Source organism: Oryza sativa, chromosome 8, assembly GCF_034140825.1.
Source record: "Oryza sativa Japonica Group chromosome 8, ASM3414082v1".
NCBI classification, from domain to species: Eukaryota; Viridiplantae; Streptophyta; class Magnoliopsida; order Poales; family Poaceae; genus Oryza; species Oryza sativa.
This window is the reverse complement of record NC_089042.1, coordinates 12,766,173-12,837,158: the sequence shown is the minus strand read 5'-3', so window position 1 is coordinate 12,837,158 and position 70,986 is coordinate 12,766,173. Positions and strand designations below refer to the sequence as shown.

Genomic DNA, 70,986 nt, shown 5'->3' with positions numbered 1-70,986 from the left:
TTGTTGTTACCTCCTTGATAATATGGGCGTAGTTGGCTCCACCCCTGACCTCCTTGTGGACGGTACCAATTGTTGTTGCCCATGTACATCGCCTCCTCACGGGTTTCCGGGCAGTCATTCCCAGAGTGACCCGTGCTGCTGCAGACCTCACACGTAACGTGTGAGTCCAAGGCCTTGACGGTGCCTTGTGGCCTTTTCTCGTGGTTGTCCAATCGTTTCATGAGGAGGTCCAGCTTGGCAGCAAGTAATTCCGTCTCTTTGACGGTGTGCATGCCTCGCTGACAGGTCTGGAGTTGTTCCTCGCTCCAACCCATATTGGAGACCATCTTCTCTACTAAATCAACGGCTCCTTGAACCATTTTAGAGAAGAAAGCTCCTCCAGCTGCCGCGTCCAGGTGATCGCGGGACATCGGGGTGAGTCCATTATAAAAGTTCTACAGGATCAGCCAGTTGTCCATCCCATGATGAGGACAGGCGGCCACATACTCCTACATACATTCCCATGCTTCCGGAATAGACTCATTCCTTGTCTGCTGGAAACTTGAAATCCTTCCACGAAGGGCATTGGTTTTGCCCATCGGGAAGAATTTCGAGAGGAATGCCATAGAGCATTTGTCCCAGGTATTGACAGCAACACGGTTGGCATAGAACCACTGCTTCGCTCTCCCAAGAAGGGAGAACGGAAACAGCCGCAGCCTGGCGGTGTCGGGACTGACGCCCTTGATGGTGTACGTGCTACAGATCTCCAAGAATTGTAACAGATGAGCATTGGCATCCTCATTAGGCTTGCCACAGAATGGGCTAAGCCTGCGCCATCGTGATGAGGCTGGACTTCAAGTCGAAATCCACACCTACCATGTTGATCTGCAGCCCAATGGCCACATTGTCAGCAGAGGGAGCAGCGAACTCGCGGAGAGTCTTGTTAGCCATAGTCTTGAAGGTCGGTGGCGCTGGTATGGCTGGTTTCTTTGTCGGTAGAGTTTTCTGCGGACCAACGACTCGCGGCCTGACGCTCCAGAAGAAAGCTTCTGGATTTTCTTTGAAGTTTTCCGGCAAGTTGAAACCAGTCATGCACTACCCTGTTTTCACAACAAAAAGTGAAAACAACCAAGGTTAGCCTGCAAAGGAAAATGATTATACAGAGATAAATATAAAGTATTAGTTCAAGTAATCTCTATTATGAATCTTCCCTGGCAACGGCGCCAGAAATGTTTGTTGGTATTTCTTAACGACATTACTAGAAATATAATTCCCAGCAATGACGCATAAATACTTCTGGTATATTATGGTTACAGAGTTCATCCGCAAGTGCACGGATATACCATTGTAGCATTTCACCCGAGAGTATTCCAAGGGTATCGTATTTATTTTATCCCGTGGGAAGATCATGTAGAGAGAACTTGACTAATAATTTATATATTACTTGTGATAATCATATTCTAAGCAGGGGTTAAAAATAATCCAAGGGTAGAGTGACACACAAGCATTAACTACTCATTCTCATAATATATTATCTAAGCTAATTGGGAAGAACAGAGAAAGATAATCTATTCCTATACTTCTAACATACATAGTGTTTACACCCAAATTTGGCACCTAGGATTAAAATAGGAAAGATTGCCAAAATTTGGAAGTCTACCGGTTTCCTCCGAGTGGGCCGGTCTGACCGCTGTGTGTTGGGCGGTCAGACCGCCGGTTGAGGGCCGGTCAGACCGGCGGTGTGTGGCCGGTCTAACTGGCAGGACCGAGTCCGATTCTGTTTCGTCGGGTCTCGAGGTTTCCTTGCTCGGGAAGGCATGTTTCGGGTTTCCTTTGGCTTCTATCCCGAGTTGGACGTGGAGGAGGGCCTGTAGAGGGCAAGACCAACCCCTATATAAGGGACATGGCCGGTTCATTGTAAAAGACCAATCTACTATCAATCAATCGAATCGTTTTTCATATTGCTTTTAGTTTTCTCTTAGTTTGTCCATCTTTGTCGGTTTGCGCCGTAAACCGCCCGCCGCCGCTGCGAGAGTGCAACACCTCTTTGTAGGTTTGTCCTGAAAACCTTCCGTTTTGCCCACGAGACGGGTAGTTATCTAGAAATCGGCTCCGCTAGCCGGTTTAGTTATCAAAACCCATCTAAGTGGTTGGCGACTCTAGGATCACCGCAAGGCATAAGGTGCTGCGATCGTGCTTGCCAACTTGTCACAAAAAGTTGCCAACACGATTTTTGGCTACTCCGCTGGGGAGGAGATCCGTTCATCGTCAACTCAACTTCGACTTCGCCATGACGAAGCCGCCATCCAAGACGGAGGTGGAGCCATCTAATGTGATGCCGGTCACATCGGATGACTTCGAAGGAGAAGATCGTAAAGCTATGGAGGAGTACATCAACGAGCTCACACGGGAGGCGTTGATGAGAGCAACTACTAGGACTCGTCAAGGCGTGATCATCAAGCCCGGGCCACGTCCCAAGCTCGCTCCCGACGTGGTAAGTAATGACGAGGTATCACAATCTATCCAACAACAAATTGCATCTACAATAGATTCATCTATGGCTAATTTTAAAGATCGATTAGATGTAATGTTTAAGGATAAAGTTGATGGGTTTTTAAGGAGTAGGCTTGGTTCTTTTATGGATGATTACACATTAAAGCATAAAGCCTATACCACTGCTAATCAACCTCCTATAGATCAAACGGGTAGTAAAACCGACAGAACGGCGTTCACGGCCGGTCCGACCGGGCCTGGTGGCTGGTCAGACCGCGACACAGCCATCGGTCTGACCGGCCAAATGGCCGGTCGGACCAAGTATTACCCCGGCGGTCAGACCAGCTCTCAGGCCGGTCCGACCGCATATTATGATATAGGGAATAGATCCGATGACTAATGCTAGTTATTTGTATCACTTTAAAACATTTGATCCTTCTGTATCTACTGCCACAAGTAATCCCCAAGTTCCCCCACATGTTCCTAATACTTATAATAATGTTTCTAGGGGATATCCTCCCGATACTAGACAAGGCCAATATAATCATATTGCGCCACAAACACAACCTATTAGGCCACCAAACCCACCGCCAAATCAACAAGGGCCTAATAACATGGAGGATATGATTAGTGATATTATGAGGAATAGATTCTGGATTGAAACTAGGAATCGTGCTAGAACTTACAAAAAGCCATATCCTGATTATTATGATAATGTGTCGTTTCCTCGAAATTATAGAGTTCCCGAATTTGCCAAGTTTAGTGGTGAGGATGGTAAGACCACATGGGAGCATGTAGGTCAATTTATGGCGCAATGTGGTGAGGCTAATAGTGATACTTTTAAATTGCGTTTGTTTTCTCTATCTTTATCCGGTAATGCTTTCACATGGTTTACTTCTTTACTGGCAAATTCTATTCATACTTGGGCTCAATTAGAAGAACAATTTCATGATTATTTCTATACTGGAGAAACTGAGCTTAGGTTATGTGATTTAACATCGGTTAAGCAAAAGTATAATGAATCTGTCATTGATTATATTAAGAGATTTAGAGATGTTAGAAACCAATGTTATACTTTGAATATAACTGATAGATATTTGGCCGGTCTTGCTTTTAATGGTTTAGTTGTTCCTCTTAGAGAGAGACTAGAAGGCCAACAATTTATTGATGTTAGTCAACTCATGCAAAGGGCTCTGGCTCAAGAAAGCCGGGTTAAGGATAATAAAAAATTAGCTAGACCATTTGACAAAAAGCCTAATGTTAATGTAGTTGATTACCCTGAGGCTAGTGATAGTGAGGAGGAGGGTGATCATGATATTTATGTTGCCGAATGGTCATGGACTAATAAAAATAAGCCTTTTGTTTGTTCTAACTTAATGCCGACTCCTCGCAAAGATCGCCAAAGTGAGGTTAAATATAGTTTTGATGTGGCCAAGTGTGATAAGATTTTTGATTATCTTTTGCAAGAGAAACAAATTAGATTACCTAAAGGCCATGTCATACCATCTCAAGAAGAGTTGAAACGTCGAGCATATTGTAAATGGCATGATTCTCATTCTCATTCTACTAATGATTGCAATGTGTTTCGACGACAGGTTCAATCGGCCATAGATGAAGGACGATTGAAGTTCACCAATGGCTCCAAGATGAAGCTTGATGATGATCCTTTTCCGGTGAATACAATTAGTTTCAATGATAAAAAGGTGTTGATTCGGCCGAAGCAAGTCGAATCTACTAAGGAAAAGGAAGTGGTCATTGGTGAGCCGAGGCCTAAGATGATAGTGCCAAAGAAGCCGGAGGTTGGCGTTTGGAAGGAGAACAAAAGTGGAGCTTCAACTTCTAAGGCCCCTAGGAAGACCAAGGTGACTTTTGATATGCTCTTGGAGAAATATAAGAGGCAAGGTGGTGAGAAAATTCACAACAAAGGGAAAAGACCAAGATCACCTCCTAGGGAGAGATTTGGTCATTCACCAAGACGGTCACATTCACCTTCATATCATCATCCACAAAACATGTCATGGGGTCCCTATCCAATACCGCCGCCGGGCTACCCTTATCCTTACTTCATGCCATGGGGGGCAACACCGCCAATGTTCAACTATATGCCTCCAATGCAATTCAATCAAGGGTGGGGAGGACCGAGGAGGCCAATTCATGAGCGTTTGTCTTCATCCAACAATAGCCGGTTTTATGGTAAGAATCGGGCTAATGAAGAAAAGAGCGAAGGAAAGCGCGTCAAGGTGGAGGAAAGGGCTTCGGAAGTAATTACTATCAAAGTGGGGTTCCATGATGTGCCTATACCTTCTGGAGATGGAGTTGGAAAGTCCCCAAGCAAAAAATCCGAAGCCGGTACCAGCTCTTCGCAGTCGGCCGGTCTGACCAGGCCCTCTAGCCGGTCTGACCGCGGCCATGTTGCCGGTATGACCGGGCCATTAGGCCGGTCTGACCGTCGACCCGACAGTGATCCGACCGACGCCTCAGGCCGGTCTAACCGCGTGCCACACGTCGGTCTGACCGGCGCGTCTGGCCGGTCTGACCGGTGGTCTATGGCCAGTCTGACTGGGCTCCAGCGCCGGTTTGATGAGAGGATTGCAAAGGGCAATGTGAGGGCTTCATCGTCTTCAAGCAAAGTTAATAAAGGACATTATCTACCTCCTGGAACAGAGCCGAATCCTAGGTAGATGCCTAAGGATTTGACGGCTACACAAAAGAGAAGGTTGCAACGTCTTCGGGCCCAAGAGCTAAGGGAGAAAAAGGCCGAAGAACATAGGGATAAAAGGTTCAATGAGTTGCGACCACCACCGGTATGGAGGCCTAAATCCATAGAGAAGGCAAAACCGATTGATGTAGAGGAGAAGGAAGAACAATCAGTTGATAAAAGTGAATTATCTCCAAAAGAAGACATGGATATCAACATGGTATGTATGTTGCCTATGGAGTTTTGTGCTATGGATGAAGCCGAGGTTGCTCAATTCTAATTAGGTCCTAAAGATGCAGTTTTTGAGAAGCCCGATGAATCAAACTGTCACATGAAGCCTCTTTATCTCAAAGGCCATGTAGATGGGAAGCCGGAACTTGATGCCGTATTCGTTATTCAAGAAGTTGGGGCGTGAGGATGATGAGTTAAAAAAGACCAACATGATTCTCAATGGCTTCAATGGTGAACCAACGGAGGCGAGGGGTATCTTTTCGGCGGAGCTCACCGTGGGAAACAAGACGCTACCAACTGCTTTCTTCATCGTCGATGTGCAAGGTAACTACAATGTTATTTTGGGTCGTTGTTGGATCCATGCCAATTTTTGTGTGTCTTCTACCTTGCATCAATGTTTAATTCAATGGGACGGCGATGATGTTGAGATTGTTCAAGCGGATACATCGGCCGAAGTTGCAATGGCCGATGTTACTTTTGAGTGGCGTCATGGGAATATCCAATGCTTTTCGGGGAGAGATCTTTCTAGTTATGATTTTATTAGTATCTCCGATGGCAAATTTGTACCTATCTCTGTAAAGCCGGCTAGTGTAGCACGGCTAAGCCACATAAATTTGTATAATGAGTAAAGAGGCTAATTTAGAGTGGTTACAAAAGAGGGTGCAAGAATATCGGTCTACAAAGAACGATATTGGTGAAACCGTTGAGGATTTTGAAGAAGTAGAGAAGCTTGGAAAAGGGTTTACATCGGCCGATCCTTTGGAAGAAGTAGACATAGGTGATGGAACTAAACCGAGGCCGACTTTTGTAAACAAAAATATGAGAGCCGATTACAAGGTTAAAGTAATCGAGCTACTTAAAGAATATGTTGATTACTTTGCATGGGAGTACCATGAGATGCCAGGTCTTAGCCGTGAGCTTGTTGAGCATCGGCTTCCAATTAAACCGGGTTTTAGGCCTTATAAGCAACCACCTCGTCGTTTTAATCCTTTGCTATATGACCGAGTCAAAGAGGAGATTGATCGGTTATTGAAGGTAGGGTTTATTAGGCCATGTCGTTATGCGGAGTGTGTATCTAGCATAGTCCCGGTGGAGAAGAAGGGAAGTGGTAAGATTAGAGTTTGCATAGATTTTAGAGATTTAAATAAAGCCACTCCCAAAGATGAATATCCTATGCCTATAGCCGACATGATGATTAATGATGCCTCGGGTCATAAGGTGATTAGCTTTTTAGATGATAATGTCGGCTACAATCAAATCTTTATGGCGGAAGAGGATATGTACAAGACGGCTTTTAGGTGCCCGGGATTTGTTGGTTTGTTTGAGTGGGTTGTCATGACTTTTGGGTTGAAGAATGCCGGTGCAACATATCAAAGGGCAATGAATTTGATCTTTCATGATTTGTTAGGTATTATCCTAGAGATCTATATTGATGATATTGTTGTCAAATCGGATGGTATGGAAGGACACATAGCCGATTTGAGGTTAGCTTTTGAGAGGATGCGCTGGTATGGTTTGAAGATGAACCCACTTAAATGTGCTTTTGGTGTGTCGGCGGGGAAGTTCTTAGGATTCATGGTGCATGAGAGAGGAGTTGAGATTGATCCTAAGAAGATAGAGAAGATTCATGATTTCAAAGCGCCGACATGCAAGGAGGTCCAAAAGTTGCTAGGTAAAGTGAATTATTTGAGAAGATTTATTTCTAACCTAGCGGGTAAAATCGATGCTTTTGTTCATATACTTCGTTTGAAAAAAGAAGCCGATTTTACTTGGGGGGCAAAACAACAAGAGGCGTTTGAAGAGTTGAAGAGATATTTGTCTACTCCACACGTTGTGCGAGCGCCTAAAGCCGGAAAGCCTTTTCGGTTACATATTGCCTCCGAAGACAAAGTCATTGGTGCCATTTTGACACAAGAGGAAGATGACAAGGAATATATCATTACATATTTGAGCCGCCATCTTTTGGATACCAAAACGAGGTATGTTTTTATAGAGAGACTTTGTCTATGCTTATACTATGCTTGTACCAAATTGAGGCATTATTTGTTATCTAGTACATGCATAGTTACTTGTCAAGCCGATGTTATTAAACACATGTTGCAAAGGCCAATTCTAAGTGGGAGAATTGGTAAGTGGGCATATGCTTTGATAGAATATGATTTGGCTTATGAACCATTAAAATCTATGAAAGGCCAAATTGTATGTGATTTTATAGTAGACCATCATATAGATATTGCTTATGAGGGAGAGGTTTGCTTAGTTGAAGTTATACCTTGGAAGATTTATTTTGATGGTTCTTTTTGCAAAGAAGGTCAAGGCATAGGAGTAGTTTTGTTTTCACCTAATGGCATGTGTTATGAAGCATCGGTTCGCTTGGAATATTATTGTACAAATAATCAAGCTGAATACAATGCTCTATTGTTCGGCTTATGTCACGCCCAGAAATTTAACCCAAATTTCCAGACTATTTTGCGTATTAAATACCTGTCCAGGACCAGCCAGGGTACACAAAACGACAAGTAATATACAGTTCTAAACGTAAATAAAGCGTAAAATACTTACAGAAGAGGCACTTAGTCCTCAGACCAAAACAGAACGACAGCAGCGGAAAAAGGCGATCCTTGCGGGGCTTCAGCTCCACTCCACAGGCAAAACTCAACTGGGGTCTGAGCCTTGGTCCTCTAACTCCATCTTCAGCTCAGAAGCACTACACTTCTGAAAAAGGGGGAATAATAGCAAGACTGAGTACAACCACCGTACTCAGCAAGCCACACCAACGATGCAGACGTGCAAGGGGATACAAGGATGGCTTGTGGCTATTTGCATAAAGGCGGTTGTAAAACATTTTATTGAGCAAAACAGTAAAACTGTTGAGTAATTAAAGTAACATTAAATCTCCACTGATCAACGCTACACCACGTTGAACAGGCCCAACCAACCCACCTGAACTACAGTGTATTGGGTCGATTTATTAACATGGGACTAATCACGGTGAATCTGGTCGATCGCCCATAACCGCGGGCACGGCTATTCGAATAGTTTTACTCTGGCCAGAGGTGCACAACTGTACCCACAAGACACAACCCACCGACATGTCACCGCGTCATCATGTGCCCATGATGCTCACGTCACCATGTCGAGTGATTGTGACGAGACCCTTCGCATAACCCTCCCCTAACCATCCACACCACGCTAAGGTTTCACCCCCACTCCTCAAAAGGCAGTGGGCGGTCCCCTCTTGCGCCGCGGTGAATCCGGCAGCTAGACAACCGGACACCCCGGCCGACCCAACTCCATCACGCCCACCCTCGCCACCGGTGCCTAGGAAAGGGTCGAGCTATACTTCAGATCAAGCGGTTACCCACTCCCGCTTGTGGCAAGCGCTGTAAGACTTCCAGGGTTTCCCGTGAACCGGTCCTTAATTGCCATGGGTGCGACTCACAAAACCATGCACCCACAGCCCACCATTCAGTCGCATTTTAGTTGGATAATTACGACCATGAAACATGGCCAGATGTCTCGAGCACGCAGCTCAACAAGATACTAGAATGTCTAATACTGCAATTATCCCATCGACTGAGCTAGTGGTAATTAAGCATGGCTAAGCATATAGTTCTAGCTAGGTCATCAAAGTAACACAAGCTAGGCGATTTATTACCCACGGTTGACAAAGGACAGATATCAAGTAAACATGGCACAAGCGAGCAGATAGGTAAAACCCTAACCCCATGTAATTAGCAAAACATGCATGTTTATTTGCAAACAGTAAAACATTTATAAATTAGGATCAACATGCTCAAGGGGAATGTGTGACTTGCCTTGCTTCTTCACTTGGATCTTCTGAACTCTTATCCTCGCGACCGCGAACTTCCGAAACGACAGATTCTACACGCTGGCACGCAAAACGAGGAAAAACTCTAATAAAAACCAAGGAAACAGTACATAAAAACTAAACAAACATGTAGAGCTCAATTTTAGATGAATTTTGCAAGTTGAATGGCTCAATTCAGAGTTCGAATGAATTAGATATGAATTTTAGAAGTTTTGAGCCATTTAAATGAGTTTCTAGAATTATTAACGAATTATGACGCAATTATTATTTATTTTTCCAAAGGAAAAGAGGGTTGCTGACGTCATCAAAGGGGAGGGGCCGCGCCGGCAAGCGGGCCCCACCGGTCAGCGTCACAAGGGCGCCGGTCCACCGTGGACCGGGACCACCGAGGCGGTCCACCGCCGGTCCACGGGAACCGACGGCCCGGATTGGCCCAAGCCGATCGGACGGCCACGGGGCGCGCGGCTGGGGCACGGTCACGGCTCAAAGCCGGCCAGCCGAGTGATGGCGCACGGCAGCGCGGCCACCGGCGACGACGGCCGACGACGGCGCGGGGAGCGGCAGCGCATGCGGGCGGTGGCGGCGCACGCTAGGGAGCGGCGGCGCGGCGCGGTAAGGTGAGGCGGCAGCCGGCTGCCCGGCACAGCCGGCAGCGGCGCGGAGCGCGGCGGCGGCGACCCGGTCGGATGGCCACCGGCGACGGCGGCGCGTCGCGAGCAGGCACAGGAGGTGGCCGACGAAGGGGAGGAAGGGGAGAGGGAGGGGAGTGCTCACCGAGCGGCACGACGGCAAACGGGCGGCCGACGGCAAGGAACGGCGGCGGCGGGGCTCCTCGGGAAGACGGCGCGACGGAGCTCCGGCGACGGGCGTCGCTCAGGAAGGGGCGGACGGGCTCGGCCTCGGTCTGAGGAAAATCAAGGAGGGGCTAGGGAGGTGAGAACTGGTGCGAGGTAAATGGAAACGACTGCCGACCACGACAATACGAGGAGGAGCTCACCGGCGACGAGGGAGGTGGAGCTCGGGCGGATTTCCGGCAAAGAGGGCCAGTGGCCGAGGATCTCCCCGTCCCTGCGGAGCTGAGGGAGGCGACGACGCGGGTCGGCGAGGACCGAAGCGGTGTTGCGACGCGGCTGGAGGTGGCCATGGTGAGGGAGAGAGGTGGTGCGCGTGGCGGCGGCGTTCCGGAGGCAAAATGGGAAAATGGAGTAGGGACCGGGGTGGAGCTCGGCGGGGCGATGCCGGCGGTGGCGGCGGCACGGCGCGGTGGTGGCTGGAGCGGCGAGGAGCGGCGGCTGGAGCTCGTCGGTGAGTGGTGGAGAGAGGGAGCGCGGTGGGGAGGGGGTTCCGACGATGGAATGGGGAAAACGGAGCGGAGCCGAGGTGCGGCAAGGCACGGCGAAGCCGCAGGTGGCGGCGGAACAGCACGGCGACGGCTGTAGCGGTGGTGGCGAGCGGATGGAGAGTCGCCGGTGAGCGGCGGCGATGGGAGCAGCGAGGGGAGAGCAGTACAGGGCGCGAGAAGCTCGGGAAAATTGGGGGAAATGGAAAGGGGAGGCCGGGGATGCTTTTTATGGGCTTGGAGTGACGGGATCATGCTCGAGAGAGGTGGCAACCGGCCGGCGAGATGGGCGGGGCATCGTGGGGTGGTGGAGAGGTTAACCGGCGGCGATTTTCATGGGGAGAGTGGGGAAAAGGGTGGAGGACGTGGGGCGACGGGGTCCCACGACCGGCGGGCTTGCGCGCGGGGTGGATGAGGTCGGAAACGGCGGCGTCGTGGGGTGGCTCGGGCGGCCCTGGCGGTTGCAGCCGGCCAACCAGAGGTAGGAGGAGGAGCTGACAGGTGGGGCCTCGGGTCCCACCTGTCGGGGAGAGAGAGAGGGGAAAACGGGCGAGGGAGGTAAAGCAGACTTGAGGGAGAGAGAGAGCCGAGCGGGCCGAGGGAGAAGGCCGGCCCGAGAGGGAGAGAAAAAGGGCGCGTGGGCCGCGGGAGGGAAGGAAGACTTGGGCCGAAAATGGCCCAAAGAGAGGAAGGGGGAATTTTATTTGTTTTCTTTTTATTTTAATTGATGAAATGAAATTTGTGCTATTAAAACTATTTCTCGAGCTCCGAAAATTCACGGAAAATTCCGGAGAGTACATTAGGGCACAAAGAATATTACAAAATATTCCCGGCCAATGATTTTTAAAGGAAATTTTTAATTCCCTCAATAATTCACTTGATTAAGTTGATTTAACTTTTATTTAATTTCTAGAAAATGTATTATTAATTGATTTTTATTCCCGAACGAAAATCGGGGCGTTACAGCTTACAAGTTATGGAGATGGTCGGAGCTAAACATGTGGAGGCTTTTGGTGATTCGGAATTGGTGGTGCAACAAGTCGCCGGAGTCTACAAATGCTTGGACGGATCACTAAATAGGTACCTTGATTAATGTTTAGATATTATTGCCAATTTTGATAATTTTGCTATTAGACATATTGCTAGGCATGATAATTCTAGAGCAAATGACTTGGCACAACAAGCATCTGGTTATAATATGAAAAAGGGATAATTTCTGGTATTAGTAGAGCCGGTGCTTGATTTTAAATCTTTGTGCGATATTGGCAAAACTGGAGACCAGGGGCGGTCTGACCGGCGTTGCACGGCCGGTCCGACCAGTGACCAGGGGCGGTCTGACCGGCCGCATGTCGCCGGTCTGACCGGCGACCCCGTGCGGTCTGACCGGCCCTGTGTGGCCGGTCTGACCGGTTCTGGACAGAGCGCTGGGGGGCAAGTTTCAATCAATTTGGAAGCCGAATTAATTGTGAATTCGTACATTTGTGCCTAGGAAACAGAAGAAGATTGGAGAATTCCTTTGATTCAATATTTGAAGGATCCCACACTTAAGGTTAATCGGAAAATTCGGCGGCAAGCGTTCAAATACACATTGCTTGATGGAGACTTATATCGCCGAAGTATAGATGGTGTCTTGTTGAAGTGTTTAGATGGAGATCAATCTAAAGTGGCTATGGAAGAGGTACATGAAAGAATTTGTGGAACTCATCAATCGGCCCACAAGATAAATTGGTTGCTTAGGAGGGCAGGATTCTATTGGCCGAAGATGATTAATGATTGCTTCAAATATTATAGGGGATGTGAGGCTTGTCAACGGTTCGGCAATGTTCAATTGGTGCCTGCCACCGTGTTGAATCCCATAATCAAACCATGGCCGTTCCGAGGGTGGGCTTTAGATTTCGTTGGTCAAATTTATCCTTCGTCATCAAGGGGGCATAGGTTCGTGCTAGTTGCTACGGATTACTTCACCAAGTGGGCCGAAGCCGTGCCTTTGAAGAATATGACTCATACGAAGGTAATTGACTTTATTTTGAAGTATATTATTCATAGATTCGGTATTCCGCAAACATTAACTACGGACCAAGGTGCTTTTTTATGTCTAAGGAAGTGAAGAGTTTTACCGAATCTTATAGTATTAAATTGTTGAGTTCTTCTCCTTACTACGCTCAGGCTAATGGACAAACCGAGTCGAGTAATAAGACATTGTTGAAGCTAGTAAAAAAGAAGATTGAGGAACACCCAAAGAGGTGGTATGAGGTGCTTTCCGAAGCATTGTGGGCTCATAGGATATCTAAACATGGTGCCACTAAAGTCACTCCTTTTGAGTTGGTTTATGGTCAAGAAGTCGTTTTACCGGTAGAGGTAAATCTTAGTTCTCTTCGTTATATCAAGCAAGATGATTTGTCAAGTGAAGATTACAAGACGTTGATGGGAGATAATCTTGATGGAGTCATCGACGAGCGCTTGAGGGCATTGGAGGAGATAGAGAAAGAGAAGAAGAGGGTGGCCAAGGCATACAACAAAAGGGTGAAAGCAAAGTTGTTTCAAATTGGAGACTTGGTTTGGAAGACAATTTTGCCTTTGGGTACTCGATCCAAGGAGTTCGGTAAGTGGTCTCCTAGTTGGGAGGGTCCTTATCAAGTATGCGGCATTGTTCGAGGGAACGCGTATTTTTTGGAGACACTCCAAGGGGAGCGTTTTCAGCGAGCAATCAACGGGAAATACTTGAAGAAATACTTCCCGAGCGTTTGGCAAGACACTTAGGAGGTACTATGGCCGGTAATTAGATTATCGTCCTAAGACCAAAAACATATGCTATGCTTTTAGATTCACGTTGTTCATCAAAAAGGCAGGGGGGCATGTGTTTACACCCAAATTTGGCACCTAGGATTAAAATAGGAAAGATTTCCAAAAATTTGGAAGTCTACCTGTTTCCTCCGAGTGGGCCGGTCTGACCGCCTTGTGTTGGGCGGTCAGACCGCCGGTTGAGGGCCGGTCAGACCGGCGGTGTGTGGCCGGTCTGACCGGCAGGACCAAGTCCGATTCTGTTTCGTCGGGTCTCGAGGTTTCCTTGCTCGGGAAGGCATGTTTCAGGTTTCCTTTGGCTTCTATCCCGAGTTGGACGTGGAGGAGGGCCTGTAGAGGGCAAGACCAACCCCTATATAAGGGACATGGCCGGTTCATTGTAAAAGACCAATCTACTATCAATCAATCGAATCGTTTTTCATATTGCTTTTAGTTTTCTCTTAGTTTGTCCATCTTTGTCGGTTTGCGCCGTAAACCGTCCGCCGCCGCTGCGAGAGTGCAACACCTCTTTGTAAGTTTGTTCTGAAAACCTTCCGTTTTGCCCACGAGACGGGTAGTTATCTAGAAATCGGCTCCGCTAGCCGGTTTAGTTATCAAAACCCATCTAGGTTTAGCTCTTTGCTAGATCAAGGTGGTTGGCAACTCTAGGATCACCGCAAGGCATAAGGTGCTGCGATCGTACTTGCCAACTTGTCACAAAAAGTTGCCAACACGATTTTTGGCGACTCTAGGATCACCGCAAGGCATAAGGTGCTGCGATCGTGCTTGCCAACTTGTCACAAAAAGTTGCCAACACATAGTATAGATACATTCTAGTTAACTGACATATTAGCTAATACCCTCTATCCGATGCCCTCCTGGTACTTCGAGAAGCCACCCCTGACTGTCGAGTTCCTTACGACAGCCCATCATGACCATACAACCGGGGCTAAATACGGAGGAATACCCTCCCCAGGGAATTAACTTAGGATTATATACCGGCGCGGAGGAATACCCGTACTGAGCTGTCACCATCAGTGGCCCACCTCTCATCCGCAATATATAACCCCAAATAATGATATCCCGTAATCTAGACATCATGTCTAAACTACCAGATACTACTCTAATATCATCGTCATGACATAAAGTAATTGCATATGCAAACATTATACCCGCACCAAAGCATCTCCCAGATAAGCTAGCCGTATATTCAGTATAACATGAACATAATGTAAAGTAGGCATTCATATACTCGGAAAGTATTTCAATACCATAAATGTATATAGAAGAGTATTCTAATAAAGGTACAAAGCTTACAAAAGAGAAGAGAAAAGCTACTAGAGCCATACCCGAACTCTTCCGAAGGCTTCTGGACTCCTGATTTCTACTCTATTCCTATTCCACCAGCTAGATACTACTAAACTAAACTTGAGAGAAATGAGGGAGCTATTGCTTGAGGTGTGTGAGTGAAGTGAGAAGAGGAGCTCCTTTTATAGCTGAACTATGACGGTTGTGACGGTTGGAATGGTCAGTAATATCCTCCAACCGTCATTGGGGCTTCATCTCAACCGTGCAGCCAAAACCTGGATCCAACGGAGGCGAGGGAGGTTCGGCCGAACCAGGGGCCGGCCCAACTAGCCCACCTTTCGGCTGGCGGCCTCCTCTGTTGCTCCTTTATGTAGACTTGTGAATTTTGGCCCAATGTGTCGTGTTATTTCTGAGTTCTTAGCCCATCCATACATATTCTCGACACCGTCCGATTGATTTATCGTCTAAGTTGATGTCGATTCTCCTCCACTTTATTGTCATTCTCTGCAAAAGGTTAGTATACCTAATACTAGTGGAATATTATTATTCTAACAGATATATGCATTGCAAGCATCACTAGTTCTCCTCTATTTTAGTAATATTGACGGTCGAAATTGATCGATAACGACCGTCAACAATGATTTCACCGGTAGGATTGCAAGGGGGTAACTCCTCCTTTTTATATTAGTATAGATGCAGCTCGACTGTGATCAATTAAAAAATCAAACTAAATTCACAGATAATTATGATACCATAACACTGATAATTACTTCATTGCCATAGTTTCGTGCCAATATAAGCAAATGCACAAGCTTGATTTCTTTACATGCATGTAGTACAAGGTGAGTGTTAGGTCAACACAAGAAGCATACTTTATTTTACGTACATCGTACGGTATATTTTCTATTGCATAATTTGTTGAAACAATAAATACACAACAAATAATGGAATTACACGTGCAAGTTTGATGTGGATTAGCAAGTTTTCATTATTGGTCATTGTGGTTTCCTGATTTTTCTTTACACATACACCAAAATTATTTTTTGACTTAAAGTATTGCCATGGCTTTGCCTCGCAATATGATTTTCATTTAAAGCAAAATATTTACAAAACACATACACCAACATTTATTAACCATCTTGAAATTTTGATATTAAAGCATATAATTTTTTTGGTTTTCATAATTCTTCACATACATTTATTCTCACATTGCAAATCATCTTGATATTTTATTTCAGTTTGAAATCTATCATTAACAAAACATTTAGAGTAGGTTGTATATATTAAGTTTATTTTTTATGTTATCTAGGCCATTTGTGGATTCTGTACACACATTTGTACAATATTTGCCGATTTTTATTAGCATATGCTCACAGTTTTGAGTGATTGGTATTCAACTATCTTTGCTGTTCCCCATTTTACTGCATGATTGCATTAAAACACATGCCATACATTGTTAAAAAAAGATACTCCTATGTAGTTACTCCTACTTTTGAATGAATAGTACACTATTTGGTTGGTACAAAATATACTTGTGAGTGAAATACCATAACAAGAGCTATGCCCCCAATCTAATACGAGAGATAGTAACTCAAATCAAGAAGAAAACCATTGTGTAAAAATTGTGTGTAGGTACTTTTGATATGAAATGTATTTGCATGGTAAAGTAAAATTATACAACTCTATAAAAGATACTCCCACTATCATAAGAATTTTATTTACAGAGAAACACAAAATAGCCATGTAGCAAATGCGTGGGATTACGTCTAGTATCTCAAAATATTCAGTGACAAGTTTATTGCAATACTCCATATTCCATCATGTTATTTTAATATAGTTGAGGACCTACCTATACAAATTTGGAGTTTTCAATTAATTCAATGCTAAGAGCATCTCCAGTAGAGGTCCTAAACACAACCCCTATACTAATTTTGAGAGTTGAGACTAAAAAATCAGGTCCAACAAGGCCCCTACAGAGCATCTCCAGTAGAGGTCCTAAACACAGCCCCTATACTAATTTTGAGAGTTGAGACTAAAAAATCAGGTCCAACAAGGTCCCTACTAAAGCCCCTAAAGTAGGAAAGCCTCCAAATTATCCCCTTAGGCCCCCAGTCCCTGGGGCTTTCTCCGCAGCCCCCATCCGCGGCAGAGACGCACGGGCACTTCTTTTTTCGTGCGAAATATCCTGCTAGCGGCGCCTCCACGGATCTACGCCGCTCCTCCTGGCCGGCGCCCTCCTCCCCTGCCGGCGCCCTCATCCTTGGTGGCGCCCTCCTCCCTGCCCGTCACACTCCTCCCCGGTAGGCCTCCTCCTTCCCAACGTCCTCCTCCTTGCCGGCGCGGCGGCACCCTCCTCCCCTGTAGGCATCCTCCCTGGTGCCCTCCTTCCTGGCCGGCCACCTGCCCACCCAGCAATATCCTCCCTAGATCCTGACGCCCTTCTCCCTGGCGCTAGTTGAAGGTATCATGTTTTCATTTTTCCAGTGGATTTGTGGATTGAGTTATATGGTAGCACCTAGCGTGTTCGAGAGAAAAGTTGTCAGTACGAAAATGTATATTTGGAGAAGAAATGGGTAGGAACTAACCTTCCACGATGAGATGGTTTTGTTTTTTTATTATGTGATTTTGTTTTCCTCAAATTTTTGACTATTAATTAATACAATAATTAATCTCATAATCCATATGTAATACAAATCCGAGACGAACTCGAATCCAACTCTTTCCAAAGCGATTTAGCCAAAGATTCCAAAGGAGAAAAGGTAGAGGAGATCCCGGAGATTGTTTCCCCTCTATTGATTCGGCCGGAGAAGGAAAGGAACGGCCGGATTTGGAAGGGAAACGGCGGCGGCGCGAAACTAGGGTTTCGGGCGGCGGCGGCCGAAGGTAGACGACGACTGACAGGTGGGCCCCACCTGTCAGCGACAGCGAGGGCGCGCGCGGCTGCGGCGGACTGGGCCGGCTGGGCCGAGGAGAGAGAAGAGAGGTTTTGGGCCGAAGCCAAAAGAAGACTTTTTAAAACCTTTTTCAATTAAAATTATTTCTTAAATGCAATTCCATTTATTAAAAATACTTTCTTAGCTCAAATAAATCCCAGAAAAATCTAGGAATTATAGAATTAAGCAAAGTATTTAAGGAAATTTTATCTGGGCCCATTTTATATTGGAATTTATTAATTAAAAAATTAGATCTTCTTTTCAAGACTTTTTAAAATTATTTCTAAAAATTCCAATTAAACAACAATTTACATATTTTGAATTTTCAGGGTGTGACAAACCTACCCCCCTAAACAGAATCTCGTCCTCGAGATTCAGAAGAACTGGCGAACAGATGCGGATGAGCTGACTTCAATTCATCTTCTCGTTCCCAAGTTGATTCTTCTTCCGAGTGATTACTCCACTGGACTTTGCAAAAACGGATAACTCGATTTCTGGTTCTTCTCTCACTTGTTGCCAAGATACGGATTGGTTTCTCAACATAGGTCAAATCCTCTTGGACTTCTATCTGTTCAAGATTAGCTTCTTCGGTAGGTACCCTTAAACACTTTTTCAATTGCGACACATGGAACACATTATGGACTCCTGCCAAAGATTGAGGTAACTCCAACTGATAAGCAACCTCTCCTCTTCTACTGACAATCTTATAGGGTCCCACAAAACGCGGTGCCAATTTTCCTTTGGTATGAAAACGATGAACTCCTCGAAAAGGCGTGACACGAAGATACACATAATCTCCTTCTTCAAAACTCAAATCTCTACGGCGATTGTCGGCATAACTCTTATGACGAGATTGAGCCACTCGCAATCTTTCCTGAATTATTTTCACCTTTTCTTCTGCTTCCCTTAGGATATCTGTCCCGAAAACCTGACGTTCTCCCGTTTGATCCCACAAAAGCGGAGTGCGGCACTTCCGACCATACAGTGCTTCGTAAGGAGCCATCTGAAGACTAGCTTGATAACTGTTGTTGTACGAAAATTCTGCATAGGGTAGATTCTTATCCCAACTTCCACCGAAATCTAGAGCACAAGCTCTCAACATGTCTTCCAAAATCTGATTTACCCTTTCGGTTTGTCCGTCTGTCTGCGGATGATAAGCAGTACTAAAATTCAGCTTAGAAACCATCTCTTCCTGAAGCTTCTTCCAAAAGTTTGAAGTAAACTGACTGCCTCGATCAGACACTATCTTCTTAGGGACGCCATGCAAACACACAATCCTTGCCATATACAATTCCGCCAATCGACTTCCAGAATAAGTTGTCTTTACCGGAATGAAATGAGCCACTTTGGTAAGTCTGTCGACTATTACCCAAATAGAGTCATGGCCTGATGACGTTCTGGGTAAACCAGTGATAAAATCCATACCGATTTCTTCCCACTTCCATTCAGGAATCTTCAAAGGCTGCAGCAAACCGGCAGGTTTCTGATGTTCTGCCTTGACTCGCTGACAAACATCACATACTGCTACGTATTCTGCGATTTCACGCTTCATACTTGCCCACCAAAATCTTTCCTTGAGATCCTGGTACACCTTAGTACTACCAGGGTGAATGGAGTATAAAGTATCATGAGCTTCTTTCAGAATTGCATCTTTTAAATCTTTGTTGTCGGGGACGCAGATTCTTTCACCCAACCATACAGTTCCTTGCTCATCCTCCAAGAAACCGATAGCTTTTCCTCTTCTCATATTCTTCTTGATTTCTTGAATATCAGGATCATTAATTTGGGCTTCTCTAACTTGATCAATTAGAGTGGGCTTCGCTTCTAAGGCTGCAACGAAACCTCTACTGACAATTCCCAAATTTAATCTTTCAAATTCCTTGCATAACTCCAATGGCAACTGTCGTCCTTCGGTAGCATTGCAATAGCCTTTCCTGCTAAGAGCGTCTGCTACAACATTAGCCTTTCCCGGGTGATAATGAATTCCCATGTCATAATCCTTAATTAATTCCAACCATCTCCTTTGTCTCATGTTCAGATCCGGCTGAGTAAAGATATACTTTAAACTCTTGTGATCGGTATATACCTCTGTACGAGTACCGAAAAGATAATGACACCAAATCTTCAACGCATGAACTACTGCGGCTAACTCAAGATCATGAGTAGGGTAGTTCTTCTCATGCGGACGTAACTGACGAGATGCATAGGCAACCACCTTCCCATCTTGCATCAAAACACAACCTAACCCAAGTTTGGATGCATCGCAATACACTTGGAAACCCTTCTTTGGATCAGGTAAAATCAAAATAGGAGCTGATATTAAGCGACTTTTCAACTCTTGAAAACTCTGCTCACATTCTTCCGACCACTTGTACTTCACATCTTTCTGAAGCAGTCGTGTCATGGGCTTAGCAATCTTGGAAAAATTCTCTATAAACCTCCGGTAATATCCTGCGAGGCCTAGGAAACTGCGAATCTCTGAAACTGTCTTCGGTTGTTTCCAGTTGGTTACGGATTCCACATTACTAGGATCAACGGCAACTCCTCCTGCTGAGATGACGTGACCAAGGAACTTCACTTCAGACAACCAAAATTCACACTTGCTGAACTTAGCATACAGTTGATGCTCTCGTAGCTTCTCCAATGCAAGGCGAAGATGTTCTTCATGTTCTTCTTTGGTTCGAGAGTAGATAAGAATGTCATCAATAAAGACCACCACGAACTTGTCTAGGTATTCCATAAACACCTTATTCATCAAGTTCATGAAGAAAGCGGGGGCATTGGTAAGTCCAAAAGACATAACCGTACATTCGAACAATCCATACCTAGTGGTAAAAGCTGTCTTAGGTATATCTTCCTCTTTGATTCTCAACTGGTGATACCCTGATCGAAGATCTATCTTGGAGAAAACGGTAGCACCTTTAAGCTGATCAAACAAATCATCAATTCTGGGTAACGGGTACTTATTCTTGATAGTCACATCATTTAATGCACGATAGTCCACACACATCCTCTGGGTATGATCTTTCTTTTCCACAAAAATAACCGGAGCTCCCCATGGTGATGAACTCGGTCTGATGTATCCTTTCTGAAGCAAATCGTCCACTTGCCTCTTGACTTCTGCCAACTCATTGGCTGCCATTCGATAAGGTCTCTTATGGATTGGAGTTGTTCCTGGTACCAGATCTATTCTGAACTCTATATCCCTTTTGGGCGGCATTCCAGGTAAATCATCTGGGAACACATCGGGATACTCCCGGACTATAGGAATCTCTTCCAAAGTTATTTGATTCAGTCTTGACCTTAAAGACTCAGAAGACAATGCATGAACAGTTACCACTCGACCATCATTACTGGTGAGAGTTACTTTTCTGTTGGCACAGTCTATCACACCTCTATGTCTGGCTAACCAGTCCATCCCTAGGATGACATCAAGGTCTTTGGATTCTAACAAGATAAGATTGGCCACAAATGGTACTCCTTTAATTTCTATTCTGACCGAGGGGCTACGCTGCAAAGAGAGTGCTTGATTACTTGGGGTACTAACCATCAAAGGATGTCTAAGATCTTCTACTTCCATCCCATGATTTCCCGCAAAACTCATAGATAAGAATGAATGTGTAGCACCTGAATCGAAAAGTACTGTTGCAGGAACTGAGTTAACAGGGAACGTACCCAAAATCACATCTGGAGCATCTTGAGCTTCTGCAGCAGCGACATGATTGACACGGGCCTTTGATGCTGGTACAGCAGAGTTACTCTGGGCAGGGACAACCTTCACGCGACGGGGCTTCGGACACTTGTCAGCATAATGTCCTGGGTCTCCACAGTTGAAACACACCACGGGCTTGCTGCCTTGCTCCCTCTTGGCAGGCTGTTGCTGTGTTGGAGCTGCAACAGGACGTGGAGCTTGATTGCGGATGTTGTTGCCAGCATTGTTGTTGAAGAACTGACGCTGCGGACGAACAACAGACGAAGAACCTCCCTGTGGCATAGACTGGGGTCCTAAAGTAAAGCGCGGCTTCTGATTACTCCCCTGTTGTGCCTTGAAGTGAGCAATCCGACGTTTCCTCTGCTCCATGCAATTGTACTTGTCCTCCTGACGTATAGCCTTATCCACTAATTTCTGGAAATCAGGATAATCTCCAACCATGAGTGGGTAAGAAAGCTCGTCATTAAGTCCTCCCAAAAACTTCTCCTGGCGCTCTTCATCATTGCGCACATCTTCCGGAGCATAACGAGCAAGACGATTGAACTCGTGCAGATACTCCGTAACAGAGCGAGATCCCTGAGTAAGCGACCTGAACTCCTTCTTCTTGAGAGACACTACTCTTGATGGTATATGCGTCTTCCGGAAAGCAGCAGTGAATTCAAGCCAAGTGATAGGTTCAGCAGTAGTCCTATTCAGGCGGAAGTGATCCCACCATTCAGAGGCAGAGCCATGCAACTGATGTGATGCAAAAGATACCTTCTCCTGATCAGTGCACTGAAGTAAATCCAACTTCTTCTCTATGGCATGCAGCCAATCACCAGCTTCAACAGGATTAGTGGTACTAGAGAAAATAGGCGGCCTCACACGAAGAAATTCTGCTAACTTGTTCTGGGGAGGTGCATGGTTATTTCCTTGGTTCTGCTGATTCTGAAGTTGCTGCATCATCATGTTCATAAGCTGTGTCTGTTGAGCAAGAACTTGGGCCAGAGTTGGGTTCTCTCCATTGTTATTGTTATTGGGGTTGTTGGGACCATTCCCGTTGCTGCGAGTATTCACCATCTGGCAGGAACAGGGCACAAGAAGAGAAACCGGGGGAAAACTACTTAGGATAGAGAATTACTTTAACTTTTATTGATCTTAACTGAGTTTCATTATTACAAACTGAAGACTCTCACACCACTAAACTCACCAACTTCCTAACACTCAAAAGCAAACAAACGCATGCAATTACATCCCACCACTGATGTAAATCACATGCGAGCCACACACAAGCAAACCTAAAGCAAACAAACTAACACAACGATCTAAGACAACGACTTAACAAGTCACTCTAGTTCTTCCAAGCATCGGAGGTCGATTGAAGGCTCGTTCGGCTCGTCTTCATCATCTTGGGTTGCTACCCACTCAATCTTGGAATTGGTGCGCTTGGATTCTTCTTCTTCATCACTTATGATGATGACCGGAGGATCCGCTTGGGATGGGCAACTTCTTTCTCCACCACACGAACCTTTGGCGCCAATTGATAGCGAGGGACGAATAGAGCTCTCTTCCTTGCGGTAAGACGAATCCTGGCCTTCTGCGGTGGTGCTTCTCCCTTCAATGCGGCTAGCTCCTTCTCCAAACGATCCACCTTGTCTTCTAGCTTGCAAATCTTACCACGATTCCGGTCTTCACGATCTTGAGCTGCTAACACAGTCTCCGCACGACTTTCATCCATAGCCCACAGCATCTCAACCAAATGCCTTGTGGTAGCATCATTCTCAATTCCTTCAGTCTCAAGGTAGCTGCCACGGTCACTTCCCTGGGGTTGACGAGGATGGTAGCGATACTCAGTGTCGGCCAACTGATCACTGTAGCTATCACGGAGTTCTCCTATGGCGATCCTTGCCACTTCCTGACATGCATGGACGTAGTTTCTTCCTCCAGCTTCGAACATCACTGAGGGGACCTCTTCACTATTGCTGTTTAAGGTGACTTTGACTCGGCACTTCTCTTCATGACGATCATGAGGAATCTGGGCATAAAAAGGGGCAGTCCCAAATCCAATGGCAAAGGACATCGTACGCAACTCCTGGACAAAACCCTCAACACCAAACAGGTACTCAGGCTTGTAGCGCGGCATCTAAAGACAAGTGAAAGGAGAGAGTTAAGACATCTATCCAATTAACAGCACAAGTTTTTGGATTAACTTGAATAAAATTTGAAAATCAAAGTAAAAGGTAAGTAAATAAAGTAAACCAAACTTGCAAGATAATTTGAAATAGTTGAAAACAAGGTTACAAATTTTGTACTTTTTAACAACAAGTTTCAAAAGAAATAAAAGAAAGTTATAAAATCATCATGCTAAATTTATTTTATTGCAGCAAGATTAAATAAAACAATATTGTAAAACTTTTGCTGATAAATGAGCCATTAGTACAGTAATGGATGTACAGTACTAATAACACTGGAATAAATTTTGAATGAGAACTATTAAAAGAGATTATGAAATGCATGTGCCATTAGTTTGGTTTAATTAAAAGAGAAAGGGAGGAGAACAGTTCTACTTTTCCAATATTTTTAGAGGGCTTCTATGGGTAACCATTTGGCATAACCTAGGGTCAAGGGGCTCTGATACCAACTTGTCACGCCCGGAATTTCTATCCAAAATTCCAAACGCTTACATGTGTGTGAACCCTCGTCCAGGAATCAGCCGAGGCACACAATAACAAATTGATAATAGAGTACAATTATTACTCTAATTAATAAGCGAATAAAATGTCATTACAGAGGTAGATAGTTCCTCTCAAACAATAAAGATCTAAGCAGCGGAAAATAAAATAAACGGCGCAGACGGCTCCACTCCACAGGCAGCTTGACCAAGGCTACTCCTAAACCTCCACTCCATCAGCCTCATTGTAGAACTCTTCCTCTGATGAATGATTGCAAGGTGAGTATATGACATACTCAGCAAGCCACGCAGCAAATATGCAAGTGCACAGGATAACAAAGGATGGCATAATAGGGTTTCATTTGCAAAAGCAGCATTTAGCAAACATTTCAGAATTTAACAAAACAGTTAAGTAATTTAACAATATTAATCCAACGCTATACAACATACCCTGTTGTATAGGCCCAACCATTCTGAACAACCATCCCGGCTGCACAGTTCTATCTCCAAACCAGGAATGTACCATTCCAAACCAGGAGCTAATCAAATTATTACCAATTATAGCATCATTTACTATGGTGAGAAGTGTGAAACTAATCACGAAAGACATTGTTCGACCCGCCCATAACCGCGGGCACGGCTATTCGAATAGTTTTACTCTGATCAGAGGTGTACCACTGTACCCACAAGACACAACCCCACATCATGTCACCATGTGCCTCAATACCACCACGGTACCTCGGAAAGGAGTTGTGACAATACCCCTCACATAACACAATCCACTGCAGCGCACCTTCCTGGATCATAATCACCCCCTTATAAACAAGGCATGGACTCCCCAGCGACCCCCGTGGGCTTATCTCCGCCACTTCTCAGTCTGGTGCCCCGCAATGAACCATGCTATACAAAAGATAAAGCCGTTGCCCATGCTGGCTTGTGGTTGGCACGATAAATGTTTCACAACCGAAACTCGTGAACCGGTCCTTAATTGTCATGAGCACGACCATCAAAACCATGTGCTCACAACCCACCATTATCAGGTTTTAGTTGGCACATTAATTAATTAACCAATCACGATTGTCCATCGTGAACTATCAATAAGCCATCATGAAATAATAGTGAATCATTAGTTATCCCATAAGTGTGCTAAGGTTTCTAAGCAGGGCTAAGCAATTATATCTAATATCTAGTTGAACCAATATAAATAAAGCTCAACTAGTCAAATTATTATAACCCAAGGTATCAAGGAATAAAGTAATCAAGAACAAAAGGGCTATAACAAACAATAGGTTAATTCCACCCAATGACATTCGAAAATAAATGCAATAGTTGAAAAGAAACAATAGCTTTAAATAGGATCAACATGCTCAAAGGGTTGTTTGGGATCTGTGTGACTTGCCTTGCTGGCCTTGGAACTCTTCAAACTCTTCTCCGGCGAAAACGGACTCTCCGGAAACGACGGAATCTAAGCAGAAAAGAGCAAAATCACCAAAACAGTACATAAACAAGCATGAACAGTACATGTGGATATTTTTAATGTGTAGATCTCAATTTTAGAAAAATTTAGAGACTTGAACCAACTAAATCGGATCTAAGATGAATTAGTTATGAATTTTTTAAAGATTTAATCGGATTAAAACACTTAAATCGGTTAAAATTGAATTATGACGCAATAATGAATTATTTTTGAAAAGGAAAAGAGGGTTTATTGCGTCAGCGGCTAGGGTTTTGGTGGACCGAGCGTACGGGCGGCGGTTCACGCGAACGGACGGCCGAGATCGATCCAATCCAAAACGGACGGCCGAGATCGAACGGTCCACGACCGGCTCACGGCGGACGACCCCGATGACGTCGGCAATGACGTCACCGACAGCGGCGGCGGCTCGGCGGAGCGGACGGCTCGGGCGGCGCATGCTCGCCGGCGAACGGCGGCGCGAGGACGCAAACGGAGGGCACCAGCACGTAGAGGACGACGCGACGAACACACCGGTGACCAAAACGGCGGCGGAAAAACAACGAACGACGACGGCGACGAGGAGGAAACGGCGGAAACCTTCGGGTTGTCGACGGCGACGAAGCTCCAACGATCTCCGGCGACGGCGAAGGGGCGGACGAGGACGGCGACGACTTGGCGACCACGACGACGGTCTTCCCGAGCGACGGCGACGTCTGGAACAGCGGCGGAGCACGGCTGGAGCGGCGGCGGCGACGGCGAAGCTAGGGCACACGGCGCTAGAGCGATTCCGACGACGAGAGGCGAAGGCGAAGGTGGCGACGGGTAGAGGAGACACCGGGGGTCCTTTTAAAGGGGCTCGGAGGCGGCGGCGAAGGCCCACGGCGACGGCAACGGCGAAGGAAAGCTCGGGAAGAACAAATCCGAGATGAACTCGAATCCAACTCTTTCCAAAGTGATTTAGCCAAAGATTCCAAAGGAGAAAAGGTAGAGGAGATCCCGGAGATTGTTTCCCCTCTATTGATTCGGCCGGAGAAGGAAAGGAACGGCCGGATTTGGAAGGGAAACGGCGGCGGCGCGAAACTAGGGTTTCGGGCGGCGGCGGCCGAAGGTAGACGACGACTGACAGGTGGGCCCCACCTGTCAGCGACAGCGAGGGCGCGCGCAGCTGCGGCGGACTGGGCCGGCTGGGCCAAGGAGAGAGAAGAGAGGTTTTGGGCCGACTTTCGGCCCAAAGCCAAAAGAAGACTTTTTAAAACCTTTTTCAATTAAAATTATTTCTTAAATGCAATTCCATTTATTAAAAATACTTTCTTAGCTCAAATAAATCCCAGAAAAATCTAGGAATTATAGAATTAAGCAAAGTATTTAAGGAAATTTTATCTGGGCCCATTTTATATTGGAATTTATTAATTAAAAAATTAGATCTTCTTTTCAAGACTTTTTAAAATTATTTCTAAAAATTCCAATTAAACAACAATTTACATATTTTGAATTTTCAGGGTGTGACAGCTAATATGGTTTTGGGAATTGTAAGTTTTGGATAGTGCTATATGGTTTTCAGTGTGGTTTTTAATATGCATGACTTTGAGACACTATGCCAGCTGAAATCTTGTGATCGTATTCTAGAGGGTATGGGTGTAGTGCTGCTTAATTTCCTGAGCTACACAATTTTATTTGTACCGACGTTAGTTATATGCAGGTTCTTCGAGTAGACTGTTAAAAAAGAGAAAAAAAATAAGCTGCTTTGGGGTGCTATATGGTTTTCTTTTTAATTCAATTTTGTAGAGCTCTAGCATAACCTGTTCTAAATTCTAATGATTAGAAAAATTTGCTACCATTATGCATTCTACCAACATATATTAGCTAGTATCTGCCATTTTTCCTGAGATTGATTGGAGAAGTTGTCAATTTATCTACTTATTGCAGTGACTAGATTGTGATGGCAAATGAATGTGATTCCTTTGTGTGCATGATGTCCGAAGAGACCCATGTTGAGGCATATTCCTTGCCAATGCAAAATGAAGACCTTCATACTTCAACAAATGGTGCAAAAAGGAAGAGCCAAAAGATCAAGCAACTTTAATCGTAAGGAGGACATTCAACTGTGCATTTCATGGCAAAGCATTAGCTCGGATCCTATTATTGGCAATGAGCAACCAGGGAAGGCATATTGGCAAAGGATTGCAGAGCACTACCATGCTAACCGTGATTTTGAGTCTGATAGGAATGCAAACTCTCTTGAGCATCATTGGGGTAACATTCAAAAGGAAGTAAGCAAGTTTCAGGGCTGCTACGAGCAAATTGAGCGTCGACATCCAAGTGGCATACCACATCAAGAGCTTGTAAGTTAAATTGTTATTCATTATTATTAATAACAATCTTGTATGTATGTGAACTAACACTTGAATTTTGCTTCAAGTTCTTGAAGCCGAGGCATTGTATTCATCCAATGCACCGAAGAATAGGGCATTTCAGTTTAATCATTGTTGGCTCAAGTTGAGGAATTCTCCAAAGTTTCAAACTCTAGAATCCCACAAGAGGCCAAGGTCTAGGAAGTCTTCGACCCTAATTGAGAGTGCTGGTGAAGAAGATGAAGAAGGAGATGATGCTAGGAAGAGTACAACTCCTGATTTATTACAGCCAAGTGCTAAAAAAAGACCAATGGGTAGGAAGCAAGCAAAGGAGAAGATGAAGAATGGAGAAGATGGACCATACAAGGAGGCGATGAAAGATTTGCTTGACGCCAAAGAGAAAGAAGCTAAAGTGAAAGAAGAGAGATGGAAGGAAACTAAGGAGATTCAAGAGCGCAAGCTCTTATTTGCTGAGCGTAAGTTAGTGTGGGATCAAGAATAGAAGATCATGTTTTGTGATGTTTCCATCTTGGAACTAGATGTGAGAACATATGTGTTGGCTATGAGGACACAAATTGCAGCTTCAAAGGTGGCTGCCCTCAATGGTGGATTTGATGGTAGTAGTGGCTTTGGAGGTGAGTTTGGTGGCAGTAATGGAGAAGTTTGAGCACTTCAATGGAATAAGTTGGATCGTTTTGGATGATCCATGTGTCCTTTGCTAGTAGGATATGTCATTTCCACGATTGGTTCTTGGAGTCCTTTTGTGTTAATTTCTGCAATTATCTAAGTGTCATTTGCTAGTAGGATATATACTACTTTTAGATTTGCTATTTTTATGAACGAACCATTCATTCTTGTAGGGTGTGTTATTTTTAAATTATATAATGCATCTCCGCAAAAAAAATAATGCATCACTGGGTTCACATAGCCTATTGTGGTGATATGGAGACAGCCAATGACATGTTGGTGAGAAATTTTTGTTTTCATTGGTGAACTATAAATTTTGGTTGCATGTTGTTGTATATGGCATTCTGCCCACACCATATTTACATGTTTGAAAATTTTGATTTTGGTTCTGAATTGTGGCGTTTGAAATTGTAAATTTAACTATGTTTCAATTATACGCGTTAGAAATATTTATGTTTAATTATTGTGGTGTTAAACATAGTGTAAACAAGGATTGCATGTTAAAATAAAAGAGAAACATGAGTAGGGGCTAAAAAATATGGGCTATTGCTAGAGTTGGAGGTATTTTTTTTGATCATTGGAAGATGGGAGCAGCCCTCATTTAACTTTTAGGGGCTTTAAAGGGAGCGTATCCTATGCACACAGGCCCTCGCGTGTACACACCGTGTACACCAACTAAAAATTATCACAAAAAATTCTAGAAAAATTCTATGACATCTACGTGCAAAGTCGCATATTCAAATTCATTCTACATAGAGAATAACAAAAAAGATAAAATTCTGACAAAATTGCAACCTTAAAACTGTCAGATTTTTTGTTTTTTTTGTTACGGCTAAAATATAATGAATTTGACGTTAAGATTTTAACCCTAGGTGTAATACAATTGAAAGTATGTGTATGATTTTTTCTAGATTTTTTGGTGACATTTTTTAGTTGGTGTGCACGTGTGTACACGTGAGGGCATGTGTGCATAGGATACGCTCCCGGCTTTAAAATAAGGTTTATTGCTGGAGATGCTCTAAAACCTCTTGTTTTGTGGTTCTAAATTTTGAATTTTTAGTTTTATAACAAACTTGAGCTATGGCTAGTTTATTATGAATTTTGTAGTCTTGTAAATCTTCGTACATAAGGAAGAAGAAAAAAAAGTTGAAAATAGATAGCCTAAATAAAAAGAAAAGAAGAGAAATGACGTCGGAAAAAAGAACACAATAACCGACGGTGGTCCCCGCTGGCAGCCTCTCACACCGCCTCCTGTCTCGCCTCCCCACCTTGGGTTTGACCTGGACTGGACGTGCCAAAGCCAATTCCAACACCGCCACGACGCGACTCACGCCTATAACGATAGCCCCCCTCTCTTCCCTCCCCTCTCCTCTCCTCTCCGCTTCCTAATTCCCCTCTGCATCCTCCTGCTCGACGAGGTACGGACACCCCCCGCTCTTCCTCCCTCCCTCCCTCCCCCGCGCCTCGCCTCATCGAATCCCCTGTGTCCCGCGGGGATTCGGCGCCGGCGTCCGCCCAATTGGTCGGCCTCGGCTCGGGAGACCACCGATTCAGCGCCTCGACTTGGTCGGGCTCCCCGCGGGATCTTTGGTGGTTCCTTTTTTCGGGGGATTGTTCTTTCATGCTGGCTGCTCGATTCGCCTCTTGGGGGTTTCGATCCGCTAGCGTTAGTTGTTCCTAGGGTTTCTTGGGCGATCGTCTGGGTCGGTAGGTGGATTCTTCACCTAGGGTTTCTAGTGAAATTGCGTTTAGGTTTTGGGATGATGTTGTGCGCCGGCGATGGGTCGAGCAGCTTTTTGGGTTGTTACGGTCGCGGAAGCTTCATCCCGTCGTGGATGCAGCGTAGTTCCTCGGTTCTGTTTAGGCTATTTCCCCCCTTTAGCGCGGTAGTTGAGTGTGGTGTCTGGTAGGCTTTACTTTGTACTACTAAGCTGCATGTTTTTACCTCTTGAGATTTGGTGTTGACTTCTTGTTAATTCCCCTCCGCAGCGTAGTTGACCCCATATGTGATTGATGGATGATGACCGTTCCGATGGATAAAGCTACTGCTTCCCCATCATCAAGGGAGCTTGCACAGCGGCTCTTAAAGAAGGTTTGCTCTTTTCAATGTTTCTGCAATCTGCATTGCCTGTGAGTTTCTGTAGTAGCATGCAAGGAAAAGATTAATGGTATATGTGTGAAGTTGTCATGAACCCTCTTCAAACAGCTAACATGCAACTGTTTTTGGCATACTGTGGTCCTGTGAGCTGAGTTGCGCAGATGATCTCCTGTCACCATCCATCTCATTCCATGTTTACAGTCATCTCTATGTGACTGTTCCTTCTGTCCTTCGTCCCAGACATTGCTTACTGAGCGTTGACTTTCCCTATCTGTGTGTGCTATCGCTGTATACATCGCATTGCTTTGTCTTCCTCGCACCAGATCATACGATCCTATCTAATGCTCACTATTTCATCTATCTGTAACTGCAATTGTCTAATTGTGTTTGTCGGTTTGTCCAGGGCTGTTATATTTTCTTGTAAACAATGCAATAGTTACATCTTTGGTTATTTTCTTTCTCCTAAAAACATCTTTTGTTACCTGCCTTTGTCACCTGTTCATGCATGTGTGTAGGACATTTTTCTGTATGTACTTTTACCATTAGGGAAAATGCAGCAGAACTGTGCACATTATGTCTTGTCCCCTTTGTGATATGCCCTTGGTTCTGGCTTCTTCCCATTTATACCGCATTCGTCCCACGGTGCTAGTTAGCTTGCACATTAATCGATAGTTGCACACACGTGCTTGAGTTGTAACTGAACTTTTGTGCCCACAAATTTCCATCCCCTTTAAACAGTTTCACTTGACCAAATGAACCACATTAGCATGGTCAGCATTACAATTTGCTTGATTGAAAAATGGAAATGTTCCAGGTGATGAATTTAAAACATTCACTTGTATTAAAGCTAACAGTTTTATGTTCCTGTGCTTTGTGATGTGGCATTTGCTAGCTACAGCTAGCTGTGAAGTGGATTAATTATGGGGCAATTATTTAGTCATATTGGTAAATAGATATAGAGCAAATGGGGTGGTAGCTATATATTTTATATTTCATGTTTGTAACATATGTATTTTGTGGTATATATATGGGTTCCTGTGTTGATGGGGTAAACTGTGTTTCAAACAATGCTGTATTTTTAATTCATATTTGTTGAAGCCTTGTGGAAAAAGCGCCAAGAAGTGAAAAACCTCTGTATAATCTACTACTAGTTGGCATACTGGAATGTGTATTCGTTTTCCTCTCTGTGGGTTAATGCTATCTGACGATGTCCGAGAGAAGTTTATGACCATAATCACGTTGTTCATGGAACTGAGTTAACTTTAAACTAGATGCAGATTTGAAATGTATGTGATCTCCACCAAATGAAAAAGCTGTCCATGGTTTTGTGGAACAGTTGACTGCTCATTGTTCATAATATGTATATAGATAGGTCACCTTTTTTGGCTTCTGAGTTGAGATGTTAAAGCTTTTAGAATTTTGATGTCCTTGATCTAGCTTTGGAGTGCCTATTTCCTTTTACTATTTATTGGATGCATATGGCCTATTTCCTTTTACTATTTATTGAATGCTTATGTCTGTTCCTTTTAATTCCTTCACTAAAATTCTCTCCTGGTGCTTTCACATGGTGTTTCTTCCACTTCTATAGTTTATTTCAAGACATGAAACCTTATGTTGAAATAGATAGTGTATACGAGTGAGTAATGATAATGATGTTACTTCTGCAGAACGCTGAACATGAAAGTCGTCTGCGAAGGTCAGCACAGTCCAAAGTGCCATCAGATCCTAACATATGGTTTCAGATGCGTGAGAACTATGAAAAGATAATCCTTGCTGATCATGACTTCTCTGAAAAACGTGAGATAGAATATCTTCTGTGGCAGTTGCACTACAAAAGAATTGAGGAATTCCGAGCTCATATTGTCTCTGCTGGGAAGAACAATGCCAATCCTGATCGGATCAAGAGGATCAGATCTTCTGTTAGAAGTTTCCTCTCAGAAGCAACTGGTTTCTATCATGACTTGATGCTGAAAATTCGGTCTACTTATGGGCTTCCGTTGGGCTACTTCTCTGAGGGTCCTGATAGTTCTGTTGTTCCTGATAAAGATGGGAAGAAAGTGGTTGGGGTGAAAAAAGGCTTGTTGTCATGCTATCGCTGTTTGATATATTTAGGAGATCTTACCCGATACAAAGGTCTGTATGGGGATGTGGATTATGCAAGTCGTGAATATGCTGCAGCCTCTATCTACTACAAGGAAGCAGCTTCGCTGTGCCCTTCGAATGGCAACCCACATCATCAGGTATGCAGCATGTCGCTGTAGTAATTTTCTGCACCATTAGTACAAAACTTGTTTTGTGTGCTTGAATGGCGATGGTACTGATGAAAAGGTTTTTGTGTTCTTGCTCAGCTTGCAATACTGGCATCATATGCTGGAGATGAGGTAACAGCTATCTATAGGTACTTCCGTAGCTTAGCTGTGGATAATCCTTTTTCTGCAGCGAGGGAAAACTTGATTCTCGCATTTGACAAGGTATTATGCTACCTTCATGATACTACTTTAGTATGATCCTTGTTTTCCAGTATTGTGATTGGGTGTTGAAGCTATTTTTCCTTGGTGAACCTTGAAATGATACTGCATGATTTTATCTAGCTAGGAGATAGTCGATCTTGTTGGATTCCGTTGTTCAACAGTTTGTACACAGAAAATTCGTATCTTTACTGGTGTTTAGCCTATTATTATCCACTTGTGGAATTCTTATTTAGACTAGAAAAAATGCCCGTGTGTTGCAACGGGTGAAGGCTATTTTAGTCTTATTTTTATTGTTATACGGTTTATCTTGGGTGAAAATCATTGTGGGAATTCGCTTGTATATATATATTTTTAGAAAATCATGAGTTGTAATTAGGAGTCTGACTCTCGTCTCAAGTTAGCATGCGAGTTTTTTTAAAATGATTTCTTATACGACTCCTTTTGTATTTCCAAAAGCGTCCCAAGTTAGCATGCGAGATTTTTTAAAGAGATTTCTTATAAGATGTCTTTTGTATCCAAAAGCGAACGAACTTAAAAACCGACTCAAACACAGATCTGTATTTCTAAAAGTGAACGAACTTAAAAACCGACTCAAATACGAATGACCTACCAAAATACTGATAAAAACATCTTCAATTTTTATAATCTTATTTAGATTCCATAAGATAAGAAATGTTCTGCAGTTTACCAACTGGGTCAATAAAAACGTTCTTACTTATATTATTATTGTACAGCTGTTCTTTCATTGATTGCAGCGTGTCTTTCATACTTCCTCCCTAGAAAACTATAGAGTGTACTCCCTCCGTGGGGTGGAGGAAGTATAATATTTTGAAAAGGTCACTTTTTTTTTTATTTTGACCAACGGTTGTCAAATTATAAGTATATTTAGTGCATAGAAGTTATACCAATAGATTCATCCTTCTAAGAGCTTTTATAAAACATTATTAGTTTTATAAGTATTGTAAATATATTTTATAATAAAACACATCATATAATTTTCTCAAAAGACTTCTTCAAATAATATACACCCTATAATTTTTTGAGGGAGTTCTTTATAGTATCTGATGCACATAACACAAGAATGGAGAAATGCACCGTTTAGCCTTGCAGTAGATTTGGACCAGTGTGTACAAGTGCCTAGGGGGTTTCTCCTGTCAGCTTCTTATTATATTTGATGAGCAAATTCAGAATCCGAATTTTGCTGTGCGGTGGATCTCAAACGCTTATAGTTTCATATGCAGAATCATGATATCTATGCTCAGCTATCAGGTAATAGCAAGGTTCCCAACGCTAAGAGCTTGCCATCCAGATCAGTTGGTAGGGCCAGAGGAAGGGGTGAGACAAGATTTCAGCCCAAAGGTTCTAGTACAGAAGAAAATTCAAAGGAGCGAGAGCACAGTATTCAAGAAATACTGAAGGCTTTCTATATTCGATTTGTTCGCCTCAATGGAATTCTTTTCACAAGGACAAGGTACTTCGTAAAACACTTCTGTGACTCATCTTATTCTCTCTTTCTTTGTCTCCTAAAATGTCTTGCTTTTTTCCTCTAATAGCTTGGAAACATTTGGGGAGTTGTCTGCTACAGTTATCAGCGATTTGCAAATTCTTCTTTCATCTGGTCCTTACGAGGAGCTTAATTTTGGTGTTGAGGCTGCTGAAAACGCGCTTTCTGTTGTTAAGCTTATTGCTATCCTTATATTCACAGTGCACAATGCAAACAAAGACGCAGATAATCAATCATATGCTGAAATTGTGCAACGCAGAGTTCTTCTTCAAAATGCATTTGCTGCAGCCTTTGAATTTGTTGGATACCTTCTCAAAAGATGCGCAGAGCTTCATGATGTTGCATCAAGTATCTACTTGCCAGCTATTTTGGTCTTCATTGAATGGCTGGCGTGCCATCCAGATTTTGTGGCTAGTTCTGAGATGGATGAAAAGCAAGCCGATGCAAGATCTTTCTTCTGGAGTCAATGCGTGCCATTTATGAATAAGCTCATTTTGACTGGTCTCGCACATGTCGATGGTGATAATGATGAAACTTGCTTTTTTGACATGGGCACATATGAGGAGGGTGAAACTGGGAACAGGCTTGCGTTGTGGGAGGATGTTGAGTTAAGAGGGTTTTCGCCTTTGGTACCTGCTCAAGGTATCTTGGACTTCTCCACCAAGCAAGGTTTTGGAAGTGATGGAGGTACCAAGGAGAAAAAAGCACGTGTAGAAAGGATTCTTGCTGCAGGGAAGGCGCTGTTAAATTTCGTTCAAATTGATCAGCTGCGAATATATTTTGATGCATCCTCAAAAAAGTTCCTTATGGCTTCAGAACCTCCTCCTCCTGCTTCTTCTGTTCCTCTTGTTGTATCTTCCAATGCGCAGACAACAAATCACATACAACAGGAACCTGAAGTCTCCAGTAAAATTGGTTCTGTCGCAGAAGATCTAGGTGTGCTTCAGTCAAAGGCACAACTCTTTCTTGATGGAGATGATGATGAAGAAATAGTTTTCAAGCCTCCAGTTTCTGAAAAGCTTCCGAGAGTTACTTCAGAACAGACTAGTAATGAGTTATTACAGCCAGTGGTGGTGTCTGATGTCAATTGGTCAAATGATGGTGCACCACCACCAATGACATTTCAGAGCAATGGACCGGTTCTGACTCCCAATGTTTATGTTCAATCTCTCCCAATCTCTTCTCTTGGTTGGGCAGCCAATGCTGGGCAACATGTGATTCTTGATGTTGGTGCAAGGTCAACATCTGATATTTTTGAGTCTCTGAAAGCACCTGATCATAACTGGGTAAGCACTGGTGCACCACTTGTTGGCTCACTGGATACAGTCCCTATGGCGAGCTTTTCCAATATAATTTCGGATCAGCGTACACCTCCATCGTCACTCGGTTGTTTCAGTAACCCAGATAATACAGCCATACTCCCTGGGCAAGATTCATTCTTATTGAGTGCATTAAACAATGTTAACATAGGTGCAAGTGGATTTCTGGATCAAAGAGTGAATGGTGGACTCAGTGGATTACAGTCTGTGGGAAATGTGCCTCAGGTATCTGCTCAAGCTACTATGAATAGTACAAATCCAATGATTGGTCAGTATAAACATACTGAAGTTACCATCCCTTCTGCCTTCTATTCAGTTCTGCCGTCAGTAGTATCTTCTGATGGTGTATCAAAGAAAAATCCTGTCAGCCGTCCTGGAAGACATGTTGGCCCTCCTCCAGGATTTAACAATGCCCCTCCAAAGCGACAGGATGATTCCATTTTAGCTGGCAATGGCCAGCATGTTCAGACCAATGACGGCATCTGGTTGGATGGCTACAGGTCATCACTGGATTATGTCAATAATCAGCGTTTTGCACATTCAAATGTTACCACTGCCAGCAGTACTTTCACCACTCCCTTTCCTTTTCCTGGAAAACAAGCTTTCAGCATGCATCCTAGAGGTAGCGATGAAAAACAGTGGCAGGATTTCCACCTTTTTGGGCCCACAAAGCAACTTCCAGAACTTAATTTTCAGCAAGGGAACCAGCAAAATGGTCCACTGGCGGAACAATTACCAGCACAATCTGCATGGTCTGGCAATTACCTTGTGTGACTAGCTTGTACCATGAAGGTTAATTTTTTTTCTTGGGTGCCTCAATTTTGATAGAGTTTTTGGATGCAGAACTCACCTCCTTTTGTTGTACAAATACACTGAAATTCTCTGGTTCAAATGTATTATATTCTCTTTTGGTTTCAGGATTTGCTGAGAATCTGTTGGGAGTAAGTGGCGAAGATTGACACTTGAATTCGGCCTTGATAAGTACAGCCCTGTCATGTAATGTTTCTTTTGGAAGATGCTTGTCTTGGAAGCATAACAAGTGCTACCCTTGGAACTGGTAAGTTTTGAATGCACTTAATTGTGGTACTCCATTTCATTTTGTAATGCTTCTATTCCTTGTTTTGTCCTCATTTATCAGTCTCTCTCTTACACTAATATCTCACCTAATACACCTCACTAACACCATCATCTCTCCTATTACCAAGAAATTTAAGTATAGTATGGGTAGCATGGTCATTTTACTCCTTTTTCGCTTTGTTTCATACTCTTATGAATGAGAAGACGCATAAACTTTATCTAGCCCTACCTTTGCCCCATTAGACTGTTTATCTAAGATTATGTGTTTCTTGATAAATGAATAATTGAATTACATCTCCTTGATTCAATCATTTATTTCCTTGCTAATATTAGGAGTTCATTTGTAATCCCCTGGAGACGATTGTCTCTGTCACAATTCTTTAATTGATTTATACCAGCTAAATTAATAGTGCAGTTTAATTACTTTTTAGTTTTGATATTTTGTTTTTTCCTATTAATTTCTGCCTCATGATACGCTAGAATCTGAAGTTATTATCAAATTTTAACTTGAAAATTTGTCTAATCTTTTAATTGAACGTCAGTCCCCAAATAATTCAACTACCAACCACGTGCTCAGATGATGTAATTATCCAGAGAAGATTCTTCAACTAATAACCAAACGTATCATCTAAACAACTAATGTATGCTAAACAATCAGATTATGTCAATTACAGATGTTTACCTGTTGACTTACTGATTTACAGGGTATGGCAGGTCTTCCAGGCTATGAAGGGGATTTTAGATGATCCCTTCCATTGTCTGATGAGAATATGTACGGAGAGTTCTTTAACTTCTCAGACCCAGGGTTTTGACCTAATGAGTAATCTGCAATTCTGCATACGGGCAGTTACTGAGATGCGTCAGGTAAGTCCGTGGATTGGTTGCTGCCGTGGAAACTGAAGCCTTCACGAACGAATGGATGAAATTCTGTTTTTGGTGGTACTCTTGTCGATCAGAGCTATGAATAAAGTTGGTGATGACTGCTTCATGCTTGTGGATGTTCTTTCCAGCTATATTGTTCATGTGGTACATTGTTACTGCAAAGTCATTAAATACACTTAAGGATAAATCATTATGCAGTTGCTATCATATGATGTGCTATGGTAGCAACGTTTCGTGTTGGTATTTGTGTGTGAACCAAATGTATTATCAGCTTGATGAGCTGATCTTTTAAAACGTATTGACTTGTAATATGTTGTACAGAACGTCTTGCTTGTTTTAATACCGAATGTCGTGCTTGTTTTAATCTCTTTGGTTAGTTGCTTAAACAAATAATTGAAAGGGTCATTTAGGTTTAGAAGGGGGTTGTTGTGAATAGGCTAATTTAAAAACTCAATTAGGTGCGGAAGCTGAAATTTTCGAATATATCTGAAGGAGGTTCGGATATTTCTGAAAATGGCAGAACAGCGACAAACGCAATAGAAAATTGGATCTAGCTAGTCACAATAAAAAATATCAAGCACAAACAATAGCAAAGCTAGGGAAAAGGATATCACTGAAATTTGTTCCTTGGAAGTTTGAATCCATGAGGGGGTTATAATTTTCTTTGAGGAGCTCACAAAAACCTGGTCTTCACTGACCTTTTCCTCGAGAGCTTATACAAAGCATTATTTCTTCCATTAGTGGTATCTCTTCTCTTTCGGAGGTGAGATTCGACCTTCATAAACTTCACTATTTTTTTCCCTAGTGATATCTCTTTCTTTTCGGAGGTAAGATTCGGCCTTGACAAACTTATGCTAGCTAACCATACGTAGATTGATAGCTCAAAAGTAACAACTAGTCTTCTAGCACTTCTTAACCTCCAAAAGTAAAGGATGGAGCAAGAATCTCAATGGGATAAAATACGTCCTCAATAAATCTTCACGAAGTCAACACGAAACACTCACACGAACTTAAATCCACAACTTTCACACAAACGCACACAAAGTCCGAGTTTGAAGATCGATGCAGAGGAGAAATAAGAGAGCAAGGCTCAAAAGTGGATCTCAATGTAAATCAAGCCAAAGACAATAATGTTCAATAGCACCAGCAACCTTGGCTTGGAAGGGGAATGGGGGTATTTATAGTCGCATTCTCAGATCTGCTTGTTGGTGGGTAAATATTCTCTTTTTGTCATGGTGGCCAGATGATGGGTGTCCTACAAATCGACGCCGGCATGCTGCCGAGCTCGCCTCCATGGATGCTAGCCTCCTGTGCTCCTGGCGACGACGCTTGGTCCCGGAGAGCCACCGTCATCGTGCCTGTCCCTGCCTCCTGTCGCTCCAGCTCCTGCCGAACCCTATCCCCTGTTGCTTTTGCTGTATTGTTGACGGTGACGCAAGGATCGTCGACGGCTCCTACATGGCGAGACACGGCCCCGCCGCCAGCGGCATCCCCCGCGTCAAGCTCGGCGGCACGTGGTGGAGAAAGCCGCCGCTGACGACTCCGCTCAGCGGAAAGAGGCGAAGAAGGCCACCATGGCGGTGACAACGAGGATGTGGACGGCGGCATTGCCTCCGTCGACGCGTCGCCGAACCTCCTTCGCCCTCCGGCCTCCTCCCCACCCGTCGGCCGCCCTGCCGCTTGCCCAGTGAGAACATTGAGAGAAAGAGGATGAAGGGAGAGGAAGGGAAATAAAAGAGGTGATGAAGTGACATCCTGACATGTGGGGCCCACGTGGGTCGCTGATAGCCACCACGTCAGACAAAACCGGGGTCAAAACCACCGAAGGACCTAAAGTGAACGATTCTAAGTGGATGGATGTCCTATATCTGGTTTTTGCGGTTGGGGGATGATTTTGTAACTCGATGATAAGTTGAGGGACTTTCGGTGTACTTTTTCCTTAATTGAACCCCATTACATTTGTTTGTTTGTTTTGGGTGGCCTGCAATCGAATACACTGCAATCAGATCCGGGCCTAGTACAAATCCGTTACCGCTCCAAAACGAGTGGTAAAGCTTAACGATACGGAGCGGAAGCAACGCTTGTGTTGTCGCGAGTCTCGTGACCTAGCCTAAGCGCCGCCGCCGCTTCGCCTTCCCCACGCGGGTCGCCGGCGCCCCCAGCCTCACCGGTGTTGCTCCCCCTCCACGCGCTCGCCACCACCGCCGCTCCCCGAGTCCCGTGCGCGCCGCTGTCGACACCGGAGCTTGGCCACCTCGGCAAGGCCGGTGACCTCCACCACCTCCAGAGTTTCGTCTCTAGTCCATTCATGGATTCGACCCTAACAAGCGGCTTGACTTCGCCATCTTCAAGGAGACTGACCTCATCGTTCATCGACATCTCTTCAAGGAGGCCCCGCTCCCCTAGCCCCTAGCCGAAGATCCTGAGGTACACAGAGAAGGTGCCCAGGAGGTTCTCTTACCATCAATCACTATGTTTTCGTCGTTTTCACGGTCAATCACTACTCCTTGTTGGTGAGAACCCCTGCTGAAACCATCTTTTTTTGTCCAACTCTGCAACCTCTGAAATTTTCTAATAACATCTTGGGCCAATCCATTCTTTTAATCAGTAGTGCTCAAGATTTATGATGATATGCTTTAATTTGATGCAATTTTCTTGTGATTGATCTTGAAGTAAGAATTAAGGGATGGTTTATTTTTAGCAAAAGTTAATATGTACTCTTGTTCATTTGAGTGGCAGCTTGATGTATTATGTGTGCTACCGGGATATATTCTGGATATAGGTTTAATAATTGTTTTGATTTGTATTTTTTTATAAATTACTATGGCTCATCATCCCTTCCCTTAAGTACTAAAATCTGGAGAAGAAATGTAGGACTTAGAAATATGATGATTGATATTAAATTTAGAGTAAAATACAGCAGCGGTCCTTAAACTTGTCGTGAGGTTTCACTTAGGTCCACGAACTTGTAAAACGTACGTCGAGATCCCTAAACTTGGTTTATTGTATCATCCCGGTCCAAAGTCTCGTTTGACCGTGGTCTTACCAACGTGGCACGCCACGTGGACGATGACATGGAATTTTTTTTCTCCCTTCTTCTTTTTCTCTCCCTTCTTCTCCTTTTTTTTCTCCCTTCTTCATTTTCTTTTCTCTCCGGCGGCCGCTGCACCACGAGCTCCACAGCCGGGCCTCCATCTCCTTTTCCATCAGCCTCTACTCCACTCGCCGAGCCACCGTGCCGGAGGCAAGCACGCGACAGGAGGGAGGACAGTGGCGCTGACGGGAGGGAGGGGACGGCGGCGACTCGGGGAGGAGGATGGCGGCGCTGACGGGAGGGAGGGGGACGGCGGCGCATAGATGTCCTCCTCGATCTCCTCCGGGGTGAGTGCCACCAAGAACGGCGCGCTTTCTAGCGTCGGGACGAGGACGGCACGGGCACCGCCGCCGCCCACAACATGGAGGCGGCTGGGCGCCGCCGTGTCCACTGTAGCAGGTTCCACGGCCTCGCTGCACCGTCCGCTTGCGGCTGTGGCAGGGCGAGAAGTGGAGGCGGAGGCAGGGCCTTGAACTCGGGCTCGGAGTCCATCTCTGCAGGTAGGCTCTCGGGCTTTGTCGTCGTCAGCGGCAGCGGGGGGTGGGGGGCTAGGCTGGGGCACGCGGAGACGGTTGGCGGCGTCTCGTAGGTGACCCATGAGCTTCACCCAAAGCTCCTCGATCCCACCATCGAAGGGAGTTGGCGGCGGCGGCTGCCCCCACGGCTCGAGGTGGTGCGTCGACGTCGCGGCGGGCGGCTTCGCCCGCGGATCCGCCGTCGCCGCTATGGCCAGCTTATCGTCAGCAGCTACGGTGGCACGGCGCGGCGCGGAGAGGCGGCGGTGGCGGCGGCCGAGTCAGCGAGGAGGAGACGAGCGGCAGAGGAGAGGAGGTTTTGAGGCCACAGCGGGTCCAAAAAAAAAGGGAGAAGAGAAAAATTCCATGTCATCGTCCACGTGGCGTGCCACGTAGGCAAGACCACGGTCAAACGCGGCTTTGGACCGGGATGATACAATAAACTAAGTTTAGAGACCTCGATGTGCACTTTGCAAGTTCGTGGACCTAAGTGAAACCTCCTGACAAGTTTAAGGACCGCTGGTGCATTTTACTCTTAAATTTATGTTTTTTCCTGAAGTGGCGAGGCTGTAAGTAGACACTTCAATTTATTTCTCAAATGTAACAAACATTTTTTATATTTGTCTGAATTAATTGTATGGAATTTCTAATTATTTGCAAATAAGAACTAAAAAAAGAAGTTTGTTTATTAATGTTAGTTTTCTGTTGAATTTCTGTTAGTTTTCTGTTGAATTTCTAATATTGCAGTGTTACGGAGCTTCCTTAAAGTCTAGGCATTATGCGTGGAAGAGGCAAGAACAAAAGGATTTGAAGGTATTGTTTGAGCTTTCTTTGGATCCAAGGTCGAAATCAAAAGGGGGTTTCAAAAATGGATACCGTCAAGTTCTAGAGAGCGTACTTGGTAAGAGGTTGCCAAATTCTTGCCTTACTGCTGTTCTGCACATTGAGTCATGAGTGATGCACTTTAGGACCAAGTTTGGTGCAATTGAGTCAAGATGGTGCAGTGCGAGAAACAACAATATGATGATCATGGCAGAGTAAGTCATTGAACTAATTATTGATGATTATGGTTGCATCATTATTCTGGCTATTTTTATTTCATGAATTGATCCCAGTGACATTAGATTTCATGCCATTCTATTAAGTATTTAACAATTAACTCACTTTATTTTCTTATGTTAAGATTTTTTTAGTATCGCACGAAATCTCACTTTCTTTTACTCACTTTATTGTACTGCACATCTACATTGTCAGTAGATGACTAAATGCATGAGTATTATGTAACCTCGCAATATCTTGCTTTTACTAACTTCTGAAATTTTTTATTACCAGATGAAGCAATGAAGAAAAATTCATGTGATGGCTATATGTCATTTAATCTATCAGATGCTCATTACGAGATTTTGAATTCGTAGGTCATTTGACTTCGGGATTAGAGGCCTGCCTTTATTTTTCATGAGCATGTTCATTTTCAGTACTTTGAAATTTTATAAGCTTGCACTATGACAGTTTGTAATATTGTGCAGTTGGTTAAAAGACGATAAGACTGCTAGCTACTATCATAAACATGAATGTCACAAAATCTGGTACTGTTGTATAAATTGCGTTCAACAGCTTGGTTGTCACAAAATGACTTCTAAAACAGAGAAATAGAGGATTTAATTTGTGTTAGGTGCTTTCAAGCATGTGCAAATTTTAAAGTTGAGAACTTTTCATATACCTTTGATGAGTTGGAGACATTTTACTTGTTTTTATGCCTATATTCTTGTGCAATTAGCTATGTAAATCGCGTGGTTTACTCACGTTTGTTTTTTTCTTTATTACATGAAGATGAGATGTTAATATAATGATGCGTCCAATTCTCTGCTTTGTGATGCATGGTGTCCAATATTTACTCGAGTCTGAAGTAGATCTACAAGATCTTGTTCAGAGATCTTCCAGGATATGATGCTAGGCTGATATTAGATACAATTTCATGACTTCTAACTAGCTGCTTTCAAATATTTGCATGCCGAAATTTGTTGAGCTTCTTTATGTAGCTTTTGATGTCAGCTGCTATTGATATAGTACTGGAGTGTATCTTCCGCGAATGTTTCATAGCATATGCCATGCGCTTAATTGCATACTTGTATACCAGCTTCATTTAATCAGTTATTTGATCAATAGTTGTCTGGAAGCAAGCAGTTCTCCAAGCAAATGATCTTCCCAAAAGTTTCTGTTCCAAATTTCGAATCGTGTCCTGTGGATCGGCCTCCCGTTCCTTGGCTGCAACCCTCAACCAAACGCCGTAATGTAAACAAATGATGTTACCGTCTGCAACCAAACTAACCGTGTAATCGGATACAATGGTAGCTGTTACGGCCGGTGGCAATACCATGAGAGTTTACGTTACCACTTCCGAACCAAACACCACCCTAAGGTACTTCAGACAGTTCACCACCCGCCGTAAGGGTCTATAATTGCCGCTTCTTCCTCTGTGGCCTCTTTGCTGGGGCAGCACTTCCTCCTTTGTCTGACGAGCTTTTCGCCTCTGCTGGTTGCTTTGGATCCCTCCTCTTCCCTTGTTCCGCGACCACCTTATCAACTGCTTCATCATCACTGTCGTCGTCACCACTACCCTCAGAAGAATGATGAGCTTTCTTCCACGAGCCCTTCGATGTCTTTGCTGGTTGCTTCCTTCCTCTCTTTGATTCTTTTGTATCTTCCTCATCCTCTTGGATCTCATGGGTTGCCTTCACTAATTGCTTCCTTCCCCTCTTGGCAGGTTTAGCCTCTTCCTCATCATCGTCCACTTCACGAGCAGCTTTATTTGATTTGCTCTGTTCTTTGCTTATTTTCGCTCTGCTTGCTGTTGCATCAATCCCGTCCAGCTTCTGCAACTCTGGCACATATGCTGAAGTCTGAACAAACAAGTGAGAATGGGATCAGCGATCAGCGCAACGCATGAAAGATATATTGAGCTTGATCCAAATGGGTAAAGGACTTACCCTGCCACCAACTGTAATGAAGTCAATTTTCTTCCCTGCAAGCAACAAAACTCAATCTTCAATAATGCTAAGCATCACGAACACATGTTTTACCAAAGAAAAGATGATCAGACCCTCCACAAAGGCCTTGCCGGGTTTCTTCTCCCTGGAGTGAAATATCCAGTTTTCTGGATACTGACTGCTGTTGCAACCAACTTCTAAGGACTTTTCAATCACCTAGAGTCATAGACACAAAAATAAGATTATCATACACAGAAATGGACTCCTTATGCCAATAATGACATTGCGATATTATTGGGCCAGTAAAGACATTGCGATGAAAATACTCAACAGGTAAACCAGATTCCTATTGGGCTTAATATGCCAATATGTTGAAACATTTCTAATATTCAGTTATATTTTCAATGTATATGCTAACATGATACATTATATAAGAGGTGTTTTTCTTGAGTTCAGGCAAGACACAAAAAACAACTGTGCATATCTAGTATTCAGATATCAGTATATGCTAACATGATACATTACTCAGATATCAGTATCTAATTCGTATATAAAATGCAATCATTTTTTTATATATGGTTGAATTGATAAATAAATAGAAAATGCACCCAAGTTCACAAATCAACTAGATGGGTACCCTTCGTGTTGCCGTGGGAGAATTGTGATAAAATAGTCGATATGAGTTATAAAATTTTCTTTTTTACTTATTATACCATTTTCTTTCATTTGCTTATATATTTTGTACATTAATCAATTATCCAAAGGTTATAAATGATTGAGTTGTATGGTGTGGCTTTTGGGGAGGAGATGCAATTTGCACCCTTGATGAAATCATCTAAAGGCCAAAAACAATTAAGGTGATGTAGCTTCATGAGAGAAGAGAGAATTAGCATTAACTAAACTTAGTGGGGATGAACTTTATAAATATATAGGATGCCACATGCTATCCATTCCTAAAGAACAACCATGTGACACACATCACACTAACCTCTATAATGCACTGATGGAGTGCCTTGCATTTCTCCTTAGAAATCATCGATGCTGTTTGCATTGGATGAATCCTTGCCTACGCATCAAGCAAGCAAAGGATGAAACATGCCTATGTTTTTTTATGAAAAGAATAACACAAAAAATAACCTAGTATTATACAATTTAGATGCCCAAAGAAGGTTATGTCTAAAACAAGGCCACATCTTTGTTGGTTAAATGGAAGACAAATTTTACTACAGGATGCTCAAAATTTGTGTAATTTGCTGGCAGACATCGTAAAAACATGTCATGGCTGAAAGACACTAAAAAAACTAGGAATTTGCCGGAGGACACTTTCAAAAAGGTGAGAATGCCCCTAGGCCAAAAAACTTCTGACCTGAGGATGTCGTGAAGATGGAATATGATGTATGCTAGCAATGTAGTTGGGGTAACGACAGATTTACAGTTGCATAGTTTTCAAATATTCACTCCAACACCATGTTTGAAGCCTATGGCTCCAGGGGTATTATCCCCTATTTGAAGAATTTCTCACTCCAATTGAGTTGAGAATGTCCTCCGGCAAGCTACCGATTTTCTAGGGTGTCTTTCAGCCGTGACATGTTTTTGCGATGTCTACCAGCAAATTACACAATTTTTTGGGTGTTCTGTAGAAAAAAATGCCTAAATGGGGATACATGATATTCCCATAGAAGTAGCACTTTATTTGACACAATCACTTAAACCAAAGCTAAATCCCACATGTTAGGTTCAACATCATATCTCATCTATGGCCTATATCATGAGGATTGGGTACATGGAAGAAACAAATGGCTCAGGATTGATGGCCCGGAGAAGAGAATGTGTTACGGGCTTAGGTCATGGGATGGAGAAGAGAGAACGATATATGGGTAAATATATTATTCTATGGTCAAACACTTAAACTCAAATAAAGCTGCCCATTTTATATGACGAGACAAGCCCAAATAAGAATATCTAGCCAACCAGATAACTAAGCAAATAACTAATCTTTAGTTAACAAATTGGAGTACTACTACTAAACATGTAATTCATGCACAGGTACTGCACCATTTCCAGCACAGCCGAGCTGCTTGTGACATGTGCCAATTGGGCCTGCTGCCGTGGCCTCCAAACAACCTATGAAGCTAAGGCCCTGTTTGGATCATTTAGTCTCTGGACTAAAATTACTAAATTAGTCCGTAGACTAAAAACTTTAGGCCCCTACTGTTTGGATTCAGGGACTAAAAGGGACTAAAGGCACGTGGACCGAGGGAGAGAGAAGAGAGGCTGCCACTTTAGTCCCTATAAGTTCCTCCAAGAGGGACTAATGGAATTTTAGTCCCATATGCACTTTTTAGTCCCTTTTAGTCACCCCTGTTTGGATTCTTAGGGACTAAAATGGAGGGACTAATGGATTAGTCCCATGAACCAAACAGGGCCTAAATTATTTTTTACAACACTGGATACAATATTCAAAATTTTGTGTGTTTGGGCAGCGAAAAGTTTTTGGTCAGCAAATAAACATGTAATGTGTTTGTACAGTGACAGTTTTCTGTAGTTTCAAGCCAACTCTAGGGAAACTGACCTGATAAAGCACTTCATCTGCAATCCAATTGCCAATTCCTGATATAAAGCTCTGAAAAACATGATTCAGAAAAACAGTCTTAGAAGCTAGCAGAATCAAAAGTGTAGTATTTACTGTGGTATTTAGACTACATTTGGGTATAAAATTGTAATATCTTAATTTACTAGTCAAACACACAAATTACTGACTTTCAGGTTCACTAACCAAATCTGGGCAACAATTGACAAAGACAACTTTTTAGTTATTTCTGATTCCCACATATATAAGGGAAAATTTCGCCTTCTGTTACTAAGCATGCATAATTTCAGATATCCAATTGTTACACTGCAGATCTTTGATCAGAGAACGGAGCATTAAAGATTGATACCTGATCAAGCAAAAGGGCTTTTATTGGAGCTTTTTTCCTACTTAGTGACTCTACAAAATCATCAAGATGAAGAGGTTCAAATAAGGCATCTGGTCCAAGCTCAGAAATTGGTGGGACAGCTTCTGGCTATTATAACATGCAGACAAAATTCCAAAGTGAATTACTGCAGCATACTGAAGCTATAAACTTTGAAGTCAAATAATCACTAGAGAGTTACATTGTCAAGAAAGCGAATTTTTGCAAAACGCCTCTTATCAGTGAAGGAAAACTCCAAACCATCATCCATCTGTGATGTTGACAGAAATAAAAATGAACCTGATGTAAGTTAAAGTGTTAAACGGATCATTAGTTGACGTCTGCCTCAGGACTGAACTGCATGGAGTATCATGAGGGATTAGAGCATTTCCAAACAGAAAGTAATATTCTTTTCACAATATGGAGAGAAGGAAAAACAATTAAACATGCAAGCAAAGTCACCACCAAAAGTATGAATTCCAATATAATATATTTACTAGAATCCTTCAATAAACTTAAGTGCAATGCATAACATACATATTTCAATCATTAATAAAATTAAAAAGACTGAACAAGATAAATATGTCCAAGAAGCAGAACCCAGAGACAGGTCACAAATCACATAATCCTACATGAACAACCCCTATAACACTCTCGGTGTTAACTTAGGTGCTAGGCACTAGATGGGTGGCTTGCTAGCACCTAATGCATTTCTGCACTTCTATTAATGGAATAAATTCAGTTTGACAGCACACTTCCCACGGTGACCTTATCTAGAAGTAGATAATATATGCAAAAAGTACATAAACCTCACACAAACAATATTGTTATACTTGCCTTTGAAAGTATTTTCAAAACATGTGGATTTAGCTCCTACAATTTACTAGTACATTACTATAAAATCAATGCAGTCAAAGTCTTGGATTGAAGACCACAAAAACACAAAATAATCTTTATTTGGATATGGAAGGAGTATTTCAAATTCATCAGTGAACTGGCGGATGCATTAAAAAAATAGGTGTGGAATAGAAGATTAGAATCCATACTACAACAAGCAGCTTGGAATACTTCAAAGGCCATTCCTCAGTCGGGCTCACTGCAGACCTATATCAAATGCCACACGAAAAATATGCTAAATATTTTAGTTGAACTAGCCAAAGTGTCCGTGCATTGCAATGGGAAGAAAATGGAACAAATTGTGTACATGGAGAGAGAGCATGATCGGCAAACAACCAAGTAAGATGGCAATGTGGAAGGAGAGATAGAGCGGTTGTTCTACGGTAATGAAGGCGACATATGCTAGAGCAAGAGGGGATGGGATTTTGTTTAGATAAAAGAACTGAATTTCTAGCATAATAAGCCGATTATGAACTAATAAACAAAACTTTCAATCTTTTTATGTTCTTTTATACGGTACATACATCAATTAGTCTGCCCCATGAGTAGTACACTATTCAAATCATGCCCACCTTCCTAACAAAAAATTATACAAGGAATTTTCATTATAAATACTGACTAGCCAAAAAATTGATAACCGGCACAGGCACCAACCCTAAAAATATGTATGTCAACCCCTATATTTATGTGAAACAATAAGAACTTAATTTTATTTTAATATACGGTTTGAGTCCTTTTTTTGTCATTCGGATAATTTAATTCGTTTCTAAAAAAAGATAATTCAACTCGTATTTTTTTCATTTACCAATTGACCATGCGATGGGTCCTCCAGGGAAAAAAGGAAATTGTTTCTTGCACACTGCGGGCCTACCTTGGAGAGGCAGCCCACAGCATGGCTTGCAAGCAGCAGCACCTCACCGAGTCCTATACGGACGGCAACAAAAATACTTCAAATGGAAGCCAGCTAGCTATGGGCCTAGCCCAGGCAACAACACGGGCCATACGCACCGACGGCAGAGGACAAGAGTGCACAACGCATGCACCAAATGGGAACACATATACAACACGGACGACGTACCAAACGTTTGGCAAAAACATTTACAGTTCTTATAATAGTAGAGATAAACTACAACTATTCCAACCAATTTAATAGACCTAACGGACACTTATTAACACTTAGCAGACACAAAATTCTAGTGGATATATATTATATAGACATGATCACATATTGAAATTCTACAAGACTGTTGAAGTATTGTCACAGAGGCTGGTCCACTGGACATAACTAGATTGCCGCTCAAATGATTTTTTTTTTTGGTTTATGCAAGCATATTGCTTTAATAATATCCCAAATAACTCTTATCACGAAATAACATCCACCCATACAACCCAAGGAAGGCATATTCACATTATGTTTTCTCTAGTATCAATGAAAAATAGAAAAAAGTATATGAAAACGTTGACCATCTATCTACTTAAACTATTTGTCGTCATAGCTTTTCACAGATTTTTCTGACATTTCTAAAAAAATTACGACAAAAACCATAACAGAATAGAATCAGCACAGGGTGTAATTAACAGTGTAACCAAACTATGTATTTGATTGTGTCTCTCCAGTTATGTCAATTGGAATCATAACACTTTCCTGAAAGTGGAGTAAAATCATCTATTCGCCAAATATAGGGCTTCCTAAGGTTCCACGATTTCATGGAATACACCAATAGATGAAAATTTTCTTTTGCAGAATCACCAACAGGCATCAAGAACATTAGGCGGCTGCAAATGTTTCAGTACAAATTGATTGTATCTGCTAATGAAGAAAAGCATGCAGAATAGTCCTAAATAGTTAAATATAAAGCTAATACTTAATATTGTATGATTGATAAGCCATTTCATTGTCTTGTTTAATAAATTATGTGCCACTGACCTTTTGTATTTGCTCAGTTCCACACCCTTGATGTAAATAGCTCCAGCCATTCCTGTAACAGAAACTAACAATTAGGTACTGTTTGTAACTTTGTATACTTAGAACTTAAAAGGGTTAATGCACTAAATGACCCCTGAAATTGACAGTGGCCTCAAATTGGTCCTTCAACTATTAAAATGTCCAAAAGCAGCCCTCTAAACATCAAATTTGGCCCATTTTAATGTCAATGCTGGCACACTGAGTTAGTGCCATTGCACTTTTGCTGAGTCAGAATCACACATGGCGGAAAGACTGAATTGTAACTCGGCAAAAACTGTAAAATCAAGATTTTTTTTTCTCTCGAAAACGCAGTTGAGCTGCGTTTCATTTCATTAATAAGGAAGAAAACGTATTTACAAAGAAAAGGGGCAAAGAGAAACTGTAATCAAGATTTTGGTGGAATTTTCACTAGTCAAAAACTGCACTGAAGGTTCCAGTACAAATTTTACTCACCGGAGTTCCTTAACCTGAACTTTAGCTAGTCACACCTCTCCTTCAGTATTTGTTCACCTTCATTTCTTTTTTATTGTTTTTTAGCTATTGCGTACTTAATTTTGTGTTTCCGTTTCTTTAGGTAAGACACGAATACTAAGATCCAGATAGCTGTAGCACGTGGAGAAAGACTAGAAGTGTAGTTGTTGATTGACAAATATGTTGTGATCAAATGCTCCAAGAAAGTTGACATAACACAAAAAAAATGAGGTGCCTATGATAATGCCGGATTACCAAAACAACCATTGTGCTTAGGCACTCCATTTAGCACTCCAAGAGTTGCGCATTTAGTTTAATAGTAATTAATTACCTTATAGGCATTCTGTACAAAAGAAAACCTACAGATATATATTTACACTACTACCAGAACTAAAATAAGGGACTCGCTAAGAGCAGCGTCAACGAAACATGAAAAATCCACAAGAACAGCATGACACAAGATTCCAAAATGTCACAAATAAAAAACAACTCAAGAAAAACCCTAAACCTCCTGAAGAACGGTTCTATCTTAAAAAATAATAGTAATAAAAAGAAAAGCAATAAATGGTCCATTGCGGAAAGGAAGGGAAATGTGACTATAGAGAGGGTGTGGAGATCCACGGACCGAACTGGAAGGAAGGGAAGGGCGGAGAATCAAGCGCAAGCCACAGATTCTTGCCCTTGCGGCGAGCAGCGGAGATGGTCCTCCCGACAAGCGCTGCCTCCAGCCGCGGCGGGGCGACGCCGTCGATGACCTTGGTGTCATCTGCAGCCGAGCACCGCACGATCCTCTTCCCGACGCAGTGCTCCTCCAGCGCCCGTCGCGCCACCTCCACCTCCGGCAGCTCCGGCATCTCTCCTCAACCTCTCCCTCGTTGGGTATATCCTCCTCTTCTCTTATTTTTGCACCGGTTGGATCCCAGAATCCCCAGATTCCCCACTTTAGAGCCTGTTTGGGAGAGTTTGTCCCCGCTGCAGCTTTTTCCAAAAGCCGCTTCTGCTAGAAGCTGCCTCAAGCAGTCCATAGCTTCTGAGAATATGTAGTTACAGATTCTAAAAAATGAACTAAGAAGCCAGAAGCTAGAGAAGCTGGGTTTTAGAGCTTTTCCAGATTCTCGGAAGCTGGCTACCAAACAGCTGTTTCTCAGAATCTAAACCTCCCCCAAACACCTCCCCCAAACAGACCCTTACCCCAGTCTGAAAAGGTTAATTTGAAAAGGTAGGAGACCCCTCCTCTTACCGCTTCTTTGACAAGAGGATTGTAAGGGCAAAAGCAATGTGTCATCCATTTATTCAGCCCCGGAGGACCAAATAGATTTAAGTCCTTTAAAAGTCTCAGGATCCACAATGCAATATGGCCTCAAACAAGATCCAAACCTATCTATAGCCACACATGGGGATACACAGCCCACAGTGGACGTGACCAAGCCCACATAGCCAAAGCGATACGAGCTAAGGCGAAATGACCTGGGTACCCTCAAAACCGTGCCCTTTGACTCGGTCTCGTGAGTGGGGACGAACGCATCGCCTCTTCTCCTCCGTCGATGCATCGCCTCCTCTCCTCCTCACGCACCTCCCATGAGCCGTCTGACGTCGCCGACATGAAGCTCCGGAGTGGCTTCGTGCACGACCGGACATGGCCATGGGCTATTGTCCCAGTGGTGCGGGTCAATTTGTTGCTGTTTGAAGGTGGAGAGCCGGCGGAGAGCTCGGACTTGTCGGTGGAGATGTGGACCGAAGATGGCGACGACGTCCAGGTTTATCCAGATGGTGCCACTTCCCGACGTATGGCGCCGCCACTTTCCCCAAGGAAGCCCCACCAGGACGTGGTCTAGGTTCCATCCCTCTCTAGGTCGTCGCGGCTTTCCCCAATGACACTTGCCCCACAGCGCGCGTGTCACGCCCTGAAGTTTTCCTTCCTAGCAAAAATTCAATTGATAAATTGTTTTAAGAAATTATTTGTTTAAAGGCAAGAGAGAAACCCTAAATTAATAAATACAGTTAATAATCGGAATCGGCGTGTGGAATTTTTCTTGGATTCTACGTGTCAAAATATGCTAATAGGATTTTTAATGGAATTTTCAGAGCCTTGGAAATAATTTTAACTAATTAAAAATGAGCATGTGTAATATTTAAATCCTAGGAAAAATCTTTTTTCCTTTTTCTTCTTTTCTTTTTCCCTTTTTCCTTTGTTGGGCCGTCGGCCCACTCCTCCCGCACGCCCGCCCTCCTCTCAGCTGGGCCGGCCCAAGCCGCCTCCCTCCTCTCCCCGGGTCACCGACAGGTGGGGCCCACCTGTCGCCCCCGTCTTCAACCTCTGACAACCGCAGCCGCCGCCGAAACCGCCCACGCCGCCGCCGTTTCCCGCCCTTCCCGCGCCCACTCCTCCCCACTCCGTGCCGCGCCCACGTCGTCACCCCCTCTCCGCTCCTCCCGCCCTCGCGCGCCCGAGAATGGGCGGGATTCGTTTCGAATCCCCCAAACTCTCTCTCCCCACTCCCCCACGTCGCCGGCCAAATCGGGGGGTTTCCCTGCCGTGTCCGCCCCTCTCGAGCCCCTATAAGGCTTCCCCGCACTCCCCTCCACCTTTTTCCTCTTTCCACCGCTCCCTCCCGTGCCCTCTATCGCTCTGGCGCCGCTACACCCGCCGCCGTCGCCTTTTCCACTCCTCCGGCAGCCGCTCGCCGCCGCTAGCGCCGCCGCCGAGCTGCGCCGTCGTCGTCTTCAGGTTCACATGGCCGAGGGCTACCTCGTCCACCCCTCCTCCATCGAATTCCGCCATCGGAGGCCGCTGTTCGCCGCGCGCCGGTGAGCCCTTCCATAGCCGCCACCGTCGGCCATGGCTCTCGCTCGCCGTGGACTCCCTCTCTCCCTCTAAGCTCTCTCATTTCCTCTCTTAGGGTGTCCTGGAGCTCGGCCACTGTTCGCCGTCGCCCTCCGGTCGCTCACCGTCGCCGTTCGTCGTCGTCTCCTCCCGCGCCGGCTGAACCCCGGTGAGAACTCCCTCCTCTTCTCTTCCTCTCGCGCGCGCCGCCGTTCCCATATGCGCGTCACCGCGATGCGCCGTCGCCCGCGTCGCCGGCCACCGCCGTCTTCTCGCCGGCCGCCGCCGTCTTCTCGCCTGTCGCCGCCATCGGTGGACGCTTGCCGCCGCCGCCGTCGGTGGTCGCTTGCCGCCGCCGCCCTCGCCATAACCGGCCGGCCGGCTTGAAGCTGAGCCGACCAAGGCCGTCTTCCTCCTCCCCTTTAAGCCACCACCTGGTGGGGCCCACCCGCCAGGTCACCACCCTCTCTCTTGTGCCGCTGACCCGTGGGCCCCGCCTGTCGGCGCCGCCCCACCCCTTGGATGACGTCAGCCCTGGGACATATTGCGCAATAAATACATTAAGGCTTTTCTTTATTAGTAAAAATACAGATAATCTTCTAAAATTCATATCTAATTCATCCGAGCTCCGTTTTAGTCCATTCAAGTCTCAGTAAATTCGTAAAAATGTATAGAATCCATTAAAAATGGTTTTGTCTCCTGTTTCAGTAGACTTATAGCATGTTTTGCTTGTGTGCTTTGTTTTTCGCGTAGATTTCGGTCGTTTCGTCGATCCGTGGCTCCTCGAAGACGTTGCTATGGTCTCATCAGTGGAAGAGCAAGGCAAGTCATGTATTACAATTGATCAGATTGTACCCAATTTACAAATGTCCCGCATTTCTATTAAATGTTGCATTGTTTTACAATATCATGTGGGATGGGTCCTACTACTCAGCCATATATTGTTTACCTTATGCCATCGATAACTTGGGTATCAAAATGATTAGATGTTGGTTTAGGGAACGCTTAGCCATGCTTAGTTCAACTAGTACACAAAGGGGAATCACATTAATGCATAGACTTTGATTATTGGCATAGCTTTGGATTAGTGCCACCGCAATGGTGTTAGTTAATTAAAATACACTACATGGTGGGCTGTGGGTGCATGGTTTTGCTAGTTGTGCCCATGGCGATTAAGGACCGGTTCGCGGGAAACCCTGGAAGAATTTATCGTGCTTACCACAAGCCAGCGTGGGCAACGACTGGGCTTGTAGTATAGCTTCCCTCTAGCCGACGTACCCAGGCGAGGGTGGGTGTGATGGTGTTGGGTCGGCCGGGGTGTCCGGTTGATCGGCTTCCGGATTCACCGCGGCACGAAAGGGGGGCTGCCCGTTGCCCGCTGGGGACGGGGGCGAACCCTAAGGTGTGGTGCGATCGGTTAGAGGGGGTTATGCGAAGGGTCCTGTCACGGCCTCTTTTCAGTATGTCGTGGTGGCATGTCGGCGCACGGAAACGTGTCGTGGGGCTGTGTCTTGTGGGTACAGTTGTACACCTCTGATCAGAGTAAAACTATTCGAATAGTCGTGCCCGCGGTTATGGGCGGTCGACCAGATTTACCGTAATTAGTCTCACCCCTAGTTAGCTAATGGAACTGGTTAGTTCAGGTGGTGGTTTGGGCCTGTCTTAACGTGGTGTAGCGTTGAGCAGTGATTGGTTAATATTGATTAATTACTGCAACTGTTTTACTGCTTTCAACTACTGCTTTTAAATGCTAGCTTTATGCAAAAGAACCTTTAGCCTCCCTTGGATATATCCTGCATCATACCTCCTCTTCTGGTATGACTTGCTGAGTACAGTGGGTAGTACTCAGTCTTGCTCTCTTTTTCCCCCACACCAGAGTTGAAGTTCTTCTCAGTTGGTGATGTCTCGAAGAGGTTGGTTTCGTCGCTACCGTCAAGGATTGCCTGTGGAATGGAGTCGCCCGCTGCAGGAGTCAAGTCTTCAGGCTTATCTCGTTTTTTTCTTTTCCACTGCATTTGTAATCTTTTATATTTTTGTAAGACGTAGATTTGTATGTCAACAATTGTCGTTTGTGTACCCTGGCTGGTCCTGGACAGGGGTTTAATGCACATTCAGCTTAGAAATTCTGGTTCGTGAATTTTTGGGCGTGACAAGTTGTTATCAGAGCCGACCTTGACCGTAGGACAAGCCAACTGGAAACCCTAAGAGCCCTCTGAAACCTTTTCATCTGCACATGCCTTTTGCACTTGGATTTGTTTTGGGAAAATTTTGGGGTTTGCTCTTTTGATTCGTGGGAAAAATCTTGATCGCTATTTCAATTGGATTTATCGACTAGGAATAGTATGGTGTTTTAGAAAAACATTATTTGGAATTTATTTGGCAGTCAGTCGGGAATTTGTTAGGTGATATGCACTAAGTCGTGTCTAGGTTCGATGGGCAATTTTATGTGTGTATTATAGCTATGCATCTATTTTGTGCATTAATTTATCGTTTAGTCAGTTGCATTAGTATCTTTGTCTGGGTTCATGAAAAATGTTCCACGCATAAAAATCATCATGCTCGGCGAGTTACTTGAGTCATTTGTTGCTTTATTTAATTTGGTTTTGAGCATGTGTTGGTTCCTATCCTTCTGTCCTCTTTAGATGTTAGACCTGTTCCTCGTTCGCAAGCGACGCTCCAAGCTTCAGAGTCGTCGCCTTTAGCCTTATCATCTTCTTAGTTTTGATTGCTTGCTAGTTTCTGTGTTTAGGTTTGTTGCTTGTGGGTTAGTCGGCGGTCGATATCAAGTGCCAGTGGTATGGCTGCCTTAATTAGGAGTTGTTTGCTTCCTTTTCAGTTTTTTAATCAAGATTAAGATAATTGCACTTAAATTTACAAGAAAGATTAGTTGCCGAGCCATCTGTTTTATTCCTTTCTCTTATTTCTACCTATCCTCGTCCAGATGGTGAAGACAAGGAACGATCCCCGTGACTCCAACGATGCCAGTGGCAGCGAAGAGCAGACCGATGGAGCTCATACCAGTGGTGCATCTAGCAGCAGTCCATCTCCACCGCCCGAGAACCCAATGGTCACTCAGATGATGACAATGATGATGCAACAGATGCAACAACATTACCATCAGATGTTGCAGCAGGCGCAACAGAACCAACAGTTTGGTCCCCCACCATCCCACTTGTCCAAACTGTTAGACTTTCTCCGCATCAAGCCACCCACTTTCTCAAGCACCACCAACCCAATGGAGGCCAACGACCGGCTCCGTGCTATTGAGAAGAAGCTGAACCTTTTGCAATGCAACGACCAGGAGAAGGTTGCTTTTTCTACACATCAGTTGCAAGGGCCTGCTTCTGCCTGGTGGGACAACTATGTGGTAACCCGTCCAGATGCAACGGAAGTTACTTGGGCAGAGTTTTGTCAAAGCTTCAGGAAGGCACAGATCCCCGAGGGGATTATGGCACAAAGGAAGAGAGAGTTCTGTCACGACCGGAATTAACCCAACGGGCGTTCCTTACGTGCGTGTATTATTCCTTGTCCCAGGAGGCAAGGTACAACAAAAGTTGATACATTTCAGAGTTTATCAAGCGGAAGCGTAAATAGTTAATTTATTACATGGGCGGCGAAGGCCCAGCACACACAAAGACAAACGAGAAACAGCGGAAGACTAGGGCGATGACCATAGGCGCTTGACGGCAGGCACGAGCTAGACACCAAAGCCTTCATCTTCCAGGGGCTCCTCTTCTGGGTTTGGGAAAAATTGAGCAAGACTGAGTACAACCACCGTACTCAACAAGACACACCCACAAGTGCAGGATAAATGCAAGGGAGTACAAGGGGGTTATAATATAAAGGGTTAGGGTTTGCAGTAAACAGCATTAAAAGACACTTAGTTGCTCAAAGCTATTTTGTAAACACGATTCCAGAGCTATACAGTATTATTAATCAAGGCCGTGAATCCACACGAACCTGCCTTAACCCAAGGCCTACGATGATTCAGACCGAACTGGCAACCCGACCCTGGGTCCCAGCTCGTCCCAAGCCAACCCAGGCCAACCATTCCACATTTTAGTTGTTAAGCAGGTTTTAAGAATTAAAACACTAACTTGGGTACATTGCTAGGCTTGCCCATAACCGAGGGCGCGGCTATTCGAATAGATTATACTCTGATTAGAGGTGTACATCTTTACCCACAAGACACATCTTCCTCACGTGTAACCACGTGCCACATACCACTACGGTATACGGACGGAAGACGTGACATAGTTTCCAACCCATCCTAGCCATAGACAAGAGTACCGACCCAACCCCACCTACGGCCGGAACCTCCGGGACAGGTAGGCAGGACTGAGCCCCTAGCAGCAGGACACCGGCCCTGTGCCATGACATCTCGACTACCGGGCCGCAGCTCGTGTAGCCTTCATTTGTCCTAGAGATGTCCATCGACCCCCGACTTCGTCCATCTCCATCCATGTACTTTTTTTTATAACCAGATTGAGCCACAAACTAAGCCTTACCCACTAGACATGTGGAAGTACGGTAGTGCTTTGCAACAGAGGCCCCGAAGACCGGTCCTTATATGGCCGAGGTGCTACTATCAAAACCATGCACCCCGAGCCCAGCCTAAAACCATTTTGAGGATTTTGAATAGAGGTGGAGGTGTGAATCCAATTCCACAATAATCCGACAATTCCATAGTGTCCAGGTGATATGAATATCCCAAAGTCTAGAGTTGTAAAACCACCTAATGTTGCCTAATTAAGCAGCGAAGCATCTACCTAAAATCATACTAGTGGTACCATGAGTAGAGTGTCCACTAGTTGGGGTTTTGTTTATTCTAGGGTGAACAAGGAAATAATAACAATAACAATAATAAGGTCATAACAAAGGTAAATAGGCATGGCTAGATAAAGCAGTGATAACGCGGGAATTTAAATAAAGCGATAATGCAATAATTTAAATCAAAATAATTTTATAAACTGGGATTCAATATGTTCAAGGATGATGTGACTTGCCTTGCTCGCTTTCCCAACCGTCGGCTTCAACTTCCACGAAGAGCGGATCTTCCGAAGCTGCAGCGTCTACAAGACCAACGGAAAAGAAAAGGCTTTTACTCTAATAAACTCCATATAACAAGCAGGAACAAAGCACAAAAATGGGTTCTTGACTTCTTAAGGAAAAATTAGAGGCTTGAACGGTCCAATTCCGAGTTCAAATGGCCAAGTTATGGCTATTTGAAGTTTATATGCTCTTTAAGTGAATATTTGCGAATTTCTTCATTTAAATTTTAATTTAAAAAAAAGTTTATTGCGTCAGCCGAGGGGAGGGGGCGCGCGGACCGGGTCCACGGGAGTGGGGCCCACGCGGCAGCCTCACGGTCCACGGTGGACCAGGTGCACCCGGGCTCACACCGGCCGACGCCGTGGGCCCCACGCGTCAGCCGCACCAGAGGGCGCGGGCGGCTGACGGCCGGGCCCCACGCGGCAGCCGCTCGGTGCGCCCGAAGGCGGCCACGGCGGCGCGGCCGGCGGGAGGCGGCGCGCCCGCGCCCCTATGGTCGCCGGCGGCGGCCATAGGCACGGTGGAGCGGCCGCCGAGAGAAGGGAGGGAAAGGGGGAAACGAGGCGGCGGTCCACGGCTCACCCTAGGTCGACGGCGACGACGAAAAGGCGGCCGGAGCGGAGGAAGGCGGCGGCGCGGCTCGGGTCGACGGGGACGGCGGCGCTCCAGCGGTCGACGAGCGAAACGGAGAGGTGGACGAGGTCGGCGAGGATGCGGCGAAGCCGAAGGAGGCGGCGCCGAGGTGGGAGGTGGTCCGGGGCGACGACGGCGGCGGACCGGAGCTCGGCGGCGACGGCGGAGAGAGAGAGCGACGGCGCGAGCTCGATTCTGGCGAGGAGAAAGGGCGGCGAGAGGCGGAAACGAATGGAGGAGGTGCGGGGAGGGTTTATATAGGGTTGGAAGGGGGAGAGGGCGGCCGGAGGGGAAGGAAACCGGCGCGGCGCTCTCGGGCTCCATCAATGGCGCCGGCGGGATTAGGGGAGGGTTTCCAAATGAATCCAAGGGAGAGAGGGAGGGAAAATTGGGGGGAAAGGGAGAGGGAATCACGGGGAATAATTCCCCCCTATTGATTGCACGCGGGGAGGACGGGGGCGGCGGGATTCGCGGCGGCGGCGGCGCTAGGGCGCGGGCGAGGCGGCGGGAGCGGCGGGAGGAAGGGGATGACGGGTGGGCCCCACCCGTCAGCGAGGTTGGCGGGCGGGCCCGCCCGTCAGCGGCGCGTGCGCGGGGAGAGGCCGGATGGGCCGCGTGGAGAGGAGAGGGAGGGGGAGGGAGATGGGCCGAGCCGGCCCAAGAGGGGGAGGGAGGGAAAGGGGACTTTTAGGGTTTTTCTTTTTATAAAACCTTTTCAACTTTGTTTATTTCTTAATAATTATTATTTGTGCTCTGAAAATTCCACTAAAATTTATTTACGCATTTTAGGCTTTTTAGGAAATATACAAAAATCCTCTAAGCCTTGTTTGACTTTTAACTTTGCACATTTTAATTGTTGGAGGCTTTCACACAGATTTTAATTATTCTAGGCATCATTTAGAGGATATATTTTAGGGTCGTTTTGGGACGTGACAAGTTCCGTGCACTCCAGCAAGGAACCATGTCAGTTACAGAGTACATGCACGAGTTCAACCGCCTTGCGCGCTACGCTCCCGAGGACGTGCGCACCGATGCTGAGAAGCAAGAGAGGTTTTTGTTTGGTCTTGATGATGAATTGACCAACCAGCTGATCTCCGGAGTCTATGATGATTTTGAGAAGCTTGTGGACAAGGCTATCCGTCAGGAAGAACAACGTAACAAAATGGACCGAAAAAGAAAGGCAGCTCAGATCAGCTTTCCTCAGGGGAACAATCAGAAGCCTCGCTTCATGACGGGACAGTTAGGTGAGCCTTCCACCCTGATCGTCCGTCAGCACCGTCCTTACCACTCGAGTAACTTCAACAACGACTACAATAGTGGCTGTCACGGCAGCAGTAAGCAGCACAACCACAACTCGACTCCACCCCCATTAATGGCACCAACTCAGTCAGATCCGCCAGCTATGTCAGCTCAGTCAGAACAACTCAAGAAGGAGTCTGCAGGAAAGCCAAGACCCTGCTTCAACTGTGGCAAGCACGGCCACTTTGCTGGCAAGTATCCGAAGCCGAAGCGCGCTGGACCTAGGTTCGTCCAGGCCTGCGTCAATCATGCGTCTGCAGAGGAGGCACAGGCAGCACCAGAGGTCGTGCTGGGCACGTTTCCAGTGAATTCATTTCCGGCAACAGTACTTTTTGATTCGGGTGCCTCGCATTCTTTCATTTCCAAGAGAATTGCTGGGACACATGGATTATCGGTAGTGGAACTTAAAATACTGATGCGGGTTCATACCCCTGGAAATGACATGAACACCACACACTACTGCCCCTCAGTGACCATAGAGATCAAAAGGTCACCGTTCCTATCCAACCTCATCCTTCTCGAATCCAAAGACCTAGATGTCATTCTCGGAATGGATTGGTTGACCAGACACAAGGGGGTGATTGACTGCGCAAGCCGCACCATCACCCTAACCAACGACAAAGGGGAGAAGATCACCTTCCGTTCTCCAGTGCCACAGAAGTCCGTAGCAAGTCTGAATCAGGCTACTATCGAGGATCAGACAGAAATAGCGGAGAAAAATCCCAAGAAATTGGAGGATATACCTATAGTACAAGAGTATCCTGAGGTGTTCCTAGAAGACCTCACTACAATGCCACCGAAGAGAGAAATCGAGTTCCGGATTGATCTGGCACCCGGAACTGCTGCAATCTACAAAAGGTCGTACAGAATGGCAGCTAATGAGCTAGCAGAGGTCAAGAAGCAGGTTGATGAACAGCTGCAGAAAGGGTACATCCAACCGAGTATTTCACCTTGGGGTGCTCCGGTTATCTTTGTGGAGAAGAAAGACAAGACCAAGAGGATGTGCGTTGATTATCACGCCCTTAATGAGGTCACAATCAAGAACAAATATCCCTTGCCCAGAATTGATGACCTGTTTGATCAGTTAAAAGGGGCTAAGGTGTTTTCCAAGATAGACCTGCGATCAGGCTATCACCAGTTGAGAATTCGGGAAGAGGATATTCCCAAGACAGCCTTCACTACTCGGTATGGGTTGTTTGAGTGCACGGTTATGTCATTTGGACTCACCAATGCACCGGCTTTCTTCATGAACTTGATGAACAAAGTGTTTATGGAGTTTCTTGACAAGTTTGTCGTGGTGTTCATTGACGACATACTTATTTATTCAAAATCAGAAGAGGAACATGAGCAACATCTCCGTCTGGTACTCGAGAAATTGAAGGAGCACCAGTTATATGCCAAGTTCAGTAAGTGTGACTTCTGGTTGTCGGAAGTCAAATTTCTGGGTCACGTCATTACTGCTCAAGGTGTGGCAGTGGATCCATCAAATGTGGAGTCAGTTACAAAGTGGACCCCACCAAAGACAGTTTCTCAGATTCGGAGTTTTCTTGGACTTGCGGGCTATTACCGTCGGTTCATCGAAAATTTCTCTAAGATTGCCAGACCCATGACACAATTGCTAAAGAAAGATGAAAAATTCAAGTGGTCAGTTGAGTGCAATCAAAGTTTTGAAGAACTCAAGAAGAAGTTAGTATCTGCACCAGTTCTGATTCTGCCGGATCAGACGAAAGACTTTCAGGTCTACTGTGATGCATCTCGTCAAGGGCTGGGATGTGTGCTGATGCAGGAAGGCAGAGTGGTCGCATATGCTTCGCGACAGTTGCGTCCACATGAGAGCAATTATCCTACTCATGATCTTGAGTTGGCAGCAGTGGTTCATGCTCTGAAAATCTGGCGGCACTATCTTATTGGCAACCGCTGTGAAGTCTACACTGATCACAAGAGTCTGAAGTACATCTTCACGCAGCCTGACTTGAATATCCGACAGTGAAGATGGCTGGAGTTAATTAAAGATTATGACATAGGGATACACTATCATGCAGGCAAAGCAAATGTGGTAGCAGATGCTTTTAGCAGAAAGAGCCATTGCAATACAGTATATACCGAAGGCATGTGTGACAAATTGCAACAAGATCTAGAGCACCTAAATTTGGGCATCGTGGAACACGGGTACGTAGCTGCTCTAGAGGCACGCCCTACGCTCGTGGATCAAGTCAGAGATGCTCAGGTAAATGATCCTGAAATAGCTGAGCTGAAAAAGAATATGAGGATTGGAAAAGCCCGAGATTTTCATGAGGATGGGCATGGCACAATCTGGTTGGGAGAAAGATTGTGTGTACCTGACGACAAAGAACTGAAGGATCTGATACTCACTGAAGCTCATCAAACTCAGTATTCAATTCATCCCGGTAGTACTAAAATGTACCAGGACCTCAAAGAAAAATTCTGGTGGGCTAGCATGAGAAGAGAAATAGCTGAATTCGTCGCACTCTGCGATGTTTGCCAGAGGGTAAAGGCAGAACATCAAAGGCCCGCAGGATTGTTACAACCTCTTCAGATCCCGGAATGGAAATGGGAAGAGATTGGAATGGATTTCATAACAGGTTTGCCCAGGACATCATCGAGGCACGATTCAATCTGGGTAGTCGTGGATCGACTCACCAAAGTTGCTCATTTCATTCCAGTGCACACTACCTATACGGGGAAAAGGTTGGCAGAGTTGTACTTAGCAAGGATCATGTGTTTGCATGGGGTACCTAAGAAGATAGTATCTGATCGAGGGAGTCAGTTCACTTCAAAATTTTGGCAGAAGTTGCAAGAAGAATTGGGGACTCATTTGAATTTCAGCATAGCTTATCATCCACAAACTAATGGTCAGACCGAGCGAGTCAATCAAATATTGGAAGATATGTTGAGAGCTTGTGCACTTGACTTTGGCGGAGCTTGGGATAAAAGTCTGCCTTATGCGGAATTCTCTTACAACAACAGTTATCAGGCCAGTCTGCAAATGGCACCGTTTGAAGCATTGTCCGGATGGAAGTGCCGCACTTCGCTCTTCTGGGATCAAACAGGTGAGCGCCAACTGTTTGGGACAGAGGTGCTAACCGAGGCAGAGGAAAAAGTCAGGACCATCAGGGAAAGATTGAGAATCGCCCAGTCTCGGCAGAAGAGTTATGCTGACAACCGCCGAAGGGAGCTTATTTTTGAAGCAGGGGATTATGTGTACCTTCGTATCACTCCGCTTCGGGGAGTCCACCGCTTCCAGACTAAAGGAAAGTTGGCACCACGCTTTGTGGGACCATACAGGATCCTGGAACGCAGAGGTGAAGTTGCTTACCACCTTGAGCTTCCATCTAATATGGCTGGTATCCACGATGTGTTTCATGTATCTCAACTGAAGAAGTGTTTGAGAGTACCTGAGGAACAAGCTAGCTCAGAGCACATAGACATTTAGGAAGATCTGACATATGTGGAGAAACCGATTCGTATCCTCGAAACCAGTGAGAGAAGGACCAGAAACAAGGTGATCAAGTTTTGCAAAGTTCAGTGGAGCCACCACTCAGAAGAAGAGGCCACCTGGGAAAGAGAAGATGAGTTGAAGGCCGCCCATCCGCACCTCTTCGCCAGCTCTTCCGAATCTCAGGGTCGAGATTCTGTTTAAGGGGGGTAGGTTTGTCACGCCCTGAAGTTCTTCTCCCTAGCAAAAATTCAATTGATAAATTGTTTTAAGAAATTATTTGTTTAAAGGCAAGAGAGAAACCCTAAATTAATAAATACAGTTAATAATCAGAATCGGCGTGTGGAATTTTTCTTGGATTCTACGTGTCAAAATATGCTAACAGGATTTTTAGTGGAATTTTCAGAGCCTTGGAAATAATTTTAACCAATTAAAAATGAGCATGTGCAATATTTAAATCCCAGGAAAAATCTTTTTTCCTTTTTCTTCTTTTCTTTTTCCCATTTTCCTTTGTTGGGCTGTCGGCCCACTCCTCCCGCGCGCCCGCCCTCCTCTCCGCTGGGCCGGCCTAAGCCGCCTCCCTCCTCTCCCCGGGTCACCGATAGGTGGGGCCCACCTGTCGGCCCCGTCTTCAACCTCCGACAACGGCAGCCGCCGCCGAAACCGCCCATGCCGGTGCCGTTTCCCGCCCTTCCCGCGCCCACTCCTCCCCACTCCGTGCCGTGCCCACGTCGTCGCCCCCTATCCGCTCCTCCCACCCTCGAGCGCGCCCGAGAATGGGCGGGATTCATTTCGAATCCCCCCCCCCAACTCTCTCTCCCCATTCCCCCACGTCGCCGGCCAAATCGGGGGGTTTCCCGGCCGTGTCCGCCCCTCTCGAGCCCCTATAAGGCTCACCGCCGCCGCCTTCTCCACGCCTCCGGCCGCCACTAGCGCCGCCGCCGAGCCGCGCCGTCGTCGTCTTCGGGTTCGCACGGCCGAGGGCTACCTCGTCCACCCCTCCGTCGAATTCCGCCATCGGAGGCCACCGTTCGCCGCGCACCGGTGAGCCCTTCCATAGCCGTCGCCGTCGGCCATGGTTCTCGCTCGCCGTGGACTCCCTCTCTCCCTCTAACATCTCTCATTTCCTCTCTTAGGGTGTCCTGGAGCTCGGTCGCCGTTCGCCGTCGCCCTCCGGTCGCTCACCGTCGCCGTTCGTCGTCGTCTCCTCCCATGCCGGCCGAACCACGGTGAGAACTCCCTCCCCTTCTCTTCCTCTCGCGCGCGCCGCCGCTCCCGGCATGCGTGTCGCCGCGATGCGCCGTCGTCCGCGTCGCCGGCCGCCGCCGTCTTCTCGCCGGTCGCCGCCGTCTATGGCCGCTTGCCGCCGCCGCCCTCGCCATAACCGGCTGGCCGGCTTGAAGCCGAGCCGAGCCAGGCCGCCTTCCTCCTCCTCTTTGAGCCACCGCCTAGTGGGGCCCACCCGCCAGGTCACCTCCCTCTCTCTTGTGCCGCTGACCCGTGGGCCCCGCCTGTCGGCGCAGCCCTACCCCTTGGATGATGTCAGCCCTGGGACATATTGCGCAATAAATACATTAAGGCTTTTCTTTATTAGTAAAAACACAGATAATCTTCTAAAATTCATATCTAATTCATCCGAGCTCCGTTTTAGTCCATTCAAGTCTCAGTAAATTCGTAAAAATGTATAGAATCCAATTAAAATGGTTTTGTTTCCTGTTTCAGTAGACTTATAGCATGTTTTGCTTGTGTGCTTTGTTTGTCGCGTAGATTTCGGTCGTTTCGTCGATCCGTGGCTCCTCGAAGACATTGTCGTGGTCTCATCAGTGCGAGAGCAAGGCAAGTCATGCATTACAATTGATCATATTGTACCCAATTTACAAATGTCCCGTATTTCTATTAAATGTTGCATTGTTTTACAATATCATGTGGGATGGGTCCTACTACTCAGCCATATATTGTTTACCTTATGCCATCGATAACTTGGGTATCAAAATGATTAGATGTTGGTTTAGGGAACGCTTAGCCATGCTTAGTTCAACTAGTACACAAAGGGGAATCACATTAATGCATGGACTTTGATTATTGGCATAGCTTTGGATTAGTGCCACCGCAATGGTGTTAGTTAATTAAAGTACACTACATGGTGGGCTGTGGGTGCATGGTTTTGCTAGTTGTGCCCATGGTGATTAAGGACCGGTTCGCTGGAAACCCTGGAAGAATTTATCGTGCTTACCACAAGCCAGCGTGGGCAACGATTGGGCTTGTAGTGTAGCTTCCCTCTAGCCGACGTACCCAGGCGAGGGTGGGCGTGATGGAGTTGGGTCGGCCGGGGTGTCCGGTTGATCGGCTTCCGGATTCACCGCGGCACGAAAGGGGGGCTGCCCGTTGCCCGCTGGGGACGGGGGCGAACCCTAAGGTGTGGTGCGATCGGTTAGAGGGGGTTATGCGAAGGGTCCTGTCACGGCCTCTTTTCGGTATGTCGTGGTGGCATGTCAGTGCACGGAAACGTGTCGTGGGGCTGTGTCTTGTGGATACAGTTGTACACCTCTGATCAGAGTAAAACTATTCGAATAGTCATGCCCGCGGTTATGGGCGGTCGACCAGATTCACCGTAATTAGTCTCACCCCTAGTTAACTAATGGAACTAGTTAGTTCAGGTGGTGGTTTGGGCCTGTCTCAACGTGGTGTAGCATTGAGCAATGATTGGTTAATATTGATTAATTACTGCAACTGTTTTACTGCTTTCAACTACTGCTTTTAAATGCTAGCTTTATGCAAAAGAACCTTTAGCCTCCCTTGGATATATCCTGCATCATACCTCCTCTTCCGATATGACTTACTGAGTACAGTGGGTAGTACTCAGTCTTGCTCTCTTTTTCCCCCACACCAGAGTTGAAGTTCTTCTCTGTTGGTGATGTCTTGAAGAGGTTGGTTTCGTCACTGCCGTCAAGGATTGCCTGTGGAATGGAGTTGCCCGCTGCAGGAGTCAATTCTTCAGGCTTATCTCGTTTTTTTCTTTTCCGCTGCATTTGTAATCTTTTATATTTTTGTAAGACGTGGATCTGTATGTCAACAATTGTCGTTTGTGTGCCCTGGCTGGACGAACGCATCGCCTCTTCTCCTCCTCCGTCGATGCATCGCCTCCTCTCCTCCTCACGCACCTCCCATGAGCTGTCTGACGTCGCCGACATGAAGCTCCGGAGTGGCTTCGTGTACGACCGGACATGGCCATGGGCTATTGTCCTAGTGGTGCGGGTCAATTTGTTGCTGTTTGGAGGCAGAGAGCCGGCGGAGAGCTCGGACTCGTTGGTGGAGATGTGGACCGAAGATGGCGACGGCGTCCAGGTTTATCCAGATGGTGCCACTTCCCGACGTATAGCGCCGCCACTTTCCCCAAGGAAGCCGCACCAGGACGTGGTCTAGGTTCCATCCCCCTCTAGGTCGTCACGGCTTTCCCCAATGACACTTGCCCCACAGCGCGCCCGCGACCACGTCTCCTAGCCGCGCGCGGCTTCGCCTCCGCCCAAGAACACGTTGCTTGAGTTGGACGCACGGTCTTCCTTTTGGTGGGCCCAGTTGCAATGGTGGCACCTAATTCTCTCGAATTGACGACATGTCCGCCCAGGCAGAATGCCACGGTGGAGCATTGTAAAGGCTGTAAAAGGGTGAGTTTGAGGAGAAGGGGATAGAGAATATTGGAAAGATACGCAAAACGAGGTGAGCTATTAGTACATGATTAATTGAGTATTAATTTTTTTAAATTTCAAAAATGGATTAATATGATTTTTTAAAGCAACTTCCCTATAGAATGTTTTTGCAAAAAATATAATGTTTAGTAGTTCGGGAAGCATGTGCGTGAAAAACGAAACAATCTCACTATTTGCTGCTGCCGAACGCAGTGTAGGCTGTGTTCGGGAGAAGGGGTTGGGAACCCCTCCTCCCCGGCACGCGAAACGAACCTTGTATTATTGCATGATTAATTAAATATTAACTATTTTTTTAAAAAATGGATTAATATAATTTTTTAAACAACTTTCATATATAATTTTTTTTTATAAATAACACCATTTAGCAGTTTGAAAAGCGTGCGCGCGGAAAACGAGAGAGGTGGGTTGGGAAAATGGGGGAAGAACACAGGCTTAGAGAAGAGAACAAGATGATTGGAAGTTTAGATAAGACAATTGTAATGACGAGATTATTATGAGGATTTGATTTTTTTAGTCTTATTTTTTTTTTGGTATAGATGTGAAAATTGACAGGAAGTTCAGATATATGAAAAATAATAACTAAGATTTGTTTAGGTAAAGTAAAGTAGAAATTCTCTCTCAATTACCACTTCCTACCAGGTATTGAAAAGGCAATTACCTCTTCCTACCAGATATTGAAAAGGAGGGAGTTCCTCTCTCATTTCCCATTCCATCACATCCCATCAAAACTCATTTGCCTTCTACCTGTATATATCCAATGGTAAATTGTATCTTATTGTTCACATCCAACGGCTAATATTATTTAAATGACGTGGCACATTCACGTCACATCATGTGATTCACTTTTCCATAGTTAAGATGTAGGTAAGGATGTTATTGCACAGAGATGCAACTGGGGTTGGAGTAGAACTAGCTCCCTTTTAACCATCTTTCGTGCTCGTCGATGATGTGTGCCCCCAACTCTTGGGCATAAACTACACGAAGTAGGAAGCTCAGGACCACATGTCACGCCCGGAACTTCTATCCAAAATTCCAAACGCTTACATGTGTGTGAACCCTCGTCCAGGAATCAGCCGATGCACACAATAACAAATTGATAATAGAGTACAAATATTACTCTAATTAATAAGCGAATAAAATGTCATTACAGAGGTAGATAGTTCCTCTCAATCAATAAAGTTCTAAGCAGCGGAAAAAAAATAAACGGCGCAGGCGGCTCCACTCCACAGGCAGCTTGACCAAGGCTACACCTAATCCTCCACACCATCAGCCTCATTGTAGAACTCTTCCTCTGATGAATGATTGCAAGGTGAGTATATGACATACTCAGCAAGCCACGCAGCAAATATGCAAGTGCACAGGATAACAAAGGATGGCATAATAGGGTTCCATTTGCAAAAGCAGCATTTAGCAAACATTTGAGAATTTGATAAAACAGTTAAGTAATAATTAAGCAATATTAATCCAACGCTATACAACATACCCTGTTGTATAGGCCCAACCATTCTGAACAACCACCCCGGCTGCACAGTTCTATCTCCAAACCAGGAATGTACCATTCCAAACCAGGAGCTAATCAAATTATTACCAGTTATAGCATCTGTTACTATGATGAGAGGTGTGAGACTAATCACGAAAGACATTGTTAGACCCGCCCATAACCGCGGGCACGGCTATTCGAATAGTTTTACTCTGGCCAGAGGTGTACCACTGTACCCACAAGACACAACCCCACATCATGTCACCATGTGCCTCAATACCACCACGGTATCTCGGAAAGGAGTTGTGACAATACCCCTCGCATAACACAATTCACTGCAGCGCACCTTCCTGGATCATAATCACCCCCTTATAAACAAGGCATGGACTCCCCAGCGACCCCCGTGGGCTTATCTCCGCCACTTCTCAGTCTGGTGCCCCGCAATGAACCATGCTATACAAAAGATAAAGCCGTTGCCCATGCTGGCTTGTGGTTGGCACGATAAATGTTTCACAACCGAAACTCGTGAACCGGTCCTTAATTGTCATGAGCACGACCATCAAAACCATGTGCCCACAACCCACCATTATCAGGTTTTAGTTGGCACATTAATTAATTAACTAATCACGATTGACCATCGTGAACTATCAATAAGCCATCATGAAATAATAGTGAGTCATTAGTTATCCCATAAGTGTAATAATGTTTCTAAGCAGGGCTAAGCAATTATATCTAATATCTAGTTGAACCAATATAAATAAAGCTCAACTAGTCAAATTATAATAACCCAAGGTATCAAGGAATAAGGTAATCAAGAACAAAAGGGCCATAACAATCAATAGGTTAATTCCACCCAATGACATTCGAAAATAGATGCAATAGTTGAATAGAAACAATAGCTTTAAATAGGATCAACATGCTCAAAGGGTTGTTTGGGATCTGTGTGACTTGCCTTGCTGGCCTTGGAACTCTTCAAACTCTTCTTCCGCGAAAACGGACTCTCCGGAAACGACGGAATCTAAGCAGAAAAGAGCAAAATCACCAAAACAGCACATAAACAAGCATGAACAGTACATGTGGATATTTTTAAAGTGTAGGTCTCAATTTTAGAAAAATTTAGAGACTTGAACCAACTAAATCGGAGCTAAGATGAATTAGTTATGAATTTTTAAAGATTAAATCGGATTAAAACACTTAAATCGGTTAAAATTGAATTATGACGCAATAATAAATTATTTTTGAAAAGGAAAAGGGGATTTATTGCGTCAGCGGGCTAGGGTTTGGTGGACCGGGCGCACGGGCGACGGTTCACGCGAACGGACGGCCGAGATTGATCCGATCCAAAACGGACGGCCAAGATCGATCGGTCTACGACCGGCTCACAGCGAACGGCCCCGATGACGCCAGCGATGACGTCACCGACGGCGGCGGCGGCTCGGCAGCTGGGTCGGCTCGGGCGGCGCACGCTCGCCGGCGAACGGCGGCGCGAGGACGCTAACAAAGGGCACCAACGGGTAGCGGACGGCACGGCGAACTCACCGACGACCAAAACGACGGCGGAGAAGCAACGGACGGCGACGGCGACGAGGAAGGAGCGGCGGCTACCTTCGGGTTGACGACGGCGACGATGCTCCGGCGGTCTCCGACGGCAGCGAAGGGGCGGACGAGGACGGCGGCGACTTGGCGAGCACGACGGCGGTCTTCCCGAGCGGCGGCGACAGCTGGAGCGACGGCGGAGCACGGCTGAAGCGGCGGCGGCGAAGGCAAAGCTAGGGCACACGGCGCTAGGGCTACTCCGGCGACGAGAGGCGAAGGCGAGGGTGGCGGCGAGAAGAGAAGAGCACGGGGA

General features: G+C 45.0%; 3 protein-coding genes, 1 long non-coding RNA gene, 1 other non-coding gene and 1 pseudogene across 9 annotated transcripts; 4 read left to right on the top strand and 2 right to left on the bottom strand.

Annotated features, from left to right (window-relative positions):
- Positions 1–456: 456 nt before the first annotated feature.
- Positions 457–563, top strand: LOC112936250 (small nucleolar RNA R71). The gene has a single exon (XR_003238377.1). It is a non-coding gene; the product is annotated as a small nucleolar RNA R71 (small nucleolar RNA).
- A 29,256-nt stretch (positions 564–29,819) lies between these two features.
- Positions 29,820–38,165, top strand: LOC4345227 (nonsense-mediated mRNA decay factor SMG7). 4 transcript variants are annotated; one of them, XM_066303357.1, is made up of 8 exons: positions 29,820–29,868; positions 30,440–30,542; positions 32,216–32,788; positions 32,897–33,019; positions 34,261–34,490; positions 34,573–36,634; positions 36,761–36,899; positions 37,634–38,165. In XM_066303357.1, the coding sequence occupies exons 2-6, from the start codon at positions 30,468–30,470 to the stop codon at positions 36,614–36,616; spliced, it is 3,045 nt and encodes a 1,014-aa protein (XP_066159454.1). In that variant the 5' UTR covers positions 29,820–29,868; positions 30,440–30,467; the 3' UTR covers positions 36,617–36,634; positions 36,761–36,899; positions 37,634–38,165. The 4 variants fall into 4 exon arrangements, with proteins under 4 accessions (XP_066159454.1, XP_015650037.1, XP_015650036.1 ...); XM_015794551.3 differs by having other exon boundaries at positions 37,624–38,165; XM_015794550.3 differs by having other exon boundaries at positions 34,249–34,490.
- A 1,724-nt stretch (positions 38,166–39,889) lies between these two features.
- LOC136351448 (uncharacterized) lies at positions 39,890–43,087 on the top strand. Its single transcript, XR_010734560.1, has 4 exons — positions 39,890–40,314; positions 42,158–42,311; positions 42,379–42,447; positions 42,743–43,087. It is a non-coding gene; the product is annotated as an uncharacterized lncRNA (long non-coding RNA).
- LOC112936200 (uncharacterized) lies at positions 41,008–41,938 on the bottom strand. Its single transcript, XM_066303484.1, has 2 exons — positions 41,908–41,938; positions 41,008–41,618 (listed from the first exon to the last, which is right to left on the bottom strand). Exons 1-2 carry the CDS (start codon positions 41,936–41,938, stop codon positions 41,008–41,010), a joined length of 642 nt encoding a protein of 213 aa, XP_066159581.1.
- Positions 43,088–43,248: 161 nt separating the features above from the next.
- Positions 43,249–51,599, bottom strand: LOC4345225 (formamidopyrimidine-DNA glycosylase). Of its 2 annotated transcripts, XM_015795516.3 has the most exons (10): positions 51,311–51,599; positions 50,176–50,227; positions 48,398–48,455; positions 47,554–47,622; positions 47,337–47,462; positions 46,970–47,020; positions 45,386–45,463; positions 44,511–44,613; positions 44,398–44,432; positions 43,249–44,310 (listed from the first exon to the last, which is right to left on the bottom strand). In XM_015795516.3, exons 1-10 carry the CDS (start codon positions 51,537–51,539, stop codon positions 43,864–43,866), a joined length of 1,248 nt encoding a protein of 415 aa, XP_015651002.1. In that variant the 5' UTR covers positions 51,540–51,599; the 3' UTR covers positions 43,249–43,863. The 2 variants fall into 2 exon arrangements, with proteins under 2 accessions (XP_015651002.1, XP_015651004.1); XM_015795518.3 differs by lacking the exon at positions 45,386–45,463.
- Positions 51,600–52,229: 630 nt separating this feature from the next.
- LOC136351546 (uncharacterized) lies at positions 52,230–63,947 on the top strand (annotated as a pseudogene).
- Positions 63,948–70,986: the final 7,039 nt, after the last annotated feature.

Bases quoted from the DNA above. Each gene is read 5' to 3' on its own strand.
- LOC4345227 (XM_015794550.3), top strand. From the start codon at position 30,468: ATGATGACCGTTCCGATGGATAAAGCTACTGCTTCCCCATCATCAAGG. The intron at 33,020-34,248 runs GTATTATGCTAC...AAACGCTTATAG, and splicing joins TGATTCTCGCATTTGACAAG to TTTCATATGCAGAATCATGA. The intron at 34,491-34,572 runs GTACTTCGTAAA...TTCCTCTAATAG, and splicing joins ATTCTTTTCACAAGGACAAG to CTTGGAAACATTTGGGGAGT.
- LOC4345225 (XM_015795516.3), bottom strand. From the start codon at position 51,539: ATGCCGGAGCTGCCGGAGGTGGAGGTGGCGCGACGGGCGCTGGAGGAG. The intron at 48,456-50,175 runs GTCAGTGGCACA...CATTTGATATAG, and splicing joins GAACTGAGCAAATACAAAAG to GTCTGCAGTGAGCCCGACTG. The intron at 44,311-44,397 runs GTAAGTCCTTTA...TTGTTTGTTCAG, and splicing joins TCATTACAGTTGGTGGCAGG to ACTTCAGCATATGTGCCAGA.
- LOC112936200 (XM_066303484.1), bottom strand. From the start codon at position 41,938: ATGCACCAGCGGTCCTTAAACTTGTCAGGAG. The intron at 41,619-41,907 runs GTTTCACTTAGG...AGCTGGCCATAG, and splicing joins GTCCTTAAACTTGTCAGGAG to CGGCGACGGCGGATCCGCGG.